The sequence below is a fragment of the Malus domestica genome, chromosome 10 (genome assembly GCF_042453785.1).
Source record: "Malus domestica chromosome 10, GDT2T_hap1".
NCBI classification, from domain to species: Eukaryota; Viridiplantae; Streptophyta; class Magnoliopsida; order Rosales; family Rosaceae; genus Malus; species Malus domestica.
Window position 1 is genome coordinate 40,183,473 of NC_091670.1, and position 71,349 is coordinate 40,254,821.

Here is a 71,349-nt window from a genome sequence, read left to right on the forward strand (position 1 = left end):
AATAAGACTTATAAATTTAAATATAATGAATAAGGCATGGACTCTGTTGTGGGGAGCATTGCACGTGACACCAATCCATGCGCAAACAGTAGTTGCAGACCAGTTTTTTGCCATGACAATGTGAGGGTCATGAGTGATGTTGGATTTGAGAGCAAGCAGGGCAGATTGGTCTGTGGTGATGTTGGTTACTGCTGCCGCCACAATGAAGCTACGAAGAAAGCAGTGCAGCAGCGGCAGCAACAGATTCGTACACCGAAATGGTGAGGACCGAGCTCTTCCCTCCATGAGGTACGCGCGGCTGTTGACTTTGTCTTATACAAGAGGCTGCAAGTGAAGAAATTTTATGAAGTAATTTTCTCTGTTTCAGTTGTATGTCACTTTCATGCTTGAAATATTTCTTGATCTATGAAAAGAAACTTATGTGCTCTCCACGTTTATATCATGAAAGGACATCTCGCACAATCGATGCGTGTGACACTTCCTTTTCTTCTTTTTTAGTAGTATGTTGCTTTTAATCCCCCGTTTGAAGAGCGTTTGCGGAGAGGCTAGTAAGAACCTTATAGAAGTCAATGTGCCCTTTGAGGAATTAAGGGGACAGAAGGCCTCTTAACAACCTTAATAAGATAACTATAAACAAAAGAAGATAGGATAACTTCTGTAGGAAAATTGAGTAGAATAAAGCCTTTGCCTAATCCTCGATTCAAATCGCAAACGAGCATAATGGTTAGAATTGCAGAAGACTGGAAATTAATCCTTATTGTTTCAATTAAATCAATACAATCTGATTTCAAACTCCATCAGCCTTCAAAATGAAAGTTCATGGAAGATCTAAATAAGTTTCAAGTACATGGGAGCCAAGAACAAGATGGCCGGGAAAATATTTCTCTTTTGATTCTGCTGTAATATATGCAATCGGGTACATTTTGCAGTCAAACAAATTGAGGAAACGTAAGTATGCTAAAACTAATATATGTAACGCGCAACCTGCCTATTATGGCTCCAGACTTGTTGCAGGCTCTACTATTGGAAGCTTGTTCTGCACTAGACGTTCTGCATCTCCCATTTCAACCTCACCACCGCCTTGCCATTCTCCTTCGTCTTGGAAAAGCTTTTCAATTTCTTCCAAAGTCTTTCCTTTTGTTTCTGGAACACATGTGTGGACAAAAGCAACAGAGAGAGCTGAAATCATTGAAAAAATAAAGAAGGTTCCTGCCACTGTTATTGCTCCAGACACGGAGAGGAATGACATGGTAATCACACCACTACTAACCCTACTACCAACGGCCCCAAGGGCGGATGCTTGAGCTCGAAGCTTTAGAGGGAAGACTTCCGATGACAATACCCAACAAATTGGGCCAATTCCTACTGAGAAGAAAGCTACATTCCCACAAACAGCTAATATTGCCGCTCCAATCCCCAGTTTCCCCTGTCCTGGCAATGCTAGAGCAATGCTCAGAAGAAATAAACAAGAGGTCATTCCTATAGTGCCCACATAAAGCAAAGGCTTTCTCCCCACTCTGTCAATCAGAAAGATAGCTACCAAAATGAACACAGTTTTGGTAAAACCAACAACAACAGTTGCAGCAAGAACTTCAGTGTTGCCTTTAATCCCAGCATCTTTGAAAATCGTAGGACTATAATACACAAGTGCATCAATACCAGTAATCTGTTGGAAACATTGGATTCCACAACCAGTAATCAGCATTCGTCGAACTGCAGGATTAGGAATAAAAATTTCGCGCCATATAGCTTTTGCTTCATAGTTTTCAGCATTGGCCATCCCTGCGGCTTGCTGTATTTCTGCCAATCTATCCTCAACATCTTTTTCACTCTCATTAGTCCTGGTCAATACCATCCTTGCTTCTTCCATCCTATTCTGTGTCACCAACCACCTTGGGGACTCCGGGATCACAAAAAGAGCAAATCCAAGAAAGACCGAAGGTATGATCCCCACACCAAGCATGACCCTCCAGCTTATATGTACCGGAAGTCCTGAAAAAACATAATTTGATATATATCCAAGCAGGATCCCAAAATTTATAAATATCTCAGGAAAAGATGTAAGAGAGCCTCGTGCTGTTGCAGAAGAAATCTCAGCAATGTAAACAGGCGCAACCATGACCCCGAACCCTATCCCCACCCCAGCAAAGAGTCTACCAATCATCAGTACTGTGAAATTAGGAGCAAGTGCCATTATAAGAGCACCAGTCTGAAAGACAATTGATGCCAATGCAATTGTCCACTTTCTACCAATGACATCGGATGTTTTTCCACCGGCTAAGCTTCCCAATAGGGAGATGATACTCAAAATTCCAACAAGAAGTTCTAGTTGTACGTTGGTGATTTTCAGATCCTCTTGGATGAATATAATTGCTCCACTCATTACACCCACATCTGCATTGTGATAAAACAGACATCATAAACCAGGCAGTTGTACTGCATAAAAGTTACCAGCTAAGTAAAGGGATAAACAAACACCGGTGAAGAAGTATTAAAGTTTCCGCTTACACAAGACCAAAATCACAATGAACCAAGCCAATGTTACGCCATTTTTTTCAAAGGGGAGCCCTTATCTTCTGGTGCATTTAGTATTGAACAAATCAAAGGAGAATCAACGGATAAAAACAAAGGGAGGAACGCAGAAGTAAAAAAAGGGAGCATGAAAACCTTCCCCTTTTTCGAAAAAGCCATAACTTTAAGAGTCAAAACAGGTTCTTTACTTCGCTACGCCATTTCAACTGCTCAAAGCATTGAAAATGGATCTTGGAACATGACACATTAACTTCACATTGGCAACATTTGTCACTCAAAATTTCTGGAACTTAAATCCAAATTGGATACACTTACTCGGATTATCTTACTGAAATTTAGACAACTAGACAAGTGTTTTTTTAACAATTAAGTCGGAAAAACATCCTTAAAAATTCTACATCTAAATATAGTTGTCTAGTTAATTTCAATAACTAAATAAATATATTTCCAACCATTAAATCCCGATAGGAGTTTGCCAAACAAGCAGATCAAGCAGAATTACAGAAACATATAATTATACCAATAAAATAAAATAAAACAAGAAAAATGCAAAAAAAGCAAAATGGTCGGGCAGATCAAGCGAAAAACAAAACATAGATCAAGGAAAGAGAATGAAACAAACCGTATCCAAGAAGCACGGAATTGAGGGAGGCAAAGATTGCGCAGGCGAAGACATATCTCTCGGTATTTTTGTCGGTCAATGGAGCATCTTCCTCTGTCTCTCCGACCTCGGACTCCATTCTCTTGTACTTGGTCTTGCTCCCTCCGAGTTGAAATTCGCACCCAGCAACCCCATTCTCAGCTGCATTCCCGTTTTGCTGCCCACCCAGCAACCCCATCACCCTCTTTCTCTCTCTCTTACCCCTCTCTCTCTCTCTCCTCTGTTCTGACGAGGTGGGAGAGAAAAGAAGGACCTTTTTTTACGTGGGCAGCTGTTTTTTCGAGTTCTTAATCCGATCGAACTCAGATTTCCGAAAAAAACAAAAGAATTATTGTGGGTTTTGTGACTTTTGTCTCAGATCTGGAACAGAGGAGGAGGGATTTTTGGTTATGTTTTCTGTCTCTACGGACGATCCCGCGTTTTTCGGGTTTTTTTTCTTCCTTTATTGCCGTCTGTGTCGGCTTTTCCCTTTTTTCTGAAGCAAAACGGAGGATTTTTTAACATTTTACTTGAAGAAATTGGGTGTTTTGTGATTTACCGAACAAATTACTATTTATAAACCAAATTAGGACCTAATTAGTACACTCTTTGACTATGTATACAGTACATGTGAGACTTAATGTATAAATTGAGTGTATTTTGGCTCACCACCGTCAAGCTGTGTAGTCATCACCTATTTATTATTATGTAATAAATTTAAATTTTGAGATTTGTATCTATCCATTAAATAGATCTCGAAATTTAAATTTATATAACAATGATAAAAAAGAGTAAAAAATATCGTATCCAGTGCACAAGGCTCTTGCTTTACGCAGGGTCTGGAAGAGTGATGAACAAAAATATTTCCGTATAAATTATTACGAGTAAAGTTACGAATAACATATTAGTTGTACAATTACAATGCCTTAATTTTTTTTAATAAAACGTAAAATTATTTAGATACATTTTCTGGCACAATCTCTAATATAATTGAGATTCATATACAACAGAGTTTATATCACTTGAGAGTGTTTTTTTTATTGACAAATAAAAGTATCATTCAACCGTCATATAAAGTCATTTTATATAACACTTTGGACAAATCAATGTTGAAACTTTCTTCTTCTTTAAAAAAAATAAACGTTGAAACTTCTTTCGTTGGAAAATTAGGACAAAATATTCCTTCAAATCAAGGATCAAAATGATAACACTGGTAATTCTATTTAAATTGGAAGACAATCTTCTTCGGATTATATCCTTTGTAGAAATCTACCATAATTGTAAATTCATGCTATTTAAAAAAAAAGTGAAACTAATTAGTGACTTCGTTACAATAGTCTACCATTTTGAAGGAGATCAGAGTGAAATAATAAATCACTCTCTATTTCTTAAGCATAGAAGAGGTATGCACAGCCTGAAAGTGACGTCAAGGAATATATAATATAATTATAAAAGGACAACGATTGTCTGTCATCTTTGTTCCCGTGTCCTTCTGTTTGTATGGTCACGGTTAAGCTACGTCAACATTTTATATTACTATTCATTTTTGTCTTATTATCTCTATAAAAAACAATATAAAATATTAACGTTGCTTAACCGTCACCACACAAAACAGGAGGGCACGAAAACAAAGAAGGCAGACAATCTTTGCCCTTATAAAAGAATGCACAGCATGAAAGTGACGTCAAGGAATATATAATATAATTAGAAAAGAATGCACAGCATGAAAGTGACGTCAATAAATATTATATATAAGTACAAAAATATATAAAAACACAGAGAATACCATTCCAAAACTTACGTTGCCAGCAAGCAAAGTGGGGCCAGATGTCGCTTTGTAGTTGAGCTAAGTTTTCACATATTTTGGGCTTAGCCCACTCAAACTGTCATATGGGCCTGAAATTTTAAGCCCAATTATTATTATAGTAGCTTCTCTGACGTTGAATAATTAGGGTTTTGTAGAGACATTTTCAGATAATTAAAAGCATTTTTTTACAGTCTTTTGTATAATATAGCTTGTGTAAAAGTTCTTTGAAAATGAATTAAAGCACTTGTGATGGAATTACTTTCGATACCAATCTTAAGTAAAAATGCAAGTGAATCCAGAAAAAACACTTTAAAAGACATTCATAAAAAACGCTTCCAAGAGGATCTAAATTAAGTGTTTCTTCAAAAAGCGTTTTCTATTGTTTTGTATTAGGAACTTGAATTTTTATATTACAATGTTTGAGAGTCAAAATGCTTCATACGAAAAAACCTTCAGTAGAGCAATGAACACCCGTAGTAATAAATAACTTATTGGATGACTCTGAAAGTCCGACCGCGTGACACCCTTACTGAAGAGATTCTCTCCCTTAATTGGGCTTCATATGGGTCCCCAGCCCACTTAAAACCTGACGCATCCACAAACTTTGATATGGGCTATCAGGCCCAACTACGGTGGCCTCTCACGTGGTGAGTCACGTGCCAATTCTTGCACGCTGTAAATACCATTCCCATTTCCTGCCCAAATTATCTTCCCAAATTGTTTACACGCGCGGCCACTCTGAGAGAGCCTCTTTCCTCTCGATTCGGTTTTCCGCTGTTCGCTTTCCGATCCCGAACCATGACTGCGGAGGTTCTCGCGCAGCCAAACGGCGCCGTCGCGAACGGCGACCTGAACGGAATCCCTAACAACAACGCCGCCGCCGCCAAGAAGTCGAGGGAGAGCGAGCGACGCCGTCGCAGGAGAAAGCAGAAGAAGAACAACAAAGCCTCTCAGGCGCCGGAGTCCAGCGCCGGCGAGACCGACGATGACGTCAAGGAGAATAATGATACTCAGCAGGTTCTTCGCCTCCCTCTCCCTCTGATTCTTTTGTGAAATGTTTGTTTAGTTATTGTTCGTCGCAGATTGATTTCCAGGGTTTTAACGAAGTCTTATGCTCTGATTTGGACGCCGTTCTGTTGGGTAGATTTTCGGGTTTTATCGAAGGGTTGTAATCTGATTTGGATGCCATTCTTTCTAGTAGTTTATTTTTGTTTAGATTGGAGGTTTTAGGGTTTGCATTCAACTCCTTTAGCTAATTAGATTAGGGTTTTGGCTCCGCGGCTGCTTAGAATATATTAGCTATGTAACGAAAACAAAGAACAATGTGTAGGGTTGCCAAGCCATTAATTGAACTACACCGCTTGAGTAAATCTTAGAAAAAGAAATGGTTACCCTGTAACTTCTTATCTTGCAGTGAAGATTTAGGCGGGGAAAGTGGAACCCGGAACTCTATTTTAATTCGCTTGTCTACACACTGGTGTTAATCTTTGAAAACCCATTGTGAAAGTTGTTAACTGTAATTTTCAATACCATGTGAGCAGCCAAACAAGAGTTTGTAATACTGTTGATATTTTGTTTTTGCTTCTTTTGTTTCGAGAATGCTAATTCTGGTATATTATCTTTTCATGTGTATTAATGATACTTTTTGAACCGTGTAGATTATTGAGCAAGTTCAAATTGAATATGTTCCAGAGAAACCTGAGTTAATTGATGGCATGGATGAGGAATTCAGAAAAATTTTCGAGAAATTCTCCTTCCAGGACTCTGAGGGTGTTGAGGTAAAAAGGCATCTTGTGTAACATCTGAATTTCAGTGCACTTTTTTATTTATTTGCTAGAATGTTCCATGATGCATTTCTCTGATCTATCCAGGTGGATAAGAAGGATGAGTCTGAAGGAGTCCCCAAAAAGAAGGCTGACTCAGATTCTGAAGAGGAAGAGCAGGATAATGAACAAAAAGAGAAAGGAATATCAAACAAGAAGAAAAAGGTTTGTTAGTATTTTCCATTTGTTAATGTTATGTTAATTTTTTTTTATTGTTAGCGCTATATCAACAACATTTTGTCGAGGCTAAATAAATGTGTTGTTATCTTTCAGCTTCAACGGAGAATGAAGATTGCAGAATTGAAACAGATTTGCCAAAGGCCTGATGTTGTTGAGGTCTGGATACCTTGATCTTTTATATGTTTGAATTTGTTTTATATGTTGTTCCTGTTGTTTTCCATTTTTGTATGTTTGAAATTAAGCTTGTCTGTCTACATATTCTCAGGTGTGGGATGCAACTGCAGCTGATCCTAAGCTGCTGGTGTTTCTAAAATCATATCGCAATACTGTACCCGTGCCAAGACATTGGTGTCAGAAAAGGAAATTTCTGCAGGTTAGTGATTACCCTGATGTTAAAACTATCTATTAAAATGTGGATGCATGATTAATGGGTATGATTAACATGATGGGATTAGGGATAGGGTATGGTAAGATCACGTCGATGAGGTTTCTCTTATATGTATACATGTGGTTCTTGCAGGGGAGCGGCTGTGACAACCATGGAGCCTGGACTTGTAGGTGTTTGGAAAATTAAACCTTGAATGTTTATCTTTATATATCTACTAGTGCCTAGTGGGGTGGGTATCTGGGCATAATTTAGAGCTATTATTGGGGGATATTTTTAGTATCTGTGCATGATGGATTTTGGGATTTTATTCAGGTGCTGATATATCTATTTTGAATTTTCAGATGCCTTCCCATAATGCTTAGTCATTGGGCCCAATTCTGCTATAATTTTAATATTTAAGACTGCTGATTTGATGTAGAAATCTATGCTGATGATTGTAAAATATTACATGTTTCTCATCAAGACTGGATTGATTTTGCAGGGTAAGCGTGGTATTGAGAAACAACCGTTTCAGCTTCCAGACTTCATTGCTGCTACAGGAATTGAGAAAATTAGACAGGTAAATTGGTAATGAGATTTTTAAAAATCTCAATTCTTGTTCAAGCATGGCTTGTTTGTTAAGTTTTGCTCGTAACATATAACTTTAACCTCATAAGTGAAATATTTCTTTTGTTCCTGAATCTTAATTAAGTTTTAACAAAGAAACATGCATCAAATTCTTGTTACCTATGCATAATTATATTTATGGTTTTATCTGCCTTGTCTTTCCAATTTTCTGATTTTGTTGTGTGTTGATTGTGATATGGTTGTCTTGTGCAGGCGTACATTGAAAAAGAAGATAGCAAGAAGTTGAAGCAAAAACAACGGGAGCGTATGCAACCAAAGATGGGGAAAATGGATATCGATTATCAGGTGTTCATTTATTATAATTCAGACTTTTTAATCTTGTGTTTTAATGTAATTCAAGAGGACATGCATCTGTAATCATTATCTTGATTTACTGATGTGATTGTTTTCTGTTTGTTAGGTTCTCCATGATGCATTTTTCAAGTACCAGACTAAGCCAAAGTTGACAACTCTTGGTGATCTGTACCATGAAGGGAAGGAATTTGAGGTATATTATTCCAGCATCTATTCATAAACACCTCTGTGCTATTGGTCGTGTGAATATTCTATCTGTGTATCTTGTGTGAAGGTGTAACATAATTTTTATTTGTGTTGGTTTCTGGTTTTGTGTTCAGGTGAAATTGAGGGAGATGAAACCAGGCATGCTTTCACATGAACTAAAAGAAGCTCTGGGTATGCCAGATGGTGCTCCTCCCCCATGGCTCATCAATATGCAGGTGAGTGTGCACATATCTATATAACTTTGTTAATGTTGGGTATTGCCTTTATTTGACTTTTTTTTTTCTTGTAGAGATATGGTCCTCCACCATCATATCCACATCTGAAAATTCCCGGGCTGAATGCTCCTATCCCTCCTGGAGCCAGCTTTGGTTACCATCCTGGTGGCTGGGGAAAGCCTCCTGTTGATGAAGTAAGTTTTAAATTCTTGGTATTGTTTCCCTTGTTTTACTCCAATTTCAAACCACTATATATAAATATTTGTTTTTTAACCATTTAACTTTGGTCGTTTAACAGTATGGCCAACCGTTGTATGGAGATGTATTTGGCGTTCAGCAACAAGATCAGCCCAATTATGAGGTACAGCTTTTGGTCATTAGATTTAACTTTGTACGTAATTTCTATTTGTCTGATGAGCCTATAGAGTACTACTTTAATTACTAGGAGATATATTTATGATTGACTTGTATTATTGTTTCTAATTCATTGAATTGTCATCGGACCATGGCCTTTACTTATTAAATTGCAATAACATTTTCATTTAAATTCAGGAGGAGCCTGTTGACAAGACAAAGCATTGGGGTGATTTGGAGGAAGAGGAAGAGGAGGAAGAAGAAGAAGAAGAGGAAGAGGAAGAACAGCCTGAGGACGAAGATTTAGAGGATGGCATTCAATCTGTAGACAGCATGTCAAGGTATCTTATTTCCAGTGTTTCCCATATTTATTTGTTTTAACATGCTTTTTCGGTTGTACATTTCTTAGTTTTTTCTTTCCATTTTTTTCCAGATTGGTTGTTTTATCTTATCGTTCCACTGAAGATTGCAACGTAAACTCTTTTTTCCCTTTTACTAATTTTTCATCTTTTCCTCAGTACTCCCACTGGCGTTGAGACACCTGCTCAAATTGAACTTCGCAAGGATCAGAAAAAAGAACCTGAAAAGCCTTTATACCAAGTAAGCCCAGTGATTAGAGACTTTTGTCGTTTGTGTAGTATGTTTGATTACCAACATTTTGTAATTCTTCGTCTAACTTGTTTTGCAAAGGTACTTGAACAAAAAGAGGAAAGAATTGCTCCCGGGACACTTCTTGCAACGGGTCACACGTACGCAATCTGCTTCGTCTCTTTAAACGTTGTGTGTCTACCTTTTTGTTTTTCAACTTCATTAGTTTCTAAACTTGTCCTTTTTCACGTGCAGGTATAATTTGGCTGGCACCCAAGACAAAGCAGGGGCCAAAAAGGTAATGACTGCATGAATTGTTTCTTTCTAAGCTCTAAAAGAAATTCTGATGTATCCGTACCTTCTTACGTTCAATCTCTGTCTGGCAACTATTTGTTATTTTGCTTATTATTCTCGATTGTGTATCAATGATTGATTTGTCATTGTTGTCTTAGGTTGAGCTGCTTAGAGGTCAGAAAGCTGATAAAGTGGAGGTCACTATACAACCCGAAGAATTGGATGATATGGAGACCGTTTTGCCTGCAAAGTAAGTCCGAAACATGAAAATATTGAACTTTACTTTTACCATTTACCTTAGCAGCAGATAGCTTATAACTAATGTATGGCCTTTAATAGGTATGAAGAAGCAAGGGAGGAGGAGAAGCTGCGAAGTCAGAAGGAAGACTTCAGTGACATGGTCGCAGAGGTGTGTGCCTCTTCTCTACCTTTGGCAAATTCTAACAATTAGTTTTTTCATTTACGCATTTAACAAATTCTAATGGGATCCCATCATAACACCGAAGTTAAGCGAGTTTGGGGTGAGAGTAGTACTAGGATGGGTGACCTCCTAGGAAATCCTCGTGTTGCATACCCCCACCTTAGCCGACCCCACTTAGTGGGAAAGGGCTTTGTTGTGTTGTTATTTAACAAATTCTAATAAGTTGGTTTATGGTGCAGAACGAGAAGAAGAGGAAACGTAAAATGCAAGAGAAAGATGGGAAAAACAAGAAGAGGGACTTTAAGTTTTAGGCTCTACCGGTGTTGTTATTACGATTTTTTTTTTCTGGAGGCCACCCTTATGTTGAGATTTTGGTGCCGGGGTTTGAAACTTGGTTGTACCGAGAAATATGATACGTTTGCTCCGCTCGTAGCACTTTGATACACATTTAGTGATCTGTATTGTAATATAATCAATCACCTTTTGTCATGTTAAGCCGTATTTGTTAGTGACTTGGAGAATCAAATCGAAAATAAATTTAGTGGTCTATGTGAATCCCACAATTGAGATTAAGACTTGCGTTTTTCATTGAGTAAATTGGAGTAATGGTCCCTCAATTCTAATCAAATTGGAGTAGTTGTTTCTCAACTAAAAATCCATTACTATTGGTCCCTTAACTTATCAAAATGTGTAGTTATGGTTTTATTTGTCAACTTCGTCAGAATTTTGTCAAAATAAGTTATATTAGAATGATCATTGCTACAATTGGGTTAAAGTTGAGGAATCATTGCTTCAATTGAGGTTAAAGTTGATGGACCATTTCTTCAGTTGGATTAAAGTTGAAGGAGCAATGATAATGGATTTTTTGTTGAGGGATTATAGTTGTGCGTTTTGATGAGTTGAGTGTCAATGGTAATGAATTTTTAGTTAAGGGATCATTGCTCCAATTGAGTTAAGGTTAAAGGATCATTGTTACAATTTATTCTTTTTCATTTCTCGTATACAATTAGGATCCCATGCCAAAAAGGCTAAAAAAAGTAAACGGAGATTCAAAAGGGAAAACGTAGTCTTGTTTCTTCGCCACTAAGAAGTGAGGTTGTGTTCCTCTTTTCGCTCTCGTTTTCTTTTTCGGCACGTCTCTTATTTTCATCTCTTAAATTTATTGCGCTTTCTTCAACTCGAAGGTTATCAAAAGGGAAGTGAGCATTATGAGAGAAAAGAGGATTGTGAAAATTGCTCATCAAATTTTACGACCCATTTGGAACTTGCACGTTAAACTCTTCCAATTGTTTTACTTCTATCTAAATAATCACGATTATTTAGTTTAGTGATACTCTCTCTTATTTTTATTGAAAAAAATCTTAACTTCAAATCTTATGAATAAAAAACGTGACGTTTGGTATTGCATGGCGATATTGAAGCAGTAGGGGCATGGGACGGGACCTACGGTATTTGTACTTTTCCATGGAGTTATTGAGTTCTCGTTTAGTTTCTTGGGAACTGATTTTGGGTATTATGGATAGGTTTGAATAAGAGCATTAGGGCAAAGTTGTGGACGTTGTTGAAAGGTAGGGAGCTGTCAAAGTTCAAACCCTAATTTGAGACTCTAGGGTGTTTAGTCGGCTCAATTATTGACGTAAACAACCAAATTATGTTTCCTCTCACACTTAATTTCCATGCATACGATAAAAAAAAGGGTGGACCAACCACTGCCACCCTCTACCACTATAGAGTATTAGGGCATAGCCAATTCATTGGAGAGATTTTTTTAGTGTTGGGAACATGATCATGTACATTAAGTATTTTAGAAATATTCAGTCACTGGTATTATGAAATTTAGTTTACGTGTAGTGTTTTCGGCAGAGCATTGTCCCACTTAATACTATACATGAGTCTCATACATACTTTTTTGACCCTTCATGTCATTTGACTAGTAGATATATAGTTACCCATGAATTCTCCTCCAACCCTTTCGTACATTGTTTCATTCACAAAACCTCCTATTATTTTAGCAAAGTTCACGATTTCATTACAAAATTTGTAACACCACCGTGCAACTCGAATCTTAACATGATTGGAAAAATAGAAACTTGAAAAAGAAGAATTAAACAAATAAAAAACGTATCAACAAAATCTAAAACAATTTGCATCCAAGTCATGCAATTCAAAACAATCAAAACCCTAACTTATTTCGAAATCCATGTGTATATAACAGCGAATAACAATTTTGATTTGACAAGGTAACTTGCTTGATTTGCAAACAAATTAATTAGTCAAATTAATCAAAGTGACCATAATTAGTGTTGCATGCACAAACCTAAACACCTAAAGTTACCATCATCAATTGCACACCTAGTCCAACCACAGCCCCCTTTACTGTACCAATGACATCGCGACACGTGAAACAATCATATTTGGACCCTTCCTAGAACTTCCTCCCTCCCACATGGAAAATAAAATAATCCATCTTAATAATTTAATTAGTGTGACAACGATAGTAAACAATAAAAACAAATAAAAGTGTTGGCATGCGTTTTAAGCTTTTGGAATTCTTCATTTGGTCACTGAGATTGAATTGTTAAATATTATATAATTAAAGTATGAATTAATGTGGTACGATGCCTTCGTTTCTTTGGTATGAATTAATGTGGTACGATGCCTTCGTTTCTTTGGTTAATAAGACTATTCTTTTGCTTAATTAATTTTAAACTTTGGTATTATTTTTTTAAGTTTAATTCGTTTACGACATATATTCTGTCGTATACTTTTTAATAAATTAATTAAAATGTGTGGGAGACGACCATATAAACAAGAACCTTTACCTAACCAAACTACTCGATCGAACAAGTTTGATTTCAACATCTAACAAAGATTGGAATTTGCTTCAAATTATTTAATAAGTTTGGTGCCTTCATCATATTCATATGTACGTGGATCTCGTGGTCTTATATGTTCGACGGCCAAACCTCCATCCATTGATGATGATAATATAAACTCATCATAAATAATTAATTCACTCTTTGCTCGTAATTAGGAAGTTAAGAACCATGTTAATGAGAAAATTTTCAATGTGCCGGGAGTATGCTCGATATACCAAGTGTCATAATACAAGTGTTTGAATTTTTTTTGTTACAAGTATCCAACCACTTATATTACGACACTTGATATGAGATATGCTAAGGAAACTCTGAAAAGTGGGACTTTGAGCTAAATTTTTTCAAATATTAATGTTGACATGAGAATTAACGTTAAACTGTGAGGTGTCAGAGGGTCCATGGAGAGTCCTACTTTGAGAGAGCAACATTTCTCAATATAGTGGTACTCAATCTCCACTTTGTTACAAATTAAGACATGTAAATTTAAAAAAAAAAAATATCTATACAAAGAGATAGGGAGATGTCTAAACCTCACCATAGGCTACCTATAATAATTTGGTTCGAATTTACCTTTAACAAGAATTGAACCTAAAATCTCTTATTTACAAGTGAAGAGGAATATATACCACTACTAAATGATAAAGACATATCGAGTTTAAATATATCATAGATGACAACTGTTCTTGAACACAATTTGCATAAAAAAATTATTATTACACACTCATTTTCTTCTCTGCATATGCATATTTATGTATGACCATATAATAAAATAAATAAAAAACAGAGATAGACAGAAATTAGAATCTAGGTTTAGAGATTAACTATTTCCTTTTGCATGGACCACTAACCCTTCATTGTAGCTACATTGCACATATTTGCATGGTGCATGGATGTGATTAGAACACATAAGGCCAACCTGTAACATGTAATCACATGTATATAGGGCCACAGGGTCATCAAAACCCTCCAAATATTGTAATACAAATGCCCCACTTGTGACCACGTGCTGCTCGACTGTGCAATTTATCCCCACAAAATTGGGTCTACTCGCCACCCCTCTACAACAATTTGATCCCCCAACAAGTCGAGCTAGCTAGTCCATGGATCCTAGCGTACTTTTTTCCATTTTATGTCCATATATATATATATATATATATATATATATTTCAATTGCCCAAAATTTCCAAATTATATTATTTTATATGGTATTGTCGCACATAATGTCATCTAGGACTAGTGAGCTTAATTTTGGGAACAATAGTAGTCGACGACGTGATGTGATAATAATAAGAGCAGTACATCGATTGATGTGACAATATTTTGTATTTCATGTTTAGCCTGAGTCTAAACCTTATACGTAGTTACTCAATGTGATAAATTAAACTTGTACACAAGCATAATTGTTAATACCAAAATGTTATAACCGCTTTAGTTGTTAGCTGAATTTGCTTGATTTAATCCAAACATTCTAATCTAGTTGTTTGTAAAACAATGCATCACATACACTGCTGTATTTTATGGTTGACTCTTGTTAAAACTGTTATATATATATAGCATTGCATGCACAGACGACGTTGTATATGATCTGTTTACATAGCCAACGTATAAAGCACTATCAATGGTGCTGAAGGTAGCCACATGTCAACAACCCACCTTCACCTTCGAGGTTAAGTAATTTTCTCTCTTTCTCTGTCTCCTCCACGTTGTTTCTTCTCTTATATTACTTTAGTCCTTGAATATTTTGTTTCTATAAAATTGTGGGGGTGATGAGTAAGGAATATATAAGAGCATGGTAGTATGGTACTATTGATTGTCGCCTAAGTTTGCATAATTTTATAAGGTTGCCGCCACCCACCAGTACCAAACCCCACACATCTATCAATCACAACTTTCCTCGACCATTCAAAAACCTTTCCTGCTCTTCCATCATCATATCTTAATATTCTTCTTGATAAACCAAATATTCAGTTCAAACTACCTGAGTATAAGCCATGTGCTGCTGACATATAATCCATGTGCTGCTGACATGGTGAAAGGACTATTCTAAATGAAACCCATGAAGTCCTGTCGAAGATGGGCAGAAGAATATTGCATGATCTCACATTATTTATTGCATGCGTGTACTATTGTTTATGGCATGCGGGTGTATGTAAAACTGTATAAAAACCATACTGCAATGATGCAGATTGTAAGAAAGCCAAACCATACTCCTTGATGAGTTTATGCAGTTCACAGTTTTCGAACCCTAGCTTAAACTCTTTCATGGTATCAAAGAGCTAAAGTCTAGCGACAATAATTTTTTTTTCCCCGTTCTCCCATGGCTTCTCAATCTTCCTCTCCCATTCCCTTTCCTAATGTCTCCAATTTTCTCACGATCAAACTTGATCGTACCAACTACCCTCTCTGGCAAGCCCAAATGCTACCTCTCCTCCGCAGTCGAAATCTGGTTTCCTTTGTTGATGGAACTAGTAAGTGTCCCCCAGCATTGCTGACAGATGAGGATGGAAACATCACTGACAAAGTCAACCCTGATTTCGACACTTGGATACAACAGGATGCAACTGTTATGTCATGGATCAACTCCTCCGTCCATCCTACCGTGCTTGCTGCTTTAATTGGGAAAACCAGCTCCCACTCTGCCTGGACAACACTACGTGATCGTTATGCTTCTCAGTCCACCGGTCGCCTTCTCCAGCTTCGTAGTGAGTTGATGAATACTCACCGAGGTGATTCTTCCATTTCTGAATTTTTGGATAAAATTAATTGTCTCGCAGATACCCTCTCTCTCTCTGGTGCTCCCGTTTCCGACTCCGACATCGTTGCCATCATCCTCAACAACGTTGGTCCGGCCTATGAAAGTACCGTTGCTTCCGCTCAAGCCCGTGATGAGGCTATTACCTACAGTGCTTTGGAAGCCCTCCTCCTTGGCGCTGAAAGACGACAGCAAATACATTCCGCGTTTGGTACTGACAGTGGGCTCACTGTCCTTGCCGCCGCTCGCAATGGCAACCGCGCACCTGCATCTTCTCGAGGACGAGGATCCTCTACTGGCTTCCGTGGTCGTAGTAACTTCAATACTGGTCGCGGCTCTACCAATCGCCACTACAGCTCCTCACCCTCTCACCAAGGTTCCTACTATCACCAAGGGTCCAACTCTCACCAAGTATCCCACTCCCGCCCACATGATGGGATTCTTGGCACCTCTCCTTCCCAAGGTACTTTTACTACAAGCCGGATTCAATGCCAAATATGTAATCGTTATGGTCATTCTGCGATTGACTGCTTCAACCGCCTAAATATGTCTTATGAGGGACGTGTCCCTGCACCACGTCTTCAAGCCTTTGCTGCTCGTGCTCCTCCTGCTTCTGCAACAGCACCTGCCATACAGGAATGGCTGTTTGACTCCGGGGCCAATGCTCACATCACCAATAATCTAGCTACTGTTGCGCATCCTCATCCTTATACTGGCATGGACCAAGTCAATGGAGTTGTTGGTGGCACAGGTTTGCAAATTTCACACATAGGCAACACTTCCATTCGTACACCTACCTCTACTTTCACATTACCTAATACACTACTATGCCCTAATGCATCAACCAATATTATTTCTATCCATCGTTTTACTACCGATAATAACTGTTCTCTAACCTTATATCCCAACTCATACTGTGTTCAGGAACTCCACACGGGGAGGATGCTTTTACAAGGCCCGAGTAGGAATGGATTCTACCCTTTTTCTGGTGTTTCATCTTCCATTAAAGGCGTGTCTGCATTTTTAGGAACTAGAGTGTCCAATTCAATTTGGCACTCTAGGTTAGGTCATCCATCTTCTCATATTTTGCAAAATTTGGTTTCTAGGAACAAATTGCCTATTAAGGGCGTTGTAACTAGTGAGTTATGTCACTCATGTCCCATGGGCAAGAGTCACAAGTTACCTTTTCCATTGTCTGTCTCTAGGTCTTCATCTCCTTTACAATTGGTTCATTCCGATGTATGGACTTCACCTTCTTTTTCTATCAATGGTTTTAAATATTATGTCGTGTTTATTGATGATTTTTCTCGCTACTCTTGGCTATATCCCTTAAAATTAAAATCTGATGTTTTTCTCACTTTTGTGTCCTTTAAGAAATTGGTTGAAAACATGTTCCACACTACAATTAAATCCTTTCAAACTGATGGAGGAGGGGAGTACGTAAACAACAAATTCAAAATTTTTTTGACTCAACATGGCATTCTACATCGTTTTACATGTCCACATCATCCTGAACAAAATGGAATTTCCGAACGTAAACACCGTCATATCGTTGAAACTGGTCTCACTCTTCTTGCTCATTCCTCCTTACCAACTTCTTTTTGGGATGATGCTTTCCATACAGCAAACTATTTGATCAATCGTTTACCCACTAAAGTTCTCCATGATGAGTCTCCCTTTCAAAAACTGTTTCAAAAATCTCCTCAATATGATTTTCTTAAAGTTTTTGGGTGTGCATGTTTTCCATTTCTTCGTCCTTATAATACTAACAAGCTGCAATTTCGCTCCAAACGTTGCATTTTCTTAGGTTATTCATTAAATCAACAAGGTTATAGGTGTTTAGATACGTCCACAGGTCGCATTTTTTTGTCACGCCATGTCCTATTTGATGAAACCAATTTTCCATACAAAGAATCCATTTCTACAACGTCCTCATCCTCCCAATCGTCTATGGTACTGAACATTGACCCCTCTTCTTTCCATTATCCCTCTAGGAACCCCATTTTCCCAACTGTACCACCAAACCCACATCCGTCCAACTTATTCCCCATATTATCTCACCCACCTAACCCTAGTCCTATTCCCTGCCCTTTACCACCACATCCGCACCATCACATGCATCCCACTATACCATCCCCCCAACCTAACCCTATTTCCTCTAATTTCCCACCAAATCCGCACCTCCCTGCCCCTTCTTCCATTCCATCCCCTACGACTGCAATGGGTGTTGCTCCTGTCTCACCTTCCTCTCAGAGACAAATTCAACCTGTTCACTCCATGGTTACACGCTCAAAGGATGGCATTCAGAAGCCAAACCCCAAGTATGCTCTTGTTTCTGATGTGACTAATGAACTTGTTGAGCCCTCTTGTTTTACACAGGCAAATAAGTCTCCCGAATGGCGTATGGCAATGGCAGAAGAGTTCAATGCTCTACAAAGCACAGGAACGTGGTCCCTAGTTCCTTCTCATCCCTCCATGAATGTCCTACCAAATAAATGGGTCTACCGTATTAAACGGAAATCTGACGGTTCCATTGAAAGATTTAAAGCACGTCTTGTTGCCAATGGTTTCCATCAACAAGAAGGGCTTGATTACAGTGAGACGTTTAGTCCCGTCGTCACTCATGGCTTCTCAATCTTCCTCTCCCATTCCCTTTCCTAATGTCTCCAATTTTCTCACGATCAAACTTGATCGTACCAACTACCCTCTCTGGCAAGCCCAAATGCTACCTCTCCTCCGCAGTCGAAATCTGGTTTCCTTTGTTGATGGAACTAGTAAGTGTCCCCCAGCATTGCTGACAGATGAGGATGGAAACATCACTGACAAAGTCAACCCTGATTTCGACACTTGGATACAACAGGATGCAACTGTTATGTCATGGATCAACTCCTCCGTCCATCCTACCGTGCTTGCTGCTTTAATTGGGAAAACCAGCTCCCACTCTGCCTGGACAACACTACGTGATCGTTATGCTTCTCAGTCCACCGGTCGCCTTCTCCAGCTTCGTAGTGAGTTGATGAATACTCACCGAGGTGATTCTTCCATTTCTGAATTTTTGGATAAAATTAATTGTCTCGCAGATACCCTCTCTCTCTCTGGTGCTCCCGTTTCCGACTCCGACATCGTTGCCATCATCCTCAACAACGTTGGTCCGGCCTATGAAAGTACCGTTGCTTCCGCTCAAGCCCGTGATGAGGCTATTACCTACAGTGCTTTGGAAGCCCTCCTCCTTGGCGCTGAAAGACGACAGCAAATACATTCCGCGTTTGGTACTGACAGTGGGCTCACTGTCCTTGCCGCCGCTCGCAATGGCAACCGCGCACCTGCATCTTCTCGAGGACGAGGATCCTCTACTGGCTTCCGTGGTCGTAGTAACTTCAATACTGGTCGCGGCTCTACCAATCGCCACTACAGCTCCTCACCCTCTCACCAAGGTTCCTACTATCACCAAGGGTCCAACTCTCACCAAGTATCCCACTCCCGCCCACATGATGGGATTCTTGGCACCTCTCCTTCCCAAGGTACTTTTACTACAAGCCGGATTCAATGCCAAATATGTAATCGTTATGGTCATTCTGCGATTGACTGCTTCAACCGCCTAAATATGTCTTATGAGGGACGTGTCCCTGCACCACGTCTTCAAGCCTTTGCTGCTCGTGCTCCTCCTGCTTCTGCAACAGCACCTGCCATACAGGAATGGCTGTTTGACTCCGGGGCCAATGCTCACATCACCAATAATCTAGCTACTGTTGCGCATCCTCATCCTTATACTGGCATGGACCAAGTCAATGGAGTTGTTGGTGGCACAGGTTTGCAAATTTCACACATAGGCAACACTTCCATTCGTACACCTACCTCTACTTTCACATTACCTAATACACTACTATGCCCTAATGCATCAACCAATATTATTTCTATCCATCGTTTTACTACCGATAATAACTGTTCTCTAACCTTATATCCCAACTCATACTGTGTTCAGGAACTCCACACGGGGAGGATGCTTTTACAAGGCCCGAGTAGGAATGGATTCTACCCTTTTTCTGGTGTTTCATCTTCCATTAAAGGCGTGTCTGCATTTTTAGGAACTAGAGTGTCCAATTCAATTTGGCACTCTAGGTTAGGTCATCCATCTTCTCATATTTTGCAAAATTTGGTTTCTAGGAACAAATTGCCTATTAAGGGCGTTGTAACTAGTGAGTTATGTCACTCATGTCCCATGGGCAAGAGTCACAAGTTACCTTTTCCATTGTCTGTCTCTAGGTCTTCATCTCCTTTACAATTGGTTCATTCCGATGTATGGACTTCACCTTCTTTTTCTATCAATGGTTTTAAATATTATGTCGTGTTTATTGATGATTTTTCTCGCTACTCTTGGCTATATCCCTTAAAATTAAAATCTGATGTTTTTCTCACTTTTGTGTCCTTTAAGAAATTGGTTGAAAACATGTTCCACACTACAATTAAATCCTTTCAAACTGATGGAGGAGGGGAGTACGTAAACAACAAATTCAAAATTTTTTTGACTCAACATGGCATTCTACATCGTTTTACATGTCCACATCATCCTGAACAAAATGGAATTTCCGAACGTAAACACCGTCATATCGTTGAAACTGGTCTCACTCTTCTTGCTCATTCCTCCTTACCAACTTCTTTTTGGGATGATGCTTTCCATACAGCAAACTATTTGATCAATCGTTTACCCACTAAAGTTCTCCATGATGAGTCTCCCTTTCAAAAACTGTTTCAAAAATCTCCTCAATATGATTTTCTTAAAGTTTTTGGGTGTGCATGTTTTCCATTTCTTCGTCCTTATAATACTAACAAGCTGCAATTTCGCTCCAAACGTTGCATTTTCTTAGGTTATTCATTAAATCAACAAGGTTATAGGTGTTTAGATACGTCCACAGGTCGCATTTTTTTGTCACGCCATGTCCTATTTGATGAAACCAATTTTCCATACAAAGAATCCATTTCTACAACGTCCTCATCCTCCCAATCGTCTATGGTACTGAACATTGACCCCTCTTCTTTCCATTATCCCTCTAGGAACCCCATTTTCCCAACTGTACCACCAAACCCACATCCGTCCAACTTATTCCCCATATTATCTCACCCACCTAACCCTAGTCCTATTCCCTGCCCTTTACCACCACATCCGCACCATCACATGCATCCCACTATACCATCCCCCCAACCTAACCCTATTTCCTCTAATTTCCCACCAAATCCGCACCTCCCTGCCCCTTCTTCCATTCCATCCCCTACGACTGCAATGGGTGTTGCTCCTGTCTCACCTTCCTCTCAGAGACAAATTCAACCTGTTCACTCCATGGTTACACGCTCAAAGGATGGCATTCAGAAGCCAAACCCCAAGTATGCTCTTGTTTCTGATGTGACTAATGAACTTGTTGAGCCCTCTTGTTTTACACAGGCAAATAAGTCTCCCGAATGGCGTATGGCAATGGCAGAAGAGTTCAATGCTCTACAAAGCACAGGAACGTGGTCCCTAGTTCCTTCTCATCCCTCCATGAATGTCCTACCAAATAAATGGGTCTACCGTATTAAACGGAAATCTGACGGTTCCATTGAAAGATTTAAAGCACGTCTTGTTGCCAATGGTTTCCATCAACAAGAAGGGCTTGATTACAGTGAGACGTTTAGTCCCGTCGTCACTCATGCTACCATCAGGATCATTCTCTCCGTGGCTCTTCATTTTAACTGGCCAATTCGCCAACTTGACGTCAAAAATGCGTTCCTTCATGGCTCTTTAAATGAAGAAGTCTACATGCGCCAACCTTCTGGTTTTGTCGATCCGCAGTTTCCGTCACATGTATGCCGTCTTCGCCGGTCCTTATACGGCTTAAAACAGGCTCCACGTGCCTGGTTTCAGTGCTTCTCTCACCATCTGGAGGAGCTCGGCTTTCAAGCCTCCATGGCAGATTCTTCGCTGTTCATTTTCTGCAATGGAACTAATGTCATTTACTTGCTCATTTACGTTGATGACATCCTCGTCACCGGTAATAATCCAGCTCACATCTCCACCTTGATTCATCAATTGGGTCGAAAATTCTCCATGAAGGACCTTGGTCCCTTGCATTATTTTTTGGGAATGGAAATTACGAGAACGCCAACGGCCATGTACTTAACACAGTCAAAATATATCCTGGACCTCCTCAAACGAACTCAGATGGCTGACGCCAAACCCTTGTCTACTCCAGCCCTCCCTGGCCGCAAGCTTAGTTTGTATGAGGGCGAGCCCTTGGCGGATGGAACAACCTTTCGAAGTATTGTTGGGGCTCTCCAATATCTCTTATTCACACGTCCGGACATTGCTTTCGCTGTGAATCAAGTCTGCCAGTATATGCATTCGCCCACCACTACACATTGGGTTGCCGTCAAACGCATTCTTCGCTATTTGAAAGCCACTCATGATCGCGGTCTCGTTTATAAACCCAGTTTTTTGTCCCTCACAGCATTTGCCGATGCTGACTACGCTGGTGACCCTGATGATCGTCGCTCCACTGGTGGTCATTGCATATTTCTAGGGGATAACTTGGTCTCCTGGAGTTCTAAAAAGCAGCGCGGCGTGTCTCGCTCAAGTACGGAGGCCGAGTATCGCCAAATGGCCTACACAGCTGCCACCTTATCTTGGTTCAGACACATTTTTTGTGATCTTCGTCTTCCTCTCACTCCACCAAAATTGTGGTGTGACAATATCAGTGCACTGGCAGTGGCTTCCAATCCTCTAATTTCCCACCAAATCCGCACCTCCCTGCCCCTTCTTCCATTCCATCCCCTACGACTGCAATGGGTGTTGCTCCTGTCTCACCTTCCTCTCAGAGACAAATTCAACCTGTTCACTCCATGGTTACACGCTCAAAGGATGGCATTCAGAAGCCAAACCCCAAGTATGCTCTTGTTTCTGATGTGACTAATGAACTTGTTGAGCCCTCTTGTTTTACACAGGCAAATAAGTCTCCCGAATGGCGTATGGCAATGGCAGAAGAGTTCAATGCTCTACAAAGCACAGGAACGTGGTCCCTAGTTCCTTCTCATCCCTCCATGAATGTCCTACCAAATAAATGGGTCTACCGTATTAAACGGAAATCTGACGGTTCCATTGAAAGATTTAAAGCACGTCTTGTTGCCAATGGTTTCCATCAACAAGAAGGGCTTGATTACAGTGAGACGTTTAGTCCCGTCGTCACTCATGGCTTCTCAATCTTCCTCTCCCATTCCCTTTCCTAATGTCTCCAATTTTCTCACGATCAAACTTGATCGTACCAACTACCCTCTCTGGCAAGCCCAAATGCTACCTCTCCTCCGCAGTCGAAATCTGGTTTCGAACCCTAGCTTAAACTCTTTCACTTCTCACACTTATATATCATTAATAGTTATATATACACATATATACACACACTTACATATACATATATGTTAAAATTATTGAGATAAGGAGATTCAACTTAGACATGCTCACTTCTCAGGAGCTTCCTAGGCATTTCATTGCACCTGAAACCAGAATCACTCATTTCCTCAGATCAACGCGTTACCCTTTTGCTTATAAACAACCCTAGCTAGTCTCAGCCTCGTCAACTTCATCAGACTGCTTTCTCTTTCGACGTCTGCGTTTCAAGGGCTAGATATAAGTATACCAGAAGAAGAAAAAGAAAAATCAAACACTTGTTCCTTGATCTTCATCTTCGGGTAACTTGTAATCAAATCGTTGTTTCGGGTTTTGAGAGGGTTCGAGGAGATGGGATTGAGTACTAAGCAGGTCAACAGTGACGGGATGGATTGGAGTCAGACAAGCTTGCTGCAAGCTCAGACGTTTCAGCTGCCAAAACCACCAACCGCCATGAGGAGGCAGCAGCAACAAAATCAGCAGCAGCAATCCGAGCCGTTGAAGTGTCCGAGATGTGAATCAACGAACACAAAGTTTTGTTACTACAACAACTACAACAAGTCGCAGCCAAGGCACTTCTGCAGAGCTTGCAAGAGGCACTGGACAAAAGGTGGGACTCTCCGAAATGTCCCCGTTGGTGGCGTCCGCAAAAACAAGCGCCTCAAAAAGTCATCAAACACTTCTCCCGCGGAAGCAGCTGCCACAACCGCCGCAAACAGTGCAGGGATTGAGGATCATCACGAGAAAAAAACCGCGGCGCAAGCTCTCTATCACGCTCTTATCAGTCCCCAATCTTTGCTTCCGCAACAGAATTTGGACAACACAATCATATTTTCATCAGCAGGTTTAAGTAGCACCACTACTTTGCCTTTTCTTCATCAAAGTAGAAACCTGATAACCTTTGATCCCTTCTCAAGCTCAATTAGTACTACTACTTCAAGTTCCTTTGACACAAACTTCTCTTCAATCTCAACATCTTTGCAATCCTTAAACGTTTATAACTACGCTGGCGCCGAAGATCAGTTCAAAGCCACCGTAGAGGAGCCAACCATTACAAGCATCATGCCAAATATTCTTCCTCAGCAGCCCAATTGGAAAGCCCCTTCCACAAGTAACGCTGCCACGGACGTGTACTCGAACGACTGGAATTGGGAAGACATCGAAACCCTCGTTTCTACTGATCTCAACTTGCCTCATTGGGATGATTCTTCTGATCACATGAAACCGTAAAATTAAAGAATTAGCCATCTTCATTAGCGGTATGTTAATTTGAATTGCGTGTGTGTGAGAAATCTACGACACAGAAACAGTCTCCCAGTTCTCTTGATGTGTCACTTTCAGTTTGTCACATTGTGCGATCTTCAGGTGATATAATTTCTGGTAGTTTGCTCTCTCAATCTTGTAATTTCTAAAGAGAGATGTAGACTGTTTAAAGCTGTCCTTGTCCTTAGGTTTCAGCTTCGAGATATTTAATTTGAAAAAAAAAAAATATATATATATATATATGTATGTATGTATGTATTAATTTGTAAGTTTGTAAATCTTGATTGCTCTTTGATTTTCTTTAACCTGATGGAAGAAGCAAATACATGCATGTAAAGGTTTATATTAGGGTTTTTTTTGGTTCAATGAGATAGAATAGAACTAATTGGCTTATTGATTTTATTTTATTTATTTTTAGAGTAAATTGTAGCAATGGTCCCTCAACTAAAAATCCATTACCATTGGTCCCTCAACTCATCAAAACGTGTAGCTATGGTCTTTTTTGTCAACTTCGTCAAAATTTTGTCAAAATAAGTTATGTTGGAAGGACTATTGCTACAACTGGGTTAAAGTTGAGGGATTATTTTTCCAATTGGGTTAAAGTTGAGGGATCATTTCTCCAGTTGGATTATAGTTGAGGGACCATTGGTAATGGATTTTTAGTTGAGGGACTATAGCTGCACTTTTTGATGAGTTGAGGGACCAATGCTAATGGATTTTTAGTTGAGGGACCATTGTTCTAATTGAGTTAAAATTGAGGGATCATTGCTACAATTTACTCTTATTTTTATAGAAATTTTGGTGAGTGGTTTGTGATAGGAATGGAAATGGGGACTCCTACACAGCAGGGCGAACGACAGAATGTGATGGAAGATTCTTGTAAGATATGTATGTATATTTGGACAACTGAATAAGCTTGCACAGATTTGTTTCCCCATATTTTATGGCCACTGGTTCTAGTCCCTACAGAGTTTGGGTTGTAAAGTAATTTTATAACACAATTTATATGTTTTTTTTTTTAATTTTATTTAATGATTTTTGTGAACTTCTTCATTTTGTTAGCACATGACTTGAATGAATCAAAAGAAAATAAAAAAACAGAATAAGAATTGCATGAGAAGAAAACGAGAGCGAAAATTCACGACCCATTCCATATTTAATTATTTTATTATTCCCTTCCTGGTGTTGTGTATTTGATCCTTCATAAAACACTATTCTAAAAATCCCTGCCTAACGCCGTCTAGGTGTTAGGCGGCTGGCCACCATCCCGATTAATGCCTAGGTGTATGAAAATTAAGAAAGGGCACCTAGACATGATGAGACACCCGCCTAGCCCGCCCAAACCCGCTTAGGTTGCGACTCACTTAGAGAGAAAATAGATAACTTTCATTTTGTATTTTATTTTTTTTTGCAATAAATTGTAAGAGACTTGCTGAATGGTTAAATGAACACACATTCCCCATGTTTTCATTATGTTCCAATACTTCATAATATATATGTCATTCTTGATGAAAAAATATATTTTTAAGTATAAAAAGACACTTATTTACATGAAATATAATTTATTTACTTAAATTCCCCTAGTCCGTCTAGGCACTAGGTTCCAGTCCACTGCCCAACTAGCGCCTAGCTCGCCGCCCGGCTAGCGCCTAGCGTCTTTTAGAACCTTGTCATAAAGTTGTAAGATTGAGCCCTAAAATCCAGATCGTTTCAAAGTGGTCCCATTCTCATACTCTCACTCCAGTTCTAAAGACTACGGATTTAGCATGTGCATTTGGGGCCACAGTTCTGTGACATATTTTTCTTTTTGTTAAAAATAGATCATGTTTTGATGCTTCAAACCTACGTTTCCTCAGATCCATCTGTAAAATAATTAGGATTATGAAGCAAATTGCCATCGATGGATGACTCCAAAAGCACCAGTCCAATGCTTGTGCTGTAAAGTGAGGGAGCAAAATTGATCTAGGAATGGACTGAGGCACCGGACAGATGCCAGATACTAGTTTGGTGGCTCGGTGTGGAACGGACTATCCATTTTCGAATGTCTGATGAGGGCTAGTGGACTATTGTCTTGGCCGTTGTTTGACGCTGGAACTGGAACTGGAACTGGACTAGTTAAACCGGACAACAATCCAATGTACTGTGTCTCTGTTACAGGTTCCACCGAGAGGAGTGAGATTATAACACTGACTTGCACTCAATTCTAATCTCATCCAGTTCCATCCGTCGAACGAGCCTTGTGGTAATAGGACACTGAACTCCAAATTAGTAATTTTAAGAGACATAAAACTCCAAATATCATACATAAATCACAAGCATTTCAAATATTCAATCATATGGCCTGTTAATTAACTAACTTAGTCCATAAGATAGGCATGCAGCTATTAGTCAACCAACTACCAAGTGATAATACAAGATCACTGTCACTTCCCTCCACTTGGTTTCTGTTCTAGAGGTTCTGAATCCTCACACCGGTGTCTCTGCTATAGGCAGCCGGGGATTCGTTAGCCCTGGAATAACTAACATAGTAAAGCTCTGAGAATATGCCTGTGAGGACGACAAATGCAGCCCCAGCTCCGAAGATTCATTTCATCATTGTCTCACATGAAAGTTTATCGTTCATAAACACAGTCCGGTACTTCGTGCGGTATGCATTTCTCACTGAACCGGCGAGAGGCATCCCTCAGCAATAAGAAAAAACACCCTGAAGTTTTCAATTCGACACCAGTAAATCTGAAGTCTGAAATTGAAATATAAGAATAGCATTTATCTTTCGACAACAAGCGATATTAAGATGTTGATCTTGAGAGTGTAAACATTATACACCAAACATGATCTCAGAGAATGAGGGGATTATATGAGGAGTACTTACCAGCTGGTAATGAATTGCATGATTGCCCATGACCGAGATCCGCTGGGTCTCAATGCCTTTCCACAGCACAAGCATCGACTTGCCACCATTATCAGAGCTTGACTCGCCAATAAGAACAGAAATGATAGCACGAATTTGCTTGAGTTTGTGTCTTGGCCTGCAAGGGAGAGATAATATATGAAGTAACATATGCATGGGTTCGACTGAAATTGCTCGACAGGTCAACTAACAATGTATCGAACTGTAAAACAAACTGATGGTTCTAATAACTTAAGCTATCAGTGTGTGTTTCCTCCTCGTTCCAGTTAACGCCAAATTTGAAATTTGGAAATGAAAAATGTTCCTGCGATTCGAGTAGAACGTTGATGACATACACATCTTATGAGATTTTTCCTCCTTCCTTCGGCTTTTGAGATTTTGAATTTCAATAATTTGAGGATGAATCTCAAGTCTCAACTCAAGTTCCTAGTTGACATTTGGGTTAATCTCCACAGAAAAATCATGTCCTTATCATTAATTTAACAAAATTTACACACTAATTGTAAATTTTCTAAACCCTATTATAAATCTAAACCTGTAATAACATTATAAGTGGATTTCAAGGTTTTGCGCCAATTGGACACATGTGAGATTCTCATGCTAAGTTGTCGGAACTTTATTTGGACTTTGATTTGGCATGAAGATTACAAATTGATAAATTACTAGAAGAATCAAACTCTGCACTCACAATTTATTTTGATGTTGCAATCGGGCACGAGTCGGGCACCAATCGCCTGATTGGGCAGTCCGGCACAGCTGGGCCCACAGATTGCCCAGCATTTTGTCATGGGCTGGAGCTGGGTTTTCCATCTTTTGGGTAATAATGGCCCATTTGCCTGCCTTTTTGTCATGGGCTGGAAACATTGAAGCCATCCCCCAAAACCCCTCTTGTTCTCTCGAGCTCGAATTTCGTTTAAAACCCCAACACAAATCGCAGAGACGGAGACTGAGAAACGAAATGAAGAAAAAAGCGTTTGATGTTTTTTTTTGTTTTTTGTTTTTTTTTTGGAAAGAGGAATGACATTCCAAGGCAGAAGCCAAAAGGTACAGGAGAGCCTACAAGAGGCTAACACCAAACAAGCACAAAGAGAATGAAAGCGATGAAAGGGGATACAAACTAGAAGACGCTACAACCAAATTGAGCATCACCCCAAACACTACCACACCAAATCAATGCGGACAAGGAAGGCCATCCTTGTTCAAAACATGCACCAACGAAGATGGGGGTCTGTCAACCCAAACCCGATCACACATCTCCGGAAAACCAACCGACGCAAGAAAATCCGCCGCAGAATTGGCTGATCTTGGAACCCAAGACCAGCGACAAATCTGGAAAGCTTCACTCAACTGCTTGACTCTTGGCAAGATAAGGAAAGCCTCCCAACCTCCCAACTGCCAGAATCAATAGCACCAGAAAGACAAGATATGGATTCACGAGAATCCAATTCCAAAATGACCGAGCTACACCCCAAAGAGGTGCCCAATTCACAGCCACGCAATAACGCAAAAGCTTTTGCCGCATCAACATTAAGGGACATAATAGCATACCTCGCAGCCGCCACAAAACTCCCTCCCTCTACACGCATGACCATCCCAACAAAGCCCAGTTTAGACACCTTAGACCAGCTAGCATCAACATTAATTTTTTAAAAAAAAAAGGAGATGTTGGAGGGATCCACCGAGGAACCAAATCCTACCGAGCAGAAACCACCGAACCCCCTGTCATCGTGAAACCCCCCGCATTCCAGTAAGACCCAACGGCAGAAGACAACCCCAACAGCACCGAAATAAGATTAATGGGAACCTGATTGAAAACAAAATTACAACGAGCAAAAAGAAAAGAAATAACCCCTCGCCGCCCCAAGCAAATAAACGAAATCTGAATTCTCTTACCAATGAGAAAATTTTGAATCCAACTGCTTAAATCAGAGTGTGTCGCTTATATTGTGTTGATTCGTTTGATGTTACAATCGTTGTTGCAAATCAAGAGGCCACAAAACACCCACTTTTTTTTACCTTTTTTTTCTTTTTTTAAGTGCGACCTTTTCTTCTCTTTTTATTTACAGTTATTTACTTCATGGTGAAGAACATGAATAAAGGTGAAAAGGAGTCCAAATAATTATTAAAAAAAGAAAAGAAATAAACCCTCGCCGCCCCAAGAAAATAAACGAAATTTGAATTCTCTTACCAATGAGAAAATTTTAAATCCAACTGCTTAAATCAGAGCGTCTCGCTTATATTGTGTCGATATCAATATGTTTAGGTAACAAAGAATCGATATGATGTTGGGATAGTCTAATTCGAATTGGTCAAGTCCTGATCCTTATGGTTGATAGTTGATTTTTTTTTTTTTTTTTTTTTGAGAAACTGGAAATCATATAACCAGGGCGAAACAAAGAAACCCGATGTATGGCAAACAGAGGTGCATAGACGTGGGGGTAGGGGACAAACGACATTGCCACTGTTGGCAAAGGTGTTACCCAACCCACACACAAAACTATCTAAGTCAGGGTACAAGGTAATCCGTCTTTGTTTAGAATTCTTACAAACGAAAATGGGGGCCAATTGATCCAGACATAATTGCGCATCTCCGAAACCTGGTGTGACTCAACAAAATCCGCCGCTTCATTCCCCGATCTTGGAACCCAAGACCAGCTGCAAGTTTGAAGTGAGGCACCGATATCCAACGCCCGAGACAGCACATGGAAGGCCTCCCAAAAAGCGTTGTCAATAGAATCCCTCAACCAAGCGTTGTCAATAGTTGAATCTATTTTGACATTTACTTTTACCATTCAGTAAAGTCAATCGTAATTCAATCTATCTATGAACATTATTGATACCACAAAATCAACAAGTTATGAGAGAACCGGCAAGTCCTTTAATTACATTGATAGTTTTTTTTTTTTTTTTTTTTTTTTTTTTTTTTTTTTGAGGTATATGGATAGTTATCCTAATGTTAATGCACACAAATATTTTTCACAATATGTATAGGAGGAACATTAGAAAATGAGTAGATAGAATCAAATATTTGCATGTTTATTTCATTTCTCAAGTTTCATCCTCAATCAAACACTACCATATTCTCACATCAGTACATTGATTTCTATCACTAAATTTACTACTGCATACCAAGAAAAAAAAAAATTAAGGTGACCATCTTGTATTCCTTGGCACCAAAGCTACCACCAGCTATCATCTTCAACTCATCCCACAGCAAGTCCTTTATCTCTATACGCAAGCTATTTTATTTTTACATGATTTCTCTGTTGATTGTATCGAAGATTAAGAGGTTGCGCATAGAGATAACGGACTTGTTGGAGGATGAGTTGAATACAGTAACAGTCGGGTGGTGACTTTGGTGCCAAGATATAAAAAATGGCGGCCCCGGTTTTGTTTGTGCATAGCTTGCATGTGCTTAACAAAATATATGAGATGGAAGTGGTAACATGAGTTCAAGGACAAGGGACTTGTTGGACTTGGAAGCTGAAGGTGATGAAAGTAGCACTCCGGTGATCAATTTGGTGCCGATTGTGGATGCCATAAATTCAGGCAGGTTCATTCGATCGACGGGAACGATGAACTCAAACCATAATACTGCATTGGATCGTCTCCAATTCCTGACAAAAAATGCTCAGATTAACTAATTACAGAAACAAAAGAAGTGCATAAGGAGAAAACGAGAGTGCGGAAATTTCCCCCTATGCACTCCGCTCTTTGTTTCTAGCATTTGAGGTGAATAAACGGAACAAAAATCAAATGAAAAACTTACTTGAAGTTGAAGTGGTAAAGTTGCTGAGCTGATTTCTGCTGCAATGGTAATAGAGAGATGATGTATTTATAGGTGTTGATGCAATATAATCAAAAGGTTGGAGTACTGGAATTTAGTACTCACTGGTACTTGTACATCTAAGATGTAGTACAGATTGGTTAGCAGTGCAAATGTAGTACGACTGAGAAGATAACAGAATAAGGCAACAAATGAAATCGCGTTTGCATCGAGATCCAACAACAGATTACTGTTAAGAAAAAAAGTTGGGCTATCATAGTGAACTTTGTGTTGAACTAGTGGCAGTGGTCAAAAATCTTTCGGTATATAAAATAAAAAATGAAGGACATAATGATGTGGGAACATCATTATGAGGAGACAAATTATTATGTTTGTTGAAAAGAAAAATGAAGATCATGATGATGCTTGTAGATGAATGATTATTCATTTAGTTTGGATTTTTTATTGGATGCTTTATGATGGATGAATGTGTGCAGCCGAGTGTGAGAGAGGGAGAGTACAACATTTCTGTTTTAGTAGCCCATCTTTGAGAGAGAAAAGACAGCCACAGAGAGCAGAAGAAGAAGAAAGTGCTCATCTCTTTGGTTAGTAATCACCCACCAAGGTAGTTGTTGTTGTAATAGCTTTAAGCTTTGTATAGAGAGGAAATTATTCATTATATTTCTCTCTATTTGTTTCTTTGGTGTGTGAGAGTGTTTGGACCCAAATTTACACTATCGGCCCGTGCAGTTAAGGCCGTTAGATGAGTAAAGTTCTAGACCATTTGATGATAAAGTGTTTGAGATAATTTTCAATTATTATTAAGAAATAATATTGTGATTTTAAGCATAATATTATCTCTTAATATATATTAGAATATCTAAGCCTAATATTGGCTATATCCGGTTGGTTGTTTGAAGATAAGTGATGAGGCAAATCATATTTCCAACTTAGAAGTACAGTTCGAATGGGGTTTGGATGTTTGGTATGACTTACATGGGAATACAACTACGAATGGATTAGATTGCATTTTAAGTTAATGCATGTATTGGATAAAGGTGAAATGGTGCAGCAGTGGCCAATGATTTACAAATGGCAGAGAAGAATCAATCCATCAGGATCAGGATCATGTATTGGATAAAGGTGATTTGATGGTGATCAGGGTCAGGGTCAGTTTGTGATAATGGCTGCAATTGACATGCAAATGGATAAGACAAACATGAAAAAAGGAAGATTTATATGGTCTCCACGTGGAAGTTTACTGCGAACATAAGAAGATTACTTGACACGGTAGTTTTAAAGGCATGCATTTTAGGAATGTGTGGAAAAAGGTTAGTCCATTGATTCGGCTAGCATTAAGGCATCATGTATTATTCTGCTAGTCAGATTATATTGAAGTGCGTCAAATCAGAATTCACCCACTATAAATACAAAGTCGCATGCAACATTGAGACCATCTTCAACACAACACACAAACTATCCTGTGCAAACCCTCGCTCTACGAGAAACCTCTCAAATATCTTGAGATTTTTTATTTTCTTTTTCGCCAACACATCTTCAGTTTGGATAAACAACACTGTGAAGGCAACCGGTGAACATCTTCAGTTTGGATAAACAACACTGTTGCCGTAGAATCAGCCGACCTTGGAGCACTTTCAGTTTGGATAAACAGCACTGCGTCGAGGCGGACTGGTTATCTATCCAAGTCTCGGTTGAGAAGGATTTTCGAATCCTTATTGGCAGAGGTCATCTCATTAGCCTTATCAACGAGGTAAGGTGTTACAAGTTACTACATTCGGCACATTGAAAGCTGAATTTGATATTGAACTTCGCAGAACTAGCAGCATTGTCTTCATGCTTTAGAACTCGAAGGCCGAGATGTGTTCCTTCCTCGGTCGCAGTCGCAAGATCAAGAAGTCATTAGCGCACCTAACGCAACATCAACAAATTTTACTCCTCGACCGATGAGTTGGCACGCCCGGTGGGATCCAGTGCTAAAACTACGAAGTTCACATGATAGATCAAGATTTCAACCAGGTTCCGTTGGAGATTTGGCGCTAAGTAAAGCATTGCTACAAGAAGAAAGCAAAACTCCTTGAGAAGTTGTCTAGAATATGGGGGCAATTTTCCGCTCCAGCAATAATCAAAATTCGGCCTAGGAAAATTGTCAAGACGGCCGAAGAAGAACCTAGGCCATTTGTTTGTTCGGTCGAGACTGAAAGTGTGGTAGGCCTAAAAGGAAAAGTTCAAGTTTCTGAGCCAGAAATTGACTCAGAAAATGATTCGTCAGAGGAGTGTTCCAATGACGAACAAGACCGATACACGGCCTCAAACCATAAAATCACATCGATTGATATGGTAATTGAAGACATAGGCCTAGCCGAAAAAAATCACGCCAATTGATATGATTATTGGTGATAAAGCCGATATGGAGAAATCTTGTTCGGCTAAGATGTTCAAGTTAAAAGACGAAATTGGAAAAATTATTATGCCTGGGGGGCATAATAATTGTTCAACACATTCGGCGGCCGATGATAAAAAATCTTTCGTCAAGCCGAACATATTTGCAGATGATCTTTTATTCGGCTTTGGAAAATCTCAAAGTGAAAACTTTGATGTAAAAAGATCCCGGCTTAGAATAAAGCATCGTTGGCCTCCTCCTGATTACGATTTAACCGTTTTCAATTTCTTTATCTAAAAAAAAAAGAAGAATAAATTATTTTCTTAACCATTCGGCCTTTCAAGCCGATGCATAAGAAAATAAGGGGGGCAACATTTGGGGCGGCAACCCAAAAAATGGTGTGCTCGGCTTAGAAAGTTTTTTTTTTAATACATTAGCCAAGCCGAGGAAGGATGTGTGCAGAAGGCCACCCGTTGTGGGAGCTCTTTTTGAGTCGAGTACCAGGCCAAATTCACACTCGGTGGAGGTATTTAAGGATCAAAGAGAATTGAGAGTTTGACAGCTGAGTTCATCAAATACACACACACACACACACACACATATATATATATATATAATCACCTCAGTATCTTCCATCAAGAGTAAATGACTAGGATGGGCCAATTTTTGCCGAGACCATTCAATGCATGCATGCAGTGTTTTGGGGGTACTTCCTGTTCAATAATCTCGGCAGAGAAATTTTGGTGGTGTGTTCGTCGAGCTCAACAATATTTTCGGTCTGTACATCTCGACCGAGAAAATTAGGGAAGCTAATCAACGACCACCACGTTTATTCGGAAAATAACAAGTGAGAATGAGTATAGGAGCTGCTTGGTAATATTTGATAGTCAGTGCAGAAGAGAAATAAAAAGGAGGAATCTAGAAAAAATAAGGGTGCAAACTGTATGCTCGACAATCCAAACTTTAGTCTTGCCAAGACTACATATTATACATATAGAGTTTTGATGTTGGACATAAATCATGCAACATTTGCCGAGTGGCCGAATACAATTCTTTGTCTAAATAAAAGAAATTTGGTGAGCTCGACGAGAAGCGTTGCAGGGCGTTTTGTTGGCCGAAGTTGGTTTGTCACGATTTGGGCCTGGCTTAGCAGTATCACAGTCATGATTGATGACAATGGGTTTAATATATATATTTATATATAGGCAGGCCGAGCTGCCAAGACAAATGCTTCTCGACCTCGGTCCACTTTACCCTCGACCCTAAATTTTTTTTTTGTGGCAGCCGAGAAGGACCACTGCGTTGGCAGAACATACATGTTATTGTCATGGAACAAAGTTTCTTTTTCGGCAATACGACGAGATCTTACTGACTCCAAACAATTAATTTCCTTAACCATTCGGCTCACGAGCCGAAGCTCAAGAAAACTGGGGGCAATGTTTGGACCCAAATTTACACTATCGGCCCCTGCAATCAAGGTCGTTAGATAAGTAAAGTTCTAGACCATTGGATGATAAAGTGGTTGAGATAATTTTCAATTATTATTAAGAAATAATATTGTGATTTTAAGCATAATATTATCTCTTAATATATATTAGATTATCTAAGCCTAATATTGGCTGTATCCGGCTGATTGTTTGAAGATAAGTGATGAGGCAAATCATATTTCCAACTTAGAAGTACAGTTCGAATGGGTTTGGGATGTTTGGTATGACTTACGCGGGAATACAACTACGAATGGATTAGATTGCATTTTAAGTTAATGCATGTATTTGATAAAGGTGAAATGGTGCAGCAGAGGCCAACGATTTACAAATGGTAGAGAAGAATCAATCAATCCATCAGGATTAGGATCATGTATTGGATAAAGGTGATTTGATGGTGATCAGGGTCAGGGTCAGTTTGTGATAATGGCTGCAATTGATTCGCAAATGGATAGGACAAACATGAAAAAAGGGAGATTTCTATGGTCTCCACGTGGAAGTTTACTGCGTACATAAGAAGATTACTTGACACGGTAGTTTTAAAGGCATGCATTTTAGGAACGTGAGTAAAAAGGTTAGTCCATTGATTCGGCTAGCATTAGGGCATCAAGTATTATTTTGCTAGTCAGATTCTATTGAAGTGCGTCGAATCAGAATTCACCCACTATAAATATAGAGTCGCATGCAACATTGAGACCATCTCCAACACAACACAAAAACTGCCCTGTGCAAACCCTTGCTCTACGGGAAACCTTTCAAACATCTTGAGATTTTTTAATTTCTTTTTCGCCAACACATCTTCAGTTTGGATAAACAACATTGTGAAGGCAACCGACGAACATCTTTAGTTTGGATAAACAGTATTGTTGCCGTAGAATCAGCCTACCGCGGAGCACCTTCAGTTTGGACAAACAGCACTACGTCGAGGCGGACTGGTTATCTATCCAAGTCTCGGTCGAGAAGGATTTTTGAATCCTTTTTGGCAGAGGTCATCTCATTAGCCTTCTCGGCGATTTGAGGTGAGGTGTTACAAGTTACTACATTCGATACATTGAAAGCCGAATTTGATATTGAACTTCGCAGAACTAGCAGCCTTGTCTTCAGACTCTAGAACCCGAAGGCTGAGACTTGTTCCTTCCTCGGCCGCAGTCGCAAGATCAAGAAGTCAGCAGTGCACCCAACGCAACATCAACAAATTTTACTCCTCGACCGAGCTCGGCTGACGAGTTGGCACGCCCGCATACAACCGAAGGACGTAGTTAGCTTACTAATTACTCGGCCTGCGCGCCACGTAGGCTTGATAGTTTTTAGGGTCAACAGAGAGCTATTGGTTGTATTGGGTTTTGGGTTGTGAACTTGCCAACACTTTGTAAACTCCCATTTGGTTGATAGTGAATTATTGGGTGAGCTCCTACTGCTCCGAGGACGTACTCCATTTACACTAACTGTTGAAGAACCTCGTTAAAATCTTGGTGTCCTTTAATATTTTGTTCTTGCATTCAATTTGATATATTTCCTGTGGATTAGCTTGAGTTGGTTCCATAAGGTTTGGTGCTATCCTAGCACAACACTTTGGTGGAACATAACATGTTAAGCATAGTCGTTTGTGTAACGTTACTTGTCCAACGAAGATAAAGATGACAACGAGAATCAATGCATCATGATCCAACCAATTGGGCTCGTGTAGGACTCGAATTCAAAAAATTATCGTTATGTACGTCATAAGTGAACAAATTAACATGACATGAGCGTCATATTAAAAAAAATAATAAATGAATTTTTTAAGTCATGTGAAGTGGGTGTGATTTTGACAAAAGTAGGCACTGATAACAAAAAGTCTCGTCCTTATCCAGACTAATGGCTACATAGAACGTGTGGCTGTAAATGTGATTAGACACTGCAAATGACATAAATTGTTCATACATGCATAGCTCTTGACAAAAAGGAAACAAAAACCATGGCTTCTTCTCTTCCATTATCATCCAACACCAAGATTGCCACTTACGCTATCGCCCCTTCACTCCCTCAAATCTTCCCAAACAAATCCCAGATCTCCTTAGTCAGAAATCTTAGAGGTTCATGTAAAGCAACAACAATCAACAGTGACCAAAACCCTAATCATGATCCGCAAACTTGTCTGGTAAAATTGGATAGGAGAAATCTCCTCCTTGGTCTAGGAGGACTTGCCTTGGCTACTCATAACATAACAAGGCCAGCAAACGCGGCAGAGACGTCAAAGAAGGTAGTGAATTGTCTTGAGAACATAACGTCAAACATTTGCCTCAACATTTTTCATGTTTCTCTAACCCATGTTAAATTGCGTATTTAATTTGTTGAATCATGTGTGATTAAAATTTAGCAATTATATTCTGTATCTTTTCAATAGGTAGTTTTGGTGGAGAGTAGTGATTTGCCAATAGCTTTGGACTCTGTGGTGAGCGTGATCGTGCCGCGGCCGAGGAGGTCGAGGAGCAAGAAGGACAAGGAGGAGGAAGAGGAGGTGTTGGCGATTGAAGGGATTGAGTTTGTGGCAGACAAGGTGCTCAAGTTCGACGTGCATGTGAACGATGATGAGGACTCGCTGTGTCGACCTGACAAGTCTGAGTTTGCAGGGAGCTTGGTGTTTTTGCCACAGTCCAAGAAAAAGGTTAAAACCAGCCTGCATCTTGGGATTTCGGCCTTGTTGGAGGACTTGGGAGTTGACGATGATGGCAGTATTAAGGTAACTTTGGTGCCAAGGAATGTCCAGCGACCCGTCACCATTGGTCGGATCAAGATCGACTATTTTGCCTAGATAATTAGAAAAGAAGCTTGCTTAATTTCATGTAACATAACATTGTGTAAGATGATCAAGATTCAAAAGACAACGGTATACCTATAAATCAATCATCAGATTCAGAATTTCAGACCAAGTAACCATGCCGGCTGCCGACTAAACTACCTGCTCTCCTCCACTTGATCTTGTACTAGTACTAGTAGTATTGCCAAAGATTCCACTCTTAAATAATTTGTCCCCATGAAAGTTGTACCTTTTCTCTTCAACATATCTTCTGCTGCGGTTTGGTTGTTGTCCACTTTCGTGTCTTCGTCATTGGCTTTCCTCTTCTTACCTGCTTCCGCCACATGATTTGAAGTACTAGAGCCCGATTTATGTCTAGTAACTGGTGTCGGCCACCATGGGAGCGCAAATGGGAAGACAGCCGTCGCGGAGTTATTAACTGGAGCATAATTAACCGGAGTGACCTAGTAGTCGTACCTTTCTTGCACGAATGTTGCACATGACATTGTGTTCATTGAGTTCTAGATATAAGATATCTTCACTATTTGGGTCGAAAGCAAGCACCCCTATTGTGTTGATCAATGCATTTCGCATAACCATTCTGGATACGAAACCGTGCCTACCAAACACCATTTGCCTGCAGAGTTGTCAACCTGATCATCATCTATCAACTCCCAAACACTCAAATCATTCACTCGATTATGAGCTAACTGGCACTTTCGCAGACACGTACCTCCTCTAGCTCTGTTACACACACCTGGGAATTCAAATCTTGTAGTGACAGTGACCAGATCATCTTTAGGCATATCAATGAAGCGACAATTAATATTAGTATGACCAGAGCTATTACTTGTGGAGCTTGTTGTGTTATTATTAATGGAGTTGGGATGCAACCCAATTATAAGTGACCCCTTCTTCGAGAGTCAAGCTATCGAAACAAAAGCTTCGTGGGCTTAATACAACAGTAGTTGTCCATTTACGAGTCTCAGAAGAGAAGAAACTGGAAGGATGAGTCTTTTGCAAGTTTAGAAAAAAAAATCCACACTACCTTCTACCTATACTCAACATTGAGCTGGAATAATGTTTTACAACCGGTTCTACCACAACTTTCTTCTTTTCTTCGGTCGTCATCTTCCTTGCATCCGTTATAGTAGGGTTCACAGATGAATCCTACTTGTATGTCCTCGTGACACTGAGGAGGGGGAGGAAGAGCATCCCACTGTTTAGTGTATGGATTGCAAATGTAGTAATTACATTAACGATACATGGTTGCCCAACATAAAACTAAGCAGTATATAAATACTACCACAATTGGTTCATACTCTTGTGACTTGACAGGACCTTGATGATAACGAAGGAAGCTCAAAAAGAAGTTCCATGCTTCGGGCGCCAGAGGCTGCTCGGACAAGGAAAAGAATTTCTTCGTGTTCGTTGGATCAATGAACACTAAAGTAGCAAGCGGAATTGGATGTTCGTTATCACTTTGAGACGTAGAAAGCGTTCAATAAAATAAAGATTAGAAACGAAACTGAACCAGCGTTTCATGGCAAAATGAAGATCGATTGAGCTGCAGATTTACTGCGTAGAGGTTTTGGGAGTTAGACGGGCATATTTCTTGCGTTATAAACTTAATTTATATATACATACAGTGCAGAATATAGGTTGCCCATTTTCATCTTTAAGCAGGTTCACCTTTTCTTTTGGTGGCGGTATTTCAAACTACTAACGCATTTATTTGTGTCTTAAATTTCTTATATGACCGTCTATTATTAATTTAAGATACCGTTATATACTAAGTAATTTTTGGTTCCTTTTCTACCAACTAGTCAAACATTTTACAAACAGTTGGTGGGCTAAAAAAATTAAGTATTAAAACCAAGCTTTCCGCCATGGCTCCCATCTCTCGAGCCCACTCCCTTATTTCCTTCCTCTAAATCACAATACTCCCTACACCCTAGGGGGCTTTCTGGTTGTCGTCCCCTTGTCCCAAAAGTTCGCCTCCGGCGTACAAAAATCTCAATCCCCCCTTTGCATAAGGGTCATCAAATTAATCATATTATTAGCTTACAGCGATTCAAAAGAGAAATTTGAGTACAAAAGAGACGTTAAGGGATCGTTTGATAACCATTTCGTTTTTTGTTTTCAGCTTTCATTTTTTTGAAAATTGAAATCTTGTTTGGTAACTGCTTTTAGTTTTTCAGTTTAAAATAATAATAAAAAGTGAAAACTCAAGGCCAATATTTGAAAATTGAAGTCATATTTGAAAATAATTATCAAATATGACTTCAATTTTCAATTTGAAAATAAGTGAAAATTAAAATTGAAAATAAAATAGTTATCAAACAGCCTTTAAGAAACAATATCTACGTACATGACGACGAAGACGGGCTAAGTCGACCCGAGAAGGCCGAGTTCGCTGGGAACTTCGTGTATTTACCGCATAAGCAGAAGAAGGTGACAACAAGCCTCCAACTAACAGAGTAACGGACTTGTTGGGGGACTTGGTGATAACGGTGACGACAGTTTTAAGGTTCCTTGGCACCTAAGCTTGGTACCTGAGTACGTCAAACGGCCCGTTACCATCCGTCTGATCAAGGTCGAGTTGCTGAACTAGGAGTGCGTAGATGGATATTTCGGGTGTGCTGAGATGATTTCACGTGCAAAATAATGTAGTCACAAACAACCCACTTAAATTAAGTTTTCTTATGTTTATGACGTATTTAATTAGTTTCTTGCTTGTTGTTTGTTTTTGTTGTATTTTCTCTTTATAATATGTTCTGTAATTCTCTCCAGATTAACAATAAATATCAGAAATGAAATTGATATTAAAAAATAAAAATTGTTATTTCTCACCCTCCAAAATATCATTTACTTCCATAAAAAAAAGAAAATCATGTGCTACAGAAGATTTCATTCTTCCGCAGGCTCAGCCCAACGTGTTTATCATAGCAGATTGGGCTAGCCCAGTAATTTGGGTCAAACGGGCCTGACCCAGATCACCATTTTTTTTTTATTTAATCAATGGAGATCACCAATTTGATCATTGCATGGAGTGGTGGTGTACAATTTGGATAGGTTCGACCCAAACTCAGATTCAGATTTCAATCCAGCAGGGGCAGGATAAGGCTTAAAACACTTTACGCCGAGAGATGATTGGTTTGGAGTCAGTTTTATAATTGATTAGGAGGTTTTTTTTATTTTTTATTTTTTTAACTAAAATGATTCCCGAGATTAGCATAACTCCTCACTTTGATTCTGGGATTTGAAATCGATAGAAGTGGTCTTGAGTTTGTAAATTATTTTGGCTCTTATGTGAAAATTCTCCATTAAATAAGGATAAAATGATTAAAATATCCTCATTTTTTGTCAAATCATTTTGGTCCACTGTTTATCAAATTGAGGATATTTTCGTCATCTTGGTCCTTATCTAACAGAATTTTTCATGGAATGATAAAATGATTGATAGTGAACAAACTTAAGGATCACTTCTATTGATTTCAAAATTCAGGAACCAAAGTGAGGAAGCCTATCTCAACTAGCATTTGCCTACACATTTTGTGTGTATGTACACAAGCCTATCTCAACTAGCATTTGCCTACACATTTTGTGTGTATGTACACATTTTTTTTTTAGAAAATGAGGAGAGGGAGAGAGAGAGAGAGAGAGAGAGAGAGAGAGAGAGAGAGAGAAGGTGAGGGGGGGAGTGGGAGGTTTTTGTTTGTTTTTTTAAATATTGAAGGTATTTTAACATCATATGTAGGTGAGGTTTCAATAAAAAACAGTAAAATTTGGACCTGTGAAATTATATTATTACCCATCATTTTTTTGTGTGATAAAAGATTAAATTGTCTTTTCACCATTTTTTATTGACAAAGAGAGTTTCATTAATTAGTAGAGATAACCATTTTTTTTTCCAAATTACACAAGATTGTTTTCACATTCAATAACCACCATTATCTAATGACTTGAAATTGCAGGACTCGCCCCCAAAATATCCTCGAACTATTTTCTGTGGTTTGGTTAGTGGGTTTGGAGGATGAGTCATGCTCTGATTGCTAACAATTGACGATACAATCATCCTAACAAAGGGTATAAATTTGAAAATTTTCTAACAGTGGGGTGCAACGTGCAAAAATTGAAACTTCATGACTCATTGTAAATTGACTTCAAACATTGATAGTGTAAAATATATTTAGCCCAACAAATAAGTCGGTGTTAAACCATGAATGCTCGCTACACTAAGAAAGCTACACTAAGAAAGGGGGGAGAGTTTGGACTCAAGCACAGTAAATTAAAAGGGAGACTCTAACCACCAATTTGTGGTACATGGTTTAAAGAACAATATCGATAATTCATACATAATTAACACAAATCTATATGTGGAAATAAAATCGTCTTAAATTTTGTCGATGTGACAGATTTCTAACCCAAACCGTCCCATTGTGGTTTTATTTTACTCTGTTGTGCTGGTTCTATATATGATATCTTATTATAAGATGACACACAATGGTTGATGGTTCATTGATCAATTTGAAGTAGCTGTGCAATTTATGTTTTACTTTTTTTATTTTTTTGTCAAAAGATAAATTTGTTAAATTAGATGTCAGATTAGGGAGCAGGGTTCGAATTCATGCCGTAGTGCAAGGGCAACACTCATCTCCACCAATGTGATAGAGGGCCCAATTTAATTTGATAGAAGACTTGAGATCCTCATCAGCCATATAGGGTTAGGGAATAAACATTACTTGCGATACTAAAGCTATAAACATTACTTGTTTGTCTAAATATAAATTTTACAAAAAGCTAGTGCCGGATTATTGTTGCTAATTTTGATCCTCGTCTTACACAAGCAGTAATCTGTTGAATTCATGATTCATATAGGTTGAACAAAGGAAAAAAGCAGCACTGCCGGAGCATGTCAAGAGGGACCTTCATCGTTGGAAAGTTCATTGCAAGATGTTGCATCACGATCGATATAGTTTCATGGATCTCTGGCCCTGCTCTTCAAAGGACTGGGATCATTTAGCCCGGCAAGAGGTACCTTTAGTGAAAATGTTATGCTAGTATGTCCATTTCCACCATGAACATCTTTGTCATCAGCCTTTTCCTTTTTCGTAGTATGCACACATGCCCCGTACTACCATCTATTCAAAAAGCTGATGTCTAAGAGATTATATTTATTTATTTATTTATTTTACATTTTCTTCATGCTACCGAAAACACTAAAATCATAAGAACGAAATATGTAAAGGGGACGGTGTAATTTAATGTTGAATCGGTATTCATTCACCATACAAAATGGAATAGTACTAGCTTATGTGTAGAGTAAACCCCTGGACGCTAGTAAGCTCTAGCCCTCTGCATGGACAAGGGAATTATTAAGCTTATTGTGGAAATGCATTCTGCGGCTGCTGTTACTTTGCTGCAGCTGGATGCAGCTCATAAGTTTCACCCTCTTGCCTTTCTTTTGATCAGTTGCCATAAGATTTCCTGCTTTGAGATCAAACATTTTTTTGTTGTGAATATCGCGTAAAGAAATGAACCATTTGAAAAATTTGCAATTGAGAAAGAACAGTTTTCTTCATCCTTGAATTGAAGTCAAATTAGTTTGCATTGGTCTGTCTTTCTTGTGAATATAATTTGACTATTTCTGCCATAATGAAGTTATCCAATTTCATTGGAGTTGGCACATTAACGCTTTTGTCAAATCAAACCCCTAAGTTTGGTCTTTTTAAGATGAGTAAACTGCCGATTTGCCCCCTGAACTATCACCCAACTTTCGATTTGCCCCCTGAACTTTTTAATTGGAAAATTAAGGACTTAAACTAATTTTTTTGGCCGATTTGCCCCCTGCTGTTAATTTTTCATTCATTCCATCAAAATTTCTGTTAAATGGAAGCATATGCACAACATGTGTAGGTAGTTCGGTCGTTTCATTCTTTAAAATAATTGAAAATCTTAGATTTCTAAAATATAAACCTATGCAAATATGTGTGATTCTATAGCTTTTTTGTCTGAATGTCTAGTGAAATGACGCTTTTGTCCACAAATGAGAGTTACGTGGTTTGCACACGATAAGAGTTAACGTTAATTTGGATGAAATCTATGAAAAACTAATGGTAGGGGGGAAATCGGCCAAAAAAAATAGTTTAAGTCCTTAATTTTCCAATCAAAAAGTTCAGGGGGCAAATCGAAAGTTGGGTGATAGTTCAGGGGGCAAATCGGCAGTTTACTCTTTTAAGATCTCCATACCCTCGTTTTCCCTCAAAAGTCTAATCTAGCATATGCACCAAGTGGAAAAAATTTATCTTTACAATCTACCTAAATCTAATAAAAATATCAGAAGAATGAATTTAGGTCGTTGTATTTCTGAGTCAGCAGAGAGAGGGCAAATAGTCTTTAAACATGGAGAGGTGGCAAAAGAGAGAGATCAAGGAAAGATTTTTTAGTGTGTCAGGAACACAATCATATATGTTAGACATCATCATACAAATAGAGGATATAATAATATATAATGTACTGCCACATATTCTGAACATATTAAAAAATCTCTCGAAATCAAGGACAGTTGCGTCGTGTGAGGGGCAGGCAATGTTGAGCCCCTCTTGACAAATTATTACATCCGGAGGGTCCCGTTTTGTGCCTTTTTTTTTCCTCTTAGCAAACCCACATGCTGCCCATCTGCATTATTAATAAAAAAAAACCTCACAACTACGTCGTCCCTTGGATTGCCAATTGCAATTGGGGATCGATCATCGATCTCTCTATATATGCCTTGAAAGTGCCTATCTGCATTATTAAAAAAAATAAAAACTTCTCGAGATTACATGAGATACCACTTTACTTTACTCATCCACCTCACTCTCTCTTTCCCTTTTCACGTTTTTTGATAGGCATCGATCACACCTCGATCAATGATGGGAAACTGGCATCGAGAATTCCACTTGTGTGGAAATACGGTGACTCAATCAGCCATTATATAAAGAGGACACTTGATCTTCATTTCTGCACACATGCATGTAGCTGAAAAAACCTAATTGATAAAGCCATGGCTTCATTTCTTCCACTTGCACCCGCCACTACGCTTATTAACCGCCCTTCTTCCATTCGTTCTAATACTTCAACTTCCCTTAGTTGTTTCCCTAGACCTTTGTTCTCAATACATCGTTCATTTGAAAAAGGTAAGCATGGATCTCCATGCAAAGCAAGAAAGAGCGATGATGAACAGGGTATTAACCAAGACGATGGAAAACTGGACAGGAGAAACATGCTGATTGGTCTTGGAGCTGGAGGTCTGTACGGGGCAACCAGTCTTGGCCTTGGGACCAACCCATTCGCCACCGCTGTTCCGATTCCCGCTCCTGACCTAAAAACTTGCGTCCGGACCACCGAAGATATGAAAGGACTTAATTGTTGTCCACCGTCAACCGAAATCATCAATTTCGAGCTACCCGAAGTCAAAACACTCCGCACCAGGCCAGCGGCACATACAGTCGATCAAAAGTATATAGAAAACTACAAAACGGCCATCGAGCTGATGAAGAACCTCCCCGAGGACGACCCACGTAACTTCTGGAACCAAGCTCAAGTCCACTGTGCCTACTGTGAGGGTGCATATTACTATGCTAGCAATGATTGTGATGGCACCAAGGAAGAAATACAAGTTCACTCCTCGTGGCTCTTTTACCCCTTCCATCGCTGGTACCTCTACTTTTATGAGAGAATCCTTGCCAAACTCATTAAGGACCCAAATTTTGCTCTGCCCTTCTGGAACTGGGACGGTAAAGACGGCATGTACTTGCCTCCTATTTTCGAGGAGGGCCGCAGTAGTTCCCCACTCTTCGACCACTACCGAAACGCCAAGCACCGGAAGAAGAAATTTGTGTTGGACCTCAACTACAATTGCACCGACTCCGGCAAAACAGATGAAGAAATTAAAGAGGATAACCTCTGTACTATGCACCGGCAGATGTACTCTGCTTCTACTGGTAAGGATTTGCGTCTTTTCTTTGGCCACCCTTACAGGAAAGGCGACAAACCTAGCCCCGGTGCAGGAAACATTGAGCGTATTCCCCACAACAATGTCCACATCTGGACTGGCGACCCCGATTGGGTTAGAGAGGACATGGGAAACCTTTACTCTGCTGCTAGAGATCCCATCTTTTTCGCGCACCATGCCAACGTAGACCGCATGTGGTACTTGTGGAAAAAAGAATTACACTGCAAGGACATCTCCCAAGATGACTGGCTGAAAGCCGAGTTTCTATTCTACAACGAGAACAAGCAACTCGTCCGAGTTAACGTCGAACAATCTCTCGACACGGACAAGCTCGGGTACAAGTACGATGATGATGTTGATATCGAGTGGATGAGCAATAAGTACAAGCCAAAAGCTCGTAAGTCATTAAACAAGGCAAAGCCAAACGTCTCTAGGTTCCCGGTGAAATTGGACTCCAAGGCAAGTGTTAAAGTGCAGAGAGCATCTTTGAAGCGGCCCGCGAACGAGAAGGCAGAACGAGCAGAGGTGTTGTTGATCGAAGGGATTGAGTTCCCTGGTAACCAGGCTGTGAAGTTTGATGTGTATGTCAATGACGATGCAGACACGGAGAGCGGGCCTTGCAACTCTGAGTTTGCTGGCAGCTTTGTTCACGTCCCACACAGGCACAGCCACACTATTAAGACCAATATGACATTAGGGATTACGGATCTGTTGCAGGACTTGGAAGCTGAAGATGACAGCCACGTGGTTGTGACTTTGGTGCCAAGGTATGGGAAGGGGCCTATCACCATTGGTGATGTCAAGATTGAGCTCTGATTCTTTTCTCGGCCTTCTCGATCCACTGGATCTGTTTCCATGCATGCTTTCTACGTATCCTAGCTACCCCTTTCTTGCTGCCAGTGCTAATAAATTGCATGCATGCTTTGATCAGAGCACTGCGATGTTTCTGCTGCCTTTCATTTCCATCCTTCATTACTTTCACTTCTTGTTTGTGTCAAGTTCTTGTGTATGTGTAATGCATGCGTCGATCAAGACCACGTACGCATGTACCACAGTGCATGCTTCCGTGGGAGATCATTTATGTTGGTTGTTGCTAAATAAACCTTATGTTCAGTGTGTTTAAGTTGCTTTAATTTGCTTTTTGTTCTCTCTCTCTTTTTCCTAAAGGCGATTCATATATACTGCAGTGGCGAAGCCAGGAATTCTCGGGAGGAGGGGCAAACTTATATGCGTGCAAGGTTAAAGAAAAATGGCAACAACCAAATCTTTTTATATAGAAATGTCTTATATAATTAATCAATACAAATAAATTACAGTTGTTGTCGGCGAAGTTTCATGTTATGAAAACGTCACATAATAGGATCATTATCAGTAAAAGCAAATACATCTCTCTCAAAGTAACAATCATGTTATCACTCAACTATTGACTCTCATTTTGTTACGCAATGATGTTTTCACAATCTTCATAGTAGAAAAAACTCTTTTCACCGAAACGGTTGCAACCGGTAACACTAAAGTTAATGTAAGAAACTTATACATTAACATGTAGCTTTCACACCTCCTGGTTCATTTTGTGAGATTTAGGTTAACAAAGTTCATTTTAGAGTTACTACCTACGAATTGCTTCGCGATAATTGGAGAAGGATTTAAGCACTGTTTCTTATAGTATCGTTCCATTACATAACTGTATAACAAAAGAAAAAAATATATCTTAGACTCTTAATCCTAGAGTAGACTATAGGGTAATATCTAATCAAATCACAAATTAATTAATCAATACTAACAATCATATGAATAATCAAGAATTCAATTTTTATTCTAAACCACAATTAAAAATTGAGTAAGTTGATTAGGGTTTATAGCGGTTACTGCAATCAATTTTTATTACTAGACCACGTGTGATTCAACTTCATATAATATATATAATGTATGAATCCTCTTTTATGTACTTCAAAAAAAAAATAAAAAAAAAATCAATAATCATAGTATTTATATGAATAATCTATAATCGATAACCATAAATTTAAAAAAAAAAATTAAAAATTAACCTCACTTGGAGCGGCTGGCATGGCGTCTGGAGCTTGGTGGGCAACGGAACAGGACTTTCTTATGTTCAATCTCGGGATTTGAGTCAATTTTGAAAATTGAAATATGGGAATAAAGGTGGGGGGATGGGATTTGTAATTTATGGGCAAGAGTGGGGGTAATAATTGAAACGGGTGGGAGGATTGGGATGGGTACCAGTGGCTCTTTAAAAAAAAATTTATTTGATTAATGCAAAACGACGTCGTTTACCAAACCAAAATTAAAAATTAAAAAAAGAACCTGCAAGCTCACAGTTCCCAGATTCGAACCATGAACCACCGTGGTTCCCAGATTCCGGCCGAACCAAAGGGGTTCAAGCCTCGCTCCTGCCTTTGTTTTCCGGCGAGCGGAGGGGCGGCCGCCCCCCTTCGCTCCTATGTAGCTTCGCCATAATATACTCCAACTGCATTTGATTCGGTGAATGTCTCATTACATGTCTTTTACATTTTTGATAAATTTTTTTATAGAGGGATGGCCCGGATGGGCAATTAATGATATTATATATGATCAATCGAACGAAAACTAATTAAATTCAAGACGTAAACCTAAAACTTAAGTGTAAATGAATACACACGTGCTAAAGGATTTTGGTGCTTGTAGACGAGATGAAGACCTAGTTTGGGAGTGAGGTGCTTAAAAAAAAAACACCCATGAAAAAAAGCTGTGAGGGTTTTAGGTGTTTGGTAAACTGAAAAAAAAGGGCTTATTTTAGAAGCTGCTGTGAGAATAAGCTGAAATCAAAGGAAAAAGCTGAAGCTGCTATTTGTAGCTTTGGAAAACTGGCTTTTTTTCAAAGCACACGGAGCTACAGTGCTTCTTTAATGAAAAGACCCACTATCAGACTGCTTTTTTTTTCCAAAAGCACTTTTACAAAAAAGTTTACCAAACACTCAGCTGATTTATTTCACAGCCGCTTATTCTCACAGCACAGCCGCTTATTCTCACAGCAGCTTTTTTTCAAAGCACAGCAATACCAAACCAGCCCGAACTTATATATGGTGGCTGGTTAACTGACATAATGTATATGACACATATTTGATCACATAAGTATAGACACCAACATAGAAGATGAAGATGGATTAGGAAGTGAAGAACTTACCAAGAGAGGCTGCTGAGAGGCCGTGGAAAAATTGGTTGAGACCTTTATGAACTGGTTGGTTTAACAAGCACGTGATAAACAATGAAATAAAACTAGGTCAGTAACTATTGAATTAATAGAACAGAAAGAAGAAGATTTTGTGAAGGAGTTGTAGACATGTAAATTTCAGTGAAATAAATGTTCACCAATAAATTAAATTTTGATCCACTAGAGCTTAAGACGCGCACACCATGGGCTCCACAAATTGCTCACATTGCAGGTGATTCATCAAAACTGGATGAATTAATAAGAGTGACACGTGTCAGCATCTGAAACCTCCGTCAAACAAATCAAATCAAGTGCAAAAGATAACAAATTAACCCTATATAATATGATCAAATTATATCAATTGGGGTTTAATTTCCTAAATAAAAAATTATGAGCTAAATTAAATAATTTGCTCAAATTAAAGCACATCAGAAAATCAATCCCACAACTCACAGGATTCAAATTGAGTGTTCTAAACGAAAACTCAATCCCTTGCCTATAAATACTAGGCTCATTTTCAAAACACAAACTTCAGAGAAATGAAGCAATTCCAAGCCTTTGGAGAAACTTTGACAAAAAAAAAAAAAAAAGCCTTTGGAGAAAACCATAAAGCTCTTTTGCCAAAGCAAACACCAAACATTCTTGTTCTTCATCAATCTCATGGAGGATTAACAAGCACAAGAAATACACGTGCCAGTTCCTCCACACCAAAGCCGAAGATCACAACCACACTACTCGTGGTCCCAATTTGTTCAAGATCAAGTCTCTACAACTTTTGACCAAATCACATCTGGTTCAAGAGTAGTGCTCGCCACCCTTAGATCAAACTCAATATTGGAGATCGAATAAGAGAAAATTCTTTTCTTGTAAAGAATATTCCCTAAACATTCATTTAATACAAGTATTACTTTGTAAACGTGTTCTTGTTTTATTTGTTGAAAAAAAAATCATGTTTATAGGAGTATAAATCCCAATTCAGAGAGGATTTCAGAGCAAAAAATGATACGGCCAACAAGAGGTTTAATAAGCACCATTAATCCTAGAAATAAGTAAAACTAAGGAATTGTATTGATAAGAAGAGCTATAGTATTAACCCGCCTGCGACGACCATCGGTCATTCTGGCCAACGATTAACCGTTTGATTCATATCTCTCAATTTTTTTTTCTCCTCCCCTATCTGCCTCTTCCTCTCTCTTTAAACATTTACCTTCCACAGGTTTCGATCCATCTCATTTTTCCCAGATCTTGGATGCAAGAACACAAGGCCTAGATTTTCCATACAATAACATCCATATCTGGTGCGGTGACCCGAACCATACCAACCAGGAGGACATGGGCAACTTCTACTTAACTGGTCGGGATCCCCTGTTTTACGCCCACCATTGTAACGTGGACCGGATGTGGAACATTTGGAAAACCCTCGGGGGCAAGCGTAAGGACCCAACCGACACCGATTGGCTCGACGCTGAGTTTCTTTTCTACGACAAAAACGCGGAGATTGTGAGCTGTAAGGTCCGGGACAGCATCCATCCTGAGAAAGATCTTCGTTAAACCTACGAGCCTGTTAATGTTCCATGGCTGTTCACGAAGCCAACCGCTTGTAAGCCGAAGACCAAGACCAAAGCCAAGGTGGCGGCTACTGAGCTGACAACCAAGTTCCCAGCAACGTTTGACTCAAAGACGACGGTGGAGGTAGCGAGGCCAAAGCTGAAGAAGAGTGTTGAGCTAGGATAGCACCAAACCCGTTGGAACCAACTCAAGCTAACCCACAGGAAATTTATCAAATGAAAAAGCAAGAGCAAAATATTAAAGACACCAAGATTTTAACGAGATTCCTCAACAGTCAGTGTAACTGGAGTACGTCCTTGGAGCAGTAGGAGCTCACCCAAGAATCCACTATCAACCAAATGAGAGTTTAAGTGTTGGCAATCTCACAACCCAAAACCCCAATACACCCAATAACTCTCACTCACCAAAGAAACAAATAGAGAGGGAAATATAGTGAATAATTTCCTCTCTATACAAAGCTCAAAGCTAATACACAAATACAACTTTGATTGAGTGAGTACCAACAAAGAAAGAAAATCACCTTTCTTTCTTCTCTTCAAAATGGGGCTGTAGCACCTCTGTTTTCTTCTCTGTTTTTCTGGTGCACTCTATCACTACAATCAGAAAATGCTCTCTATTTTCTGCACCTTCTACAACTCCCCTTCCGTTTCTCTTATTTCCAAAGGCTAAATAAAAAATTAATTTTCTCCAACATCATCATTTGTCATCATCACAAAGCAAGGAACAACATCATGATGTTTCCCTTTTTTTTCTTTTTAACAAACATAATCATTTGTCTTTTTCTTTCTTTTGCTTTGTTTAATAGCTAAAAGGTGATGTTGAGTTGCCACTTGGCCACAATTCAACAATCTCCACCTTGGCCAAGTTCCGAAAACGCCATGATAAGCCAACCAACACAATTGATTCAAAAAATCACTCTCAAACACTAGCAAGAGAACAACTCATGCCGAGCCAAATGCTCCAAAAACTCCTACTGCTCAATGCCTTCTTTATATAGGCAAAATGTGAGCCAAGTTCAAGCAATGAACAAACTTGGCGACACCAACAACCTTAGTCAACATATCAGCGGGGTTGTCTTTAGTTGGAATTTTCTGGAGAATGATTTCCCCTTCACCAACAATTTCACGAACAAAGTGATAACGCACATCTATGTGCTTGGTCCTCGCATGATGAACCTGATACTTAGCCAAATAAATGGCACTCTGACTATCACAATGTACCTCCACCTGCTTCTGATCAACCCCCAAATCTCTAATCAGCCCATGTATCCACATGGCCTTCTTTATAGCTTCAGCAACTGCCATATATTTAGCCTCTGTAGTAGACAAGGCAACAGACTGCAAAATGAACCTCCAACAAACTGGCTCTTTAGCCATAGTAAACACATAGCCTGTAGTAGACTTCCTTCCATCCAGATCACCTGCATAATCTGAATCAACATAACCAACTGCAAAATGACCAATACCAGAGTCATCATTCTCAAAGCATAAACCAACATCTCGAGTACCATGGAGATATCTCAATATCCACTTAGCTGCTTGCCAATGCTCTTTACCTGGATTATGCATATATCGACTCACCATGCCAACTGCATGAGCAATATCCGGTCTAGAGCATACCATTGCATACATCAAACTACCAACCAAATTTGCATATGGTATATTTTTCATTTGCAGCTTCTCTTTATCAGTTTTAGGACACTGTAGAGAACTCAATTTAAAATGAGGAGCTAAAGGGGTACTAACCGGTTTGGTTGAATCATGAACTCCAAACTTCCGAATCAACTTCTCAATGTATTGTTTTTTATTCAAACTGACCAAACCCTTCTCTCTATCTCTAGTGATCTCTATGCCAAGGATCTTATTCGCTTCACCAAGATCCTTAATCTCAAACTCATTCTTCATTTGCTTCTTCAATTTTTCAATCTCTTCAACATTCTTTGAGGCAATCAACATATCACCAACATATATCAACAAATAAATGAAAGACCCATCTTGCAACTTTTTGAAGTACACACAATGATCATATTGACTTCTAGAATAATTTTGACCTCTCATAAATTTATCAAACCTCAAATACCATTGTCTTGGAGATCGCTTCAAGCCATAAAGTGATTTCTTCAATTTGCAAAACAAATTCTCCTTCCCTTTCACTATATACCCATCCGGTTGACACATATAAATCTCTTCATTCAAATCATCATGTAGGAAAGTCGTTTTCACATCAAGTTGCACAAGCTCAAGATCATACTGTGCAACAAGAGCTAACATAATGCGAATTGAGGAGTGTTTCACAACCGGAGAAAAGATTTCATTGTAGTCAATGCCCTCCTTTTGTGCATACCCTTTAACAACTAATCTTGCTTTGAATCTCACATTGCTTTTCTCATCAGCATCTTCCTTCTTGGCATACACTCATTTGCAACCGATATCTTTCTTGCCCTTAGGCAATTTAGCTAACTCCCAAGTCTTGTTCTTCAAGAGAGAATTCATCTCATCACCCATGGCATTGCACCACCTCTCATTTTCTTCACTCTCAATAGCTTCCTCAAAATTGGATGGAATCTCATCAGTGATAATAGGAAGAGCAAAAGAAACATAGTCACTATACCGAGCTGGCTTGGTAATTTGTCTCTTTCCTCTGTTCTTGGCAATAGACTCTTGAGGTGAAACTTCCTCTTCAACTTGAATAGAATCTTCAAGTTCAACTTCTTCAACATCCTCATGGTCTTCAACTTCTTCACTTGTAGTGGCTTCGACATCAGCGGAAATAGGATTTGAAGTACCAGAGGCAACTTTCTCAAGCTCCACCTGTTGGACATCTTTCACATTCTTCTCAGAGACTTTGAACATACTTTCTTCATCAAATGTCACATCTCTGCTGATTACAAGTTTTTTCATCTCTGGGCACCACAACCTGTAACCTTTGACACCACTACTAAAACCAAGAAAGATAGCCTTTTTGGCTATAGGATCAAGTTTATTTTCAGTCACATGAAAATAAGCAGGTGAACCAAAAATACGGATATAGTCATAATCAGAAGAAGGTTTTCCAATCCATACCTCCATTGGTGTCTTACCCTGAACAGCAGCTGAGGGTAACCGGTTGATGATGTGACATGCATAATTAACTGCTTCTGCCCAAAATGACTTGCTTAAACCCGACTGAGACAACATACATCTAACCTTCTCAAGCAAGGTTCGATTCAATCTTTCTGCAACTCCATTTTGTTATGGAGTTCCCCGAACACTAAAATGTCTCACAATTCCTTCCTCTTTGCAAACTTTAAAGAAAGGGTCGGATGTGTATTCACCACCATTATCCGATCTCAAAATATTAATCTTTCTCCCAGTCTGGTTCTCAACCATTTTCTTCCAACTCAAGAAAATGCTCAATACCTCACTCTTGTGCTTCATAGTGTAAACCCAAGACCTTCTTGAATAATCATCAACAAAGGTCACGAACCAATGTCTATCACTCAAAGAGGGAGTCTTTGTAGGACCCCAAACATTCGAATGCACATAATCAAGAATGCCCTTCGTCTGATGTACAGCAGTACCAAACTTCACTCTAGTTTGCTTCCCCAAGACACAATGCTCGCAGAAATCAAGCTTACAAGTCGTGACACCTTTTAGAAGACCTTTTTTCACAAGCCCTTGTAGAGCTTTCTCACCGGCATGACCTAATCTCATATGCCACAATCTAGTAGTATCTGAATCAGATGTGCCCATATTTTCAGAGACTACTGATGCTTCACCTGTCACCGTGCTTCCCTGCAATAAATACAAATGGCCACATCTAGGAGCTTTCATCACAACAAGTGCACCATAAGTAACTTTCAATGTTTGTCCATCTGAATGAAACCTGAAACCCTTGGATTCCAAAGTACCCAAAGAAATAAGATTTTTCTTCAAATTCGGTACATACCGAACACCTGTCAACTCTTTAACCATGCCATCATGCAACTTCAAACGAACTGTACCAATCCCTTTTGTTGTGCAAGGATTGTCATCTCCCATGAACACAACTCCACCATCAAACTCTTTCAAGCTTGAAAACTAATCCTTGTGAGGAGTCATATGATGAGTACAACCCGTATCCAACACCCACTTAGTAGCACAATCAAATGATGAGGAAGTGGTTAAAGAAAAATCAGAAAAATCTGTTTCAACCTCAGCAACATTAGCTTCAGAACTTTCTTTGCCTTTGGTCTTCAACCTAGGACAATCTTTCTTCCAATGACCCTTATTATGACAAAAGGCACATTCATCCCTTTCCAAAGGTTTTCTACCTTTAGAGTTTCCTCTAGGTCGAGACTGTGATTTTTTCCTACTAGAAGATGATCTTCTCTCCGATGATCTACCTCTAACAAATAAAGCTTCAGATGTACTATCATGATTTTTATCTCTATGCCTCATTTCATAATTCATCAAGGCATTTGACACATCTTCAAATTTCACAGTTTCTTTACCGTGTATAATAGTGGTAACAAAATGCTCATAAGAGTCAGGCAATGAATTCAACAATATTAAGGCCTTATCTTCATCCTTAATATCCTCATCTAAATTTAAAAAGTCGGCAATCAACTTATTAAAAGCATGAAGGTGTCTAATCATTTTTGTACCTTCTTTGTATTGGAAGCGGTAGAGCTTTTTCTTCAAGTGTAGCCGGTTCTCTGCACTCTTCGTCATATACTTGTCTTCCAATTTTTGCCACAACACACTTGCTACCGTCTCCCGCATCACAAAATACTTTTGAGTTTTTGCAAGGCACAACCGAATTGAAGAGCAAGCCCACAAATTTAATTTCTCCCATTCCGGCTTCGACATAGCTTCCGGCTTCTCTCCCAAAGCGGCAAGTAGATCTTGTTGAGCCAACACATCTTTGACCTCACATTGCCACATCCCGAAGTTGTTTGTGCCATCAAACTTTTCAACTTCGAACTTTGCATTTTGCACCGTAGTTCTTGCAAACCCGGAGGTGCTTCTAAAAGGATTCTCATCTTGCCCGTCTGACATATTTGGCAACTAGACAGTACCCAAGAGCAACCAGTGCTCTGATACCAATTGTTGTGCTAGGATAGCACCAAACCCGTTGGAACCAACTCAAGCTAACCCACAGGAAATTTATCAAATGAAAAAGCAAGAACAAAATATTAAAGACACCAAGATTTTAACGAGGTTCCTCAACAGTCAGTGTAACTGGAGTACGTCCTCGGAGCAGTATGAGCTCACCCAAGAATCCACTATCAACCAAATGGGAGTTTACAAAGTGTTGGCAATCTCACAACCCAAAACCCTAATACACCCAATAACTCTCACTCACCAAAGAAACAAATAGAGAGGGAAATATAGTGAATAATTTCCTCTCTATACAAAGCTCAAAGCTAATACACAAATACAACTTTGATTGAGTGAGTACCAACAAAGAAAGAAAATCACATTTCTTTCTTCTCTTCAAAATGAGGCTGCAGCACCTCTGTTTTCTTCTCTGTTTTTCTGGTGCACTCTATCACTACAATCAGAAAATGCTCTCTATTTTCTGCACCTTCTACAACTCCCTTTCCGTTTCTCTTATTTCCAAAGGCTAAATAAAAAATTAATTTTCTCCAACATCATCATTTGTCATCATAACAAAGCAAGGAACAACATCATGATGTCTCCATTTTTTTCTTTTTAACAAACATAATCATTTGTCTTTTTCTTTCTTTTGCTTTGTTTAATAGCTAAAAGGTGAACTTTCCAAGTGGCAACTCAACAAAGAGGACCAAGAAGGAGAAGAGCAACGAGGAGGAGGTGCTGATCATCAAGGACATCGAGTTTGAGAGCAACGAGGCGGTGAAGTTCAATGTGTTTATTAATGACGATGCTGATTCGCTGAGTCGGAAGGACAAGTCTGAGTTTGTCGGGAGTTTTGTGCACGTGCCGCATAGCCAGAAGACTGGCCTAAAAACAAGTCAAGTCATTTCGTTTATTTGTGAAAAAACGAATTGTGATTCTTTATTTGTTGTTTACTAAGACCATCTCCAACCCTTGGGCTAAAAGCCAAATTTTTTAGCCCGGAAAATTTAGCTTTTAGCCCAGAAACATCTTTTCTGCTTCAACCCTTCTACCCTAAAATTTTAGCCCGAAATTATTAAAGAATGAAATTAGCCTAAATTTTTTTCTTAAATCAATTTTTTTTAAAAAAAATAAATATGTAGATTATTGTAAATTAATTTTATGAACATTTTAATCTAAAAAAATTTAAATTCCGATAAACATTTCGCATTTAGCCCGGGGGGAAAATTGGGGGGTATTTGGCCCAGAAATAGCATTTGGCATTTAGCCTAAAATTTTAGCATGGGTTGGAGAGTGTTTGGGGGGGTAATTTGGCTTTTAGCCCAGGGTTGGAGATGGTCTAAAAGATCATTTGATAACCGGTCATTTCGTTTTTACTTTTCATTTTTTCGAAAAATGAAATCTTGTTTAGTAACTATTTTCACTTTTCAAAAAAATGATAACATAAACAAAAAAGTGAAAACTTATGGCCAAATTTTAAAGACGGATAATATTAGGGATACTAATTTGTAGACAAAAGTTACAAATTAAATGATGTTTTACCAATAAGACTGATTATGTTTATTGATGCTTAAGTAATAAACCAATCATCAAATTTCAGTCCTTTAGTTTTTAAAATTTTGTCTACAAATTTAGTATATCAAGCATTACCCTTTAAAAACTCATGAAAATAGGTTTCAATTTTCAGCTTTCAAAAAAGTAAAAATGAAGGCTGAAAATGAAATGGTTATCAAACATCCCCTAAAGAAGTCATTCTTAGTGATAATAAGGAGAGACTAGAGAGAGATTCCTATACTTAGCCGTGAGAGTTTCCCATATATGATTTTCATTAACAAGATTGAAATGATTACAGAGAGAAGATCAAGTATGGTTTATTTTTATTTTGTAGAGTGTAGACTTTATACCTATACATTCATAATAACATGAGTAATGTTATATTTATCACATTTGTACTTTTTTTCTAATAATAGTAGGACCTATTAACACATGTGAGTTCCATTTGCCCATCAACACATATGTGTCTCATTTCTGTGAGAAAAATATGATATGGAAAATATGATAAGATCGCAATTTTGTAATAACATATATACTCAACTATCTATATACCGACCCCCCCCTCTCTCTTTTAGTGTAGATAATATCGCTTGTTCAAAAAAAAATGAACTTGTCATAATCATTGAATCTATTTACCATGAACAAATGGCAGTTTACTAAACTTGCCCTCATAGTATATATAAAAGGTCAATCACAATCTATTGGATTAATATAAGGAAACAATATGCTATGCACAATGAAAATTAAGCTCACACTTTATCCCAAATAAGGTGTTGCACATTTAATTTATGGATGCTGGTTTGGTAAAATGAGAGGTTCGGAAACAAGGATAAAGGCCATTATTGAAGCAAATAATTGGAGCAATAAATCATGCAAATAATTGGTTGTCTCATAAACGCCTATTCGCATCACTATAAATGCGTATTTCCTATATTGCACATGGAGTAGAATTGATCTTACAGTATTGGTAATGCTAGGGACGAACTTATTAAATCAAATTTTATAAATTTGATAACGTAGTTGTTGATAATTTAAGGGAATTGTTATTAGCACTCTAAAAAACTCATTTGGCATTCTAAACTTTCTATAATTAGAAAGAAAAATACACTTATAAGGGAGTGTAGAATGAGATTTTGGAGTATTAATAACATTTCTCTAATTTAATTACTTAAGTGTTGATTAACGTGTTTAATTTCTATTTGTGACACATCATATAATTCGCATATTCGGTCTATCTAGCATTACTCTAGAGTAATATAGATCAAATTTGTAAACTATGTGATGTGTCACCAATAGGAAAAAATTTCAGTATGCTGGAAATACGGCTCAGAACACCAAGTGTCATAATATATACTTGGTTGGAAATTTTTTATTTTCAAGTTTCCAACTAATTGTATTGTAACACTTCGTATTCCAGACTATGTTCTTAGTGCGCTGGAAAATCTCTTCACCAATAGGAAATAAGCATATTAATGAACACTTAAGTAATAATTCAATCATCAACAACTACGTCATAGAATTTATGAAATGTGGTCTAAATTGATGGTCTCCATAGCATTACCTTTATCTTAGCGTATACGTACCCCTTCACATGTTTATTTGCTGATATGCAGCTTGAGTGAAAATTTCTTTTTAAGAACATATATGTGAATATAAACATATATATCTAGTGACGGATGTAGCGTTATTTAAAAATAAACAAATTAATTAATTAATAAATGAACTGTGTACCTGTCTGTGTCGAGTAATCCATATGTATGCTTGAATCCTGATCACCACGAAACCCTAACATATAAGCTACTCAAGGCCCGAAAGCTTGGATTGAAGAGAAAAACACCCAGTCAGATTAAGCCAATATATCAAAGTTATAATTCCAAATGTAAGCTTTAAGATTGAAAAATCACTTACTACCTTGAGCAGTTGAGCTTCTTCAATGGCATAAAGCTTTTAGCATGAGATGGACTGCATCACAACTAAAATTTTCTCTTGGAAACTACACAAGGAATAGCATACATACCTATAACATTGAGAAAGTACGCCAATTTTTTCCTTCTGCTCGTTCATGTTTAAAATTAATCCTCAGATGAACTTGCCCACAATGAAGTGCAATTTGAGGTAGTCGAGTGTTCCATTTCCATCCTATGGAAATTACTACTAAACTTTAAGATGGCAAAAGTGTTTAAGTTAATATTTAAACTATGGGCTTTTAGGAAGGGAAGCCCAAAAAGGAGCTCAAGGAGGAGATTCAGCTCGAGGCCCAGCACCTAAGCTCATATCATCCATCCTAAAAGCCAGTTGGCACCCCCATTAATACAAATGCTAGTTGCATACAAGAAGTGACAACCGATGGGAGTTCACCTGCTCTAGGCCCAAAAGCACTTTATGGATGGCATAGCATGTAAATATCAATGGTTCTCTACCCTCCAAATTACTTTCGGGCAAGAACAGGAGCAGCACAAATCAAGTTAACTCATCTATAAAATGGGGATGAGGGCCCAGAGACAAAGAGACTCAACCAATCAAACAAACATACAACTTGACTCTCAGCCAAGTAAATGCCCAGAAAGTCGTGCTTTGTCCAGACTCTGCACCCTTTTAGCCTTAGATTTCCTTAGAAATACATCTTTTGTCTATGTAAAAGCTCTACTACCCTTTCCCAGATGTCGTAGTATCGATCTTTAGTGTATAAACTCCTTTCCAGTCGTTCCCCTTAATATTCAATCATCTGCAAACTGCAAGGAGAAGAGATTGCAAGACGTTTAACCTTGCCCAACAAGGTGAAATCTTGCTCGACTCTCTTTGTTTTGTCTTTCAATTAATAGATCTGCACTACTACAATATTAGCTTTAGGTGGCGGATGATGGTGGCGGATATTAAAAAATCCTGTCGAATAAATTATATCCGACACATCATTTAATTACTGGCGGATATTAGAAAAATCATGTCGGTTCTATCCAACATAAATTTCGGGCGGATATTTACTGGCGGAATTTTTGAATCTTTTTTTTTAATATTTTTTACATATCCTGGCGGTTTTACGTTAATAGTGGCAGTTATAACCGACAGAAATTGACTATTTTATTATTTTACTTTATGGCTGTTATAACCGACATAGATGAAAATTTTATTATTTTAAAATGTTATATTGATTAAAAATAAATAAATAAACACATATTTTAAATAAAAAATTTTCACTCATGACCCTAAAGTCTAATGAACCCAATTCTCACAAGTCATAAATTTTCTGAGAGAATAATGACAATAGACTACAATCTAAAGCTCTATCATTTTTGTAATAAGGATTATGCTCCCTCATAGGCAAGCAACAAGATACAAAGAAATTTAAACAATTTTTTCTAATGCACATAAACACACATAAACACACATGAACATCTGATGTACTTTATCATGTCTAATTTTATTATTTTAAAATGTTATATTGATTAAAAATAAATAAACACATGTTTTAAATATTATATTTTTTGCGATTTTTTACACATGCTATCTCATAGTATATACGAACATATTTGACGAATGCATATCCTATCAAATTGATAGATTTAACAAACATTTAAGAGTTAATGTTATGCTTCCATTATTTATAAAATAAGATTTATCCACTAGTGTGAATATTTTAAATTGAAGATTGAATTCATTCATTGCATTCTTAAAGGATCGAGGAGTGTAGCTGCAAAAAATCATCAAAAGCGAAGCTAAAATAACCGTTAAATTGTGATATTTCCTTTATAACCGTTGAAAACTTTTGTTTTGTTACCTAATCTCTGAACGTTTGCTTTTTGTGATTTTTTACGTATGTGATCTCGGAGTGTTTACAAACAAGTTTGACGGATAGATCATTGAAAAAAGTTTCGTAGAATGTGTATTGCGTCAAAATGGTAGATTAAATAAACACTTAAGAGTTAATGTTATACTTCCATTAAGTATAAAATAAAATTGTGTGGTATCCACTAGTGTAAATATTTTAAATTGAAGATCAAATTCATTCATTACATTCTTATAGGGTCGAGGATTGTAGCTGTAAAAAAATCATTAAAATCGGAGCTAAAATAACTGTTAAATTGTGATTTTTCGTTTATAATCGTTGAAAACTTTTATTTTGTTACCTAATCTCTTAATGTTTGTTGTTTGTGATTTTTTACGTATGCGATCTCGGAGTGTGTACAAACAAGTTTGACGGTTGGATTGTTGAAAAACGCTTCGTAGAATGCATATCCTATCAAATTGATAGATTTAACAAACATTTAAGAGTTAATGTTATGCTTCCATTATTTATAAAATAAGATTTATCCACTAGTGTAAATATTTTAAATTGAAGATCGAATTCATTCAATGCATTCTTATAGGGTCGAGGAGTGTTTCTGTAAAAAATCATCAAAAACGGAGCTAAAGTAACCGTTAAATTGTGATTTTTCGTTTATAACCGTTGAAAACTTTTCTTTTGTTACATAATCTCTTAATGTTTGTTTTTTGTGATTTTTTACGTATACGATCTCGGAGTGTGTACAAATAAGTTTGACGGTTGGATCGTTGAAAAACGCTTCGTAGAATGCGTATCGCATCAAAACGGTAGATTAAACAAACACTTAGAGTTAATGTTATACTTCCATTAAGTATAAAATAAGATTTATCCACTAGTGTAAATATTTTAAATTGAAGATCAAATTCGTTCAATGCATTCTTATAGGGTCGAGGAGTGTTGTTGTAAAAAATCATCAAAATCGGAGCTAAAGTAACCGTTAAATTGTGATTTTTCGTTTATAACCGTTGAAAACTTTTCTTTGTTACCTAATCTCTTAATGTTTGTTTATTTTTATTTTTTACGTATGCGATCTCGGAGTGTGTACAAACAAGTTTGACGGTTAGATCGTTGAAAAACGCTTCGTAGAATGCGTATCGCATCAAAACGGTAGATTAAACAAACACTTAAAGTTAATGTTATACTTCCATTAAGTATAAAATAGTGTAAATATTTTAAATTGAAGATCAAATTCATTCAATGCATTCTTATAGGGTCGAGGAGTGTTGCTGTAAAAAATCATCAAAATCGGAGCTAAAGTAAACGTTAAATTGTGATTTTTCGTTTATAACCGTTGAAAACTTTTCTTTTGTTACCTAATCTCTTAATGTTTGTTTTTTTTGATTTTTTACGTATGCGATCTCGAAGTGTGTACAAACAAGTTTGACGGTTAGATCGTTGAAAAACGCTTCGTAGAATGCGTATCGCATCAAAACGGTAGATTAAACAAACACTTAGAGTTAATGTTATACTTCCATTAAGTATAAAATAAGATTTATCCACTAGTGTAAATATTTTAAATTGAAGATCGAATTCGTTCAATGCATTCTTATAGGGTCGAGGAGTGTTGCTGTAAAAAATCATCAAAATCGGAGCTAAAGTAACCGTTAAATTGTGATTTTTCGTTTATAACCGTTGAAAACTTTTCTTTTGTTACCTAATCTCTTAATGTTTTTTTTTGTGATTTTTTACGTATGCGATCTCGGAGTGTGTACAAACAAGTTTGACGGTTGGATCGTTGAAAAACGCTTCGTAGAATGTGTATCCCATCAAAACGGTAGATTAAACAAACACTTAGAGTTAATGTTATACTTCCATTAAGTATAAGTGTAAATATTTTAAATTGAATATCAAATTTATTCATTAGACAATATTTATTTATGTTTTTCAAGTATTGATTAGACAATATTTAGTTTGTGTGATGACATTTTATCGCATATTTTACATGCATTATTCTCTATTAAACCAAAAGTGTAAAAATTATCTATTAAACCAAACAATTATTTATTTAATTTTTAAAAACATATTCTATTTAAATACATATTATTTATTTATTTATTAAACCAAACAATTATTATTTTATTTTTTAAAATTGTAACAAAATTTGGGGGGAATTTAAAATTTTGAGGGAAAATTTTAAAATTTTCGGAGGGAAGTTTGCCGCCATTTTTTTGTCTGTCGGTTATAACCGACAGTAATGAAATTTTTCTGTCAGTTTTTATTTTTAAAAAATGTTTCTGTCGGTTTTAACCGACAGTAAATAAAATAACCTAAATTTTTAAAACCCATCCATCTTCCTTGCGCCGATGCTTCCCCCTTCCCCCTATTCTCCTGTCCTCATTTCTTTCTCCTTCTCCTTCTCCTCTTTTCTTTTCTATTCTGTTCGAACACTTGCAACCCATTCCAACCAACAATTCCAGACACACTGTAGAGGGCGTGGACAGAGGGTTGATGGGAAGGGTTGGCCGTGGACGGATGGTTGATGGGAAGGGTAGGAGCTAGAGAGAGGGGGTGAGGGGTGGGTTCTGTCCACTGACGTTGGTTGCTGGGAGAGAAAGAGAGAGAGAGAGAGAGATGGGGAAAAGTATGGGGTTAAGGTTGAGGGGAACGAAACGGGTACAGAGAGAGAGTGAGGAAGGGACATAGGAGTTAGAGGTATGGATTGATTTGTCAGGGGCTGCTGCATCCTTCCTATTCGAAAGGTAACAAATAATTTTCAATTCATTCTGCTGCATCCTTACTATTCGAGAGGTACATGAATGGCTTCTCATCTGAAATTATTAAACATTGGATTTGCTAGTTTGGTTGCGCAACTATGCAGGTGCTCTCTCCAATCTATCGATCAGTTTAGTGCTAGCTGTTATTGCTGCCTTGGAAGTCAACAATATTCCTTCAGCTCCTTGGTTCCTGTCATTGTGTTTGCATATTTTATATCATTTGGTTTCTCAGGTTATGTATTTATGTTTGGCGTTGCTTGCTTATTGTTTTCGTGTTTATATTGTATCAACGACTCTTAGCTTGTTTTGGCTTCTTGCAGGCTTACGGGATTCTGGAAAAATATCTGTGTTATTTTGTTCCTCTCCTCGAACTGAAGAGATGATGTTCATGTTAGCATGGATGTTTGTCTAGTCTCCTCACATAATGAAATGTTGTGCTTGACATGAATAAGGGTACTTGATACAACCATTTTTTCCGATTTTGTTTGGCCAAGAATGTATCTGTATAAAATCCAAATGCAACCGCAGTTGGGTGATGGATTACATTATCGCTCGTTTGTTTAACTTCTAAGATTTCTACCTGCGATAATTTTGCAATATCTTGTCTGTCATTGTGATTTTCTTTCCCTGATTGCAACCATACGAAAACTTAGGTTGAGGATTTAGAACGAATATTAGCAAGCTTCTCTTATCTATATTGTTAATTTGTTATAGCCTAGAAAGGATGATCATGACCCTCCCTGTTTATCATTATCAGTGTAGGGGATGGGCGGAGGGGTCGGATGACGAGTCGTGGACTAAGAAAACGGTGCCCATTATTGCTCCCTTGCCTAAGACTTTAAAGGCCCTGACAGTCACCGGTGAGATCGAGCTCCGGCGAGGTTGGATGGTGAATGTGGGGATATGGAAAATGCAGAAAGCAATTTTTTTTTTATTATTAATATAAGTCATATCGGTTTTAGCCGACATTAAATGATTTTATTTATTATTTTTAATTAATTTCTGTCGGTTTTAGCTGACAGGAAATGGTTTTATTTATTCATTTTTAATTAATTTCTGTCGGATGGTTTAATGATTTTCTGTCGGTTTTATCCGACAGAAATATTTCTGTTAGTTCTATCCGACACAATTTCTGTCGGTTTTAGAGTATTTTCTGTCGGATCTATCCGACACAATTCCTGACGCAGGCAATTCTGTCGCTTATTATATCCGCCACTGCATCCATTTTCTGTCGGATTTTGCTTAAAATCCGACAATAATATATGTTTTTTGTCGGTTTTCAAAACGCCACTAATAACTGGTTTTCTAGTAGTGATGGTGCTATAATGTATTCCCTAGTTTATATTCAAGTTGTTTCTAGTCTTTTGATGATTCAAAGCCCTATCAGTTCCCAGATATAGTTCACTTAGTGGTTTTATCAAGATTGGAATGAGTTAAACTGATGACTTGATCAGATCTGGACCTCCACCCCTCGAGCATACAAGATAACTAAAAGTCCTTGATATCAAGGCATAGAAAAGAACTTAATGTAGACTTAACCCATCCTTTGATAAACAAGAAATCTGAAATAACTTGGGGTGCAAGTAATCGGCTTAAAACACACTTGTTCTACATCTTCCATACAAAATGGCAATGGCACGCCTAAGCATTTAGTTGGTTTTGATTGCGAGCCTCAAGGCCTACACCTAAGGCCCCATGAAGGCACCTTTCAGAACTAACTCTATTATCCTCTTGCAGCATTGTGACAAGCAGGAGTCCGACAATCAACCAAAGTGCCAACTCCTCGGGGAGCTATGTGCTCGAGCCAGGGACGCCCACTGGCCAAATTTCTTGCCCGAACAAAAAGGTCCATGAAGAATTTTACTTTTGAGATTGTCTCCTTAGCATTTCTCTTAGCTATAATAACGAGGAAATACTTCATCTTGTATCAAACAAGGGAGACAGAAAGTCAACTACAAATAGCATCACAGAGCCAGCAAGATTGAGGAGGCCATGAAGAGGAAAGAGAAAATACACTCTTGTTTTGTAAGGACAGAGATAATACATTCAATGAAGGGTACTGATGTTTATATGCAAAGCTGATAAATAGTCGTATTTATTCTCTACAATGCCAATATTACCCCTCGTTAGTACACTTTCAAGACACTATACTCCAGTGTATGCACTATGCAGTACGTTGTACTCCTCATTTTTTTAGGAAATTCGTTATTGGCCTTCATGTCTTCTTTATTTTCCTTGTCCTCATTGTGCCACATGTCTAAAACACTAATTATAGGTAAAAGAAAGATAATTAAATGTCATTTAGTACTACAATCTAACGATATTCCTCTTCAGTGTAAAAATTTTATAATTAAAACCGTTCAATTTTTTAATATCTTCATTTGAATATTATCTGTACAGAAAAATTATTCGAATCAGAGATCGTTTATGCATTCAAATGTATGAAATAAATTGACATTGTGAGTACTAATTAATATTTTTTTTATAAAATACAATTATTTAATACATTTGAATGACCAAATGATCTATAATTCAAAATAAATATTAAGATATTAAATATAATTATGAAATTAATAAAGTAAAGATACATGACCTCGTGAAGGATGCATGTATTATTAAAAAAAAATATAAAAAATTTGAAAAACGATGCCGTTGTTGCCACCACTTTTGCAATGATCGTTGCCACCACTTCTGCAATGATCGTCGCCACCATCACCAAACCCCAACACCCCATTACAGCTCATAAAAGCACATCAAAAGAAATTTATAAAATAAAATTACTCGAATACCAAATTCCCCCTTAGTTTAGGTCACCAATGTTTAGATTTTATCACAACTTTCATTCCAAATTTACTTTTTATCCGTTGCTTTGTTTGTTCAAATTTACTTTGGCATTTCAATTAGTATTAAAATCTAATTTAAATTTTAGTGTTCAAACTAGAAGAAAAGAAAACTAACGAAAAGTTCAAAAAAACTTTAGTTTTAATGAAAAATGACAAATAAAGATGTAGCGAATAGTACCAGGAAAAAGTAAAAATATGTTTTTTTGTTAAAAAATGAATAGTACCGAAAGTGTTGCAATTCCCTAGAAGAAGTGTTCCATTTAATATTTAATATCAGTTTTTCTCTTTATTCTTTTATTGGGATTTGGTTGCATCGTATCTCCATTTTTCTTGGTGTTGTATGTTCATAAGGCTTGTGAAATGAGTTGAATATCAGAGTGCGCAACGAACGAGACTACAAAATAATAGGAATATTATTAAATAAACGAGAATGCCGGAACGGCTACAAAACCCTAAAGGCTACATTGTGAATGACTTTTTCTCTAATGAATAACAAAGCACCCTATTTATAATAGCCTAACCCTAATCTCTAACAAAACCTAATTCTAACCGGCTAAGGCCAGAAAACCAAACATTCAAATAAACCAAAATACTAATATTTTCCAACAAAACGTTGGCATGTAGTGCATGGTACTCATTTTTTGGCCCAAAATGCATAAGGCATGTAGATATGTAGACTAAATTTTATAAACTAAATAACATGAAAGTTGATGATTAGATTATTACTTAGGGTAATGCTAGGGAGACTAAATTTGGAGAGAAAATATACAAACTAAATGATGCGTCACCAATAAAAATGAGCATGTTTATCAACACTTAAGTAATAAACCAATCATCAACTTTCATGTCATTTTGTTGATCTTAAAAACTACCAAGCCTACGTGGCGCGCAGGCCGAGTAATTAATAAGCTAACTACAACCTTCGGTTATGTGCGGGACATCACAACTAGTCGGCCGAGCTCGGCCGGGGAGTAAAATGTGTTGATGTTGCGTTGAGCGCGCTGTTGACTTCTTGGTCTTGCAACTGCGGCCGAGGAAGGAACACGTCTTGGCCTTCAGGCTCTAGAGCCTGAAGACAAGGCTGCTAGTTCTGCGAAGTTCAATATTAGATTCGGCTTTCAACGTGCCAAATGTAGTAACCTGGTAACACCTTACTTCGCCGAGAATGCTAATGAGATGACCTCTACCAACAAGGACTCAAAAATCCTTGTCGATTGAGACTTGGATAGGTAATCAGTCGGTCGAAAAGCAGTGTTGTTTATCCAAACTGAAGGTGTTCCTTGATCGGTTGATTCTACAAATCCAGTGTTGTTTATCTAAACTGAAGATGTCGCCGATTGCCTTCACAGTGTTGTTTATCCAAACTGAAGATGTGTCAGCGGAAAAAAGAAAATAAAAATCTCAAGGTTATTGATAGGTTTTGCGTAGAGCGAGAGTTTGCGCAGGGCAATTTGTGTGTTGAATTGGAGAGAGATTGAATGTTGTCCGTGACTCTGTATTTAGAAGCAAATGTTGTGTGGTGCGACCAGATAATTTTGTAGAGTCCAACTGCAACTCTAATTCGCGGAACTAAACTTGATCCGCGTCAAAAGCCAAGGCATATCCTTCTAATTGATCCATGGGATTTGTTCCTTGACCTCTCAAACCTAATTAAAGTTAGGCTTATCATATCACATCAGAAACCAAACCTATTTAGGCTTCTTCATAATCTTTACCATCATAATCTTTACCGATGCATGCATCCTGATCCCTACCATACTTTGAATAGACAATAATCAGTTTGCAACACACCACTTGTCAGTCAACCACACTGATCTCACCTACACATTCACACGCCAAAACATCCAAATCAGCTTGAATTGTGCTGCCATGTTTCCAGTTGGAAATACATATCTCATCTTTCATAATAAATTATTATTAAAAGATAATTATGATAAAACACCATAACATTATCCTTTAATAATAACAAAATGAATTATCTCCACTTTTCATCTGACGGTGTGAAACTATGCTCACTCAACGACCTTGATTGCACGGGCCGATGGTGACACGCCCCGATCCCAATATTCCCCGAATACCAGGATAGGCATGTGCTGGCCGACATCCGAGAGTGACGAAAGCCATTTATTGAGTACAAATGCTGAGAATAAAGGATGGATATGACTTATAAATATAAAAGAATCAAGAATATGCATTTAAGGAACGTGTTCAAAGCACACAACTAACTAGATTACTAAAAGAAATAATATAAAATGGAGTGAATAAAAGAATGGGTCATACACCGAAAGGACTCGAAGAAGTTGATGTAGGAGTCCTTTGACGTCAGGATTGTATGCCTCGATTCTAAGTCCTGAAGGGGGCGCAAAACAAACATGAGTGGACCAATTTGATATATAAATAGTAAAACAGTTATCAACGTACTAACCCCCAGGTTTTATGAAAACACATATATATCATGATAAACATAATTTTTTCGAAACCTAGCATGCCGTGCAATGTCTCAAACCATACCTTGTATATATAATAATCACTAGTGAATTGTTCGATAAACCCCAGGCCCCATGCCGGCTCCCCGTCTCTGAGCAGACAGTCAGAGGAAAATATACTTCAGGCCCCATGCCGGCTCCCCGTCCCTGTGCTAAATAGCCAGAGGAAACACATTACAGGCCCTATGCCAACACCAAACCGTCGCCCAGGACGGACCGGATCTATCCCTACTTCCCGTAGCGGAAATGACCACTAGGTAAATACAAAACCATTGAACATACATATATTGAAAAGCAACTTCATAGTATAAAGTCATCCATCATCTATATTATAAAGAGGTGTTCGAAACATGTTCTAAATATCATATCGTCATCCATCGGATATTCTATAAGAACATGAGTTATAGGAAAAATAGTAATAATTCAAAGTAGCCTTAGTAAGCATGTTATCTCACAAAACGTTTCATAAAATGTAATCATCAAATCATGCTTTTCATGTATGCATTTCTACTATTAAAACATGAATTTTGAGAAGGGGTCCACTCACAGTACTTAGCCGCCGAAGAGCCACGCAAACTAGTAACCACGAAAACATCACAAATATTGCCCTTAAGCACATAAATGGTCCAATTAATAAAACTCTATTGTAACAATTGAATTTGGGAAAACGGAAGTTGGAAACGGATTCAGAACGTCAAATTACCCTAAGAAGGGTCCTGGATAAATTTCGTAAAATGTCAACAAAATATTCCCTGACATAATATTTCCCATAAAAGGTATGGGCCGATTAGGGTTTAGGGTTAGCTAATTAGGTGGGCTAGGTTTAGAGGAGAGGGCTTAGGGCCCTGGTTCAAAAGGCCCGAAGGCCTTAAGCCTAAGGGTTTTGGGTTTTTAGATAAAAAGGCTTAGGGCCTTAGCTAATTTGGCCCAAAGGCCTTTAACTTAAAACAATTAATAAAAATACATAATAAAAATTGAAATGGGTTTTGGGTTGGGCTCGGCAGGAAAGGCCCAAAGGCCTTGGGATTTTTGGGTTGCAGAATTCAAAGGAAGGAGAAGGCCGGATTCGGCCGGAAAACTACATCAACTTTAAACGGCCATAACTTTGTCAAAACTCAACGAAATCGAGTGATTCAAAAACAGAAATTGTATCCCTCGAAGAGACGAAGAGAATGGTACCTCGCACGATGTGGTTTAAAGTTGTTGGACTCGCCGGAAACTGGGTAAGATTCAAATGAGTATAACTTCTTCAATACTCAACAAAATTGGGTGAAACAAAAAGGAAAGTTGTAGTACTCAGTGAGACCAAGAGATTGATACCTTGCACGCCGGCCAACTCACTATAGTTTGGCCGGAAATTGCCTCGAAAGTGGCGGTGCTCGCCAGAAAATTTGGAAAAGCTTTCCCGAGCTATTTTCTGTGATTCAAATGTATACACAACTTAAAACAAGCTTCAATCTAACCCTAAAACACATCCCAGGGGTTTTTAGAAGCTTACCAACATTGAAAAATCAAGAAACTCATCGGGGAAGAAGATGAACAGTACCGGCCGAATGGAAGAGAGGGGTTTGGGGTGCTAATGGAGATGTTGTTGTTGTTGTGGTGTTGTTTGTTGGTAAGAAAAGCCCTTGGAGGGGCTGAGATAGAGAGAGCTGAGAGAGTGTAAGGGAGAGCGAGGGAGAAGAGAGAAAGAGAGACTTTTCAAAAGAAAGAAGAAAAAAAATAAAAGAAAGGGAAAGGGAACGGGAACGGGGGACAAAACAGGGGGTGGGCCCCTTGAGCACAATCCAAAAATAATTTTAAAAGCAAGATAATATCAAACTTAGTGAAAATACAATTTAAATTAGGGGTGAGTGTAACAGATTGTGTAAATTTGGGTCCAAACACCTTTAGTTTCCAAAATTTAGTATATAAATTTAGTCTCCCTAGCATTACTCTATTACTTAAGTATTGATTAACGGACTTATTTCTTATGGTGACACATTATTTTAGTTTACAAATTTAATCTACAAATTTAGTCTACCTAACATTACTCTTTTGAGAATTTAACTATCTTGTCCACTAATATAATTCTATTTTT

General features: G+C 38.3%; 6 protein-coding genes and 3 long non-coding RNA genes across 9 annotated transcripts; 6 read left to right on the plus strand and 3 right to left on the minus strand.

The window, feature by feature from the left end:
* Positions 1 to 730: 730 nt before the first annotated feature.
* LOC114827778 (probable polyol transporter 4) lies at positions 731 to 3,692 on the minus strand. The gene is made up of 2 exons (XM_029110390.2): positions 3,155 to 3,692; positions 731 to 2,394 (listed from the first exon to the last, which is right to left on the minus strand). The coding sequence occupies exons 1-2, from the start codon at positions 3,369 to 3,371 to the stop codon at positions 992 to 994; spliced, it is 1,620 nt and encodes a 539-aa protein (XP_028966223.1). The 5' UTR covers positions 3,372 to 3,692; the 3' UTR covers positions 731 to 991.
* Positions 3,693 to 5,674: 1,982 nt separating this feature from the next.
* On the plus strand, positions 5,675 to 10,865 carry LOC114827780 (uncharacterized). The gene is made up of 18 exons (XM_029110391.2): positions 5,675 to 5,996; positions 6,638 to 6,757; positions 6,851 to 6,967; positions 7,076 to 7,138; positions 7,248 to 7,355; positions 7,852 to 7,929; positions 8,190 to 8,282; positions 8,398 to 8,484; positions 8,612 to 8,713; positions 8,788 to 8,907; positions 9,012 to 9,074; positions 9,266 to 9,408; positions 9,586 to 9,667; positions 9,758 to 9,816; positions 9,911 to 9,953; positions 10,108 to 10,199; positions 10,289 to 10,358; positions 10,610 to 10,865. Exons 1-18 carry the CDS (start codon positions 5,778 to 5,780, stop codon positions 10,679 to 10,681), a joined length of 1,731 nt encoding a protein of 576 aa, XP_028966224.1. The 5' UTR covers positions 5,675 to 5,777; the 3' UTR covers positions 10,682 to 10,865.
* Positions 10,866 to 18,218: 7,353 nt separating this feature from the next.
* Positions 18,219 to 18,659, plus strand: LOC108172754 (uncharacterized mitochondrial protein AtMg00820-like). The gene has a single exon (XM_017330745.2). It carries the CDS (start codon positions 18,219 to 18,221, stop codon positions 18,657 to 18,659), a length of 441 nt encoding a protein of 146 aa, XP_017186234.2.
* A 4,716-nt stretch (positions 18,660 to 23,375) lies between these two features.
* On the plus strand, positions 23,376 to 24,902 carry LOC103429691 (dof zinc finger protein DOF1.4-like). The gene has a single exon (XM_008367823.4). The coding sequence runs from the start codon at positions 23,761 to 23,763 to the stop codon at positions 24,637 to 24,639; it is 879 nt and encodes a 292-aa protein (XP_008366045.1). The 5' UTR covers positions 23,376 to 23,760; the 3' UTR covers positions 24,640 to 24,902.
* A 5,696-nt stretch (positions 24,903 to 30,598) lies between these two features.
* Positions 30,599 to 31,539, minus strand: LOC114827781 (uncharacterized). Its single transcript, XR_003777050.2, has 2 exons — positions 31,353 to 31,539; positions 30,599 to 31,200 (listed from the first exon to the last, which is right to left on the minus strand). It is a non-coding gene; the product is annotated as an uncharacterized lncRNA (long non-coding RNA).
* Positions 31,540 to 37,080: 5,541 nt separating this feature from the next.
* Positions 37,081 to 38,135, plus strand: LOC103446444 (polyphenol oxidase latent form, chloroplastic-like). The gene is made up of 2 exons (XM_008385562.4): positions 37,081 to 37,476; positions 37,621 to 38,135. Exons 1-2 carry the CDS (start codon positions 37,192 to 37,194, stop codon positions 38,026 to 38,028), a joined length of 693 nt encoding a protein of 230 aa, XP_008383784.1. The 5' UTR covers positions 37,081 to 37,191; the 3' UTR covers positions 38,029 to 38,135.
* Positions 38,136 to 42,516: 4,381 nt separating this feature from the next.
* LOC103446443 (uncharacterized) lies at positions 42,517 to 43,312 on the plus strand. Its single transcript, XR_011572565.1, has 3 exons — positions 42,517 to 42,739; positions 42,895 to 43,050; positions 43,132 to 43,312. It is a non-coding gene; the product is annotated as an uncharacterized lncRNA (long non-coding RNA).
* Positions 43,313 to 45,025: 1,713 nt separating this feature from the next.
* LOC139187406 (polyphenol oxidase I, chloroplastic-like) lies at positions 45,026 to 47,145 on the plus strand. The gene has a single exon (XM_070806883.1). It carries the CDS (start codon positions 45,062 to 45,064, stop codon positions 46,826 to 46,828), a length of 1,767 nt encoding a protein of 588 aa, XP_070662984.1. The 5' UTR covers positions 45,026 to 45,061; the 3' UTR covers positions 46,829 to 47,145.
* A 21,537-nt stretch (positions 47,146 to 68,682) lies between these two features.
* LOC139188868 (uncharacterized) lies at positions 68,683 to 69,164 on the minus strand. Its single transcript, XR_011572229.1, has 2 exons — positions 69,064 to 69,164; positions 68,683 to 68,923 (listed from the first exon to the last, which is right to left on the minus strand). It is a non-coding gene; the product is annotated as an uncharacterized lncRNA (long non-coding RNA).
* Positions 69,165 to 71,349: the final 2,185 nt, after the last annotated feature.

What these genes read in the sequence shown, in the direction of transcription:
- LOC139187406 (XM_070806883.1), top strand. Translation starts at nt 45,062, where the DNA reads ATGGCTTCATTTCTTCCACTTGCACCCGCCACTACGCTTATTAACCGC.
- LOC103446444 (XM_008385562.4), top strand. Translation starts at nt 37,192, where the DNA reads ATGGCTTCTTCTCTTCCATTATCATCCAACACCAAGATTGCCACTTAC. An exon ending in CGGCAGAGACGTCAAAGAAG is followed by an intron (nt 37,477 to 37,620) that starts GTAGTGAATTGT and finishes TCTTTTCAATAG; the next exon opens with GTAGTTTTGGTGGAGAGTAG.
- LOC114827778 (XM_029110390.2), bottom strand. Translation starts at nt 3,371, where the DNA reads ATGGGGTTGCTGGGTGGGCAGCAAAACGGGAATGCAGCTGAGAATGGG. An exon ending in TTCCGTGCTTCTTGGATACG is followed by an intron (nt 2,395 to 3,154) that starts GTTTGTTTCATT and finishes ATCACAATGCAG; the next exon opens with ATGTGGGTGTAATGAGTGGA.
- LOC108172754 (XM_017330745.2), top strand. Translation starts at nt 18,219, where the DNA reads ATGGGTGTTGCTCCTGTCTCACCTTCCTCTCAGAGACAAATTCAACCT.
- LOC114827780 (XM_029110391.2), top strand. Translation starts at nt 5,778, where the DNA reads ATGACTGCGGAGGTTCTCGCGCAGCCAAACGGCGCCGTCGCGAACGGC. An exon ending in AGGACTCTGAGGGTGTTGAG is followed by an intron (nt 6,758 to 6,850) that starts GTAAAAAGGCAT and finishes TGATCTATCCAG; the next exon opens with GTGGATAAGAAGGATGAGTC. An exon ending in ATGAAGGGAAGGAATTTGAG is followed by an intron (nt 8,485 to 8,611) that starts GTATATTATTCC and finishes TTTTGTGTTCAG; the next exon opens with GTGAAATTGAGGGAGATGAA.
- LOC103429691 (XM_008367823.4), top strand. Translation starts at nt 23,761, where the DNA reads ATGGGATTGAGTACTAAGCAGGTCAACAGTGACGGGATGGATTGGAGT.